Source organism: Monodelphis domestica, chromosome 1, assembly GCF_027887165.1.
Source record: "Monodelphis domestica isolate mMonDom1 chromosome 1, mMonDom1.pri, whole genome shotgun sequence".
NCBI classification, from domain to species: domain Eukaryota; kingdom Metazoa; phylum Chordata; class Mammalia; order Didelphimorphia; family Didelphidae; genus Monodelphis; species Monodelphis domestica.
Window position 1 is genome coordinate 757,269,712 of NC_077227.1, and position 68,873 is coordinate 757,338,584.

The 68,873-nt window shown below is 53.4% G+C and overlaps 2 protein-coding genes and 1 long non-coding RNA gene across 4 annotated transcripts; 2 read left to right on the forward strand and 1 right to left on the reverse strand.

Moving 5' to 3' along the window:
- Window positions 1-1,052: 1,052 nt before the first annotated feature.
- Window positions 1,053-22,149, forward strand: LOC100015002 (b(0,+)-type amino acid transporter 1-like). The gene is made up of 6 exons (XM_001369161.3): window positions 1,053-1,817; window positions 4,771-4,904; window positions 13,386-13,515; window positions 13,860-13,984; window positions 14,705-14,792; window positions 17,555-22,149. Exons 1-6 carry the CDS (start codon window positions 1,092-1,094, stop codon window positions 17,786-17,788), a joined length of 1,437 nt encoding a protein of 478 aa, XP_001369198.2. The 5' UTR covers window positions 1,053-1,091; the 3' UTR covers window positions 17,789-22,149.
- A 3,474-nt stretch (window positions 22,150-25,623) lies between these two features.
- Window positions 25,624-31,774, reverse strand: LOC130457027 (uncharacterized). Of its 2 annotated transcripts, XR_008915977.1 has the most exons (3): window positions 30,826-31,774; window positions 27,529-27,728; window positions 25,624-27,267 (listed from the first exon to the last, which is right to left on the reverse strand). It is a non-coding gene; the product is annotated as an uncharacterized LOC130457027 (long non-coding RNA). The 2 variants fall into 2 exon arrangements; XR_008915971.1 differs by having other exon boundaries at window positions 25,624-27,728.
- A 179-nt stretch (window positions 31,775-31,953) lies between these two features.
- RHOB (ras homolog family member B) lies at window positions 31,954-33,718 on the forward strand. Its single transcript, XM_056814915.1, has one exon. It carries the CDS (start codon window positions 32,350-32,352, stop codon window positions 32,938-32,940), a length of 591 nt encoding a protein of 196 aa, XP_056670893.1. The 5' UTR covers window positions 31,954-32,349; the 3' UTR covers window positions 32,941-33,718.
- The last annotated feature ends 35,155 nt before the right edge of the window (window positions 33,719-68,873 follow it).

Genomic DNA, 68,873 nt, shown 5'->3' on the forward strand with positions numbered 1-68,873 from the left:
GAGGGGCCATGGATTCCAGGAGCTCCAAGAGCTGGTGATAGGATTAACCTCAGACTGAATATGCCCTGATGCAGGGACCTTAAGTGAGACTCAGATGGAAGGATCTGGTCAGGTGGCTACAGGCTCCTCTTGTCTCTCTGTTTCCCTGCTGTCTGGGTGCCCCTGCGACTGGCTCAGGTTGTTTTCAGGGTGTGGCCTTCAGAACAGCCAGCTCCCGAGGCCCCTTTGCCTGCCCTGAGGTTCCTGCTGCTGCCTTGGATTCAGAACTCTGGGTTGGGGGAGATGGGTCCTGAGACCTTCCTTCTGTCTCTCCCTTAGATCCGAGTGATCTCAGGTTCTGACTTTTGGGGGGGGCCATACCTTTTGGTCCAGGTCCAGGAGGAGTGTTCCCGGGGTCTATTCTGTTATTTATTTTGAATTCCAATGCCCTAGGAGCATTCAGTTTGAGATCAGTAAGGAAGGGTTTCTGGAGCTCTGAACTTTAGCTTTCTTTAAGCTGCCATCTTGACCGGAAGTCTCAATGCATCCTCTTTGACAGACACAGTGGCTCTGGCCTTCTGACAGCCCCATGAACAAGACCCTCTGTCTCCCAGCTCCCAGCATCCTCTTGGGCTGTCGATCAGGTCTTGAACACTCTCCCTCCTCTGCTCCAATTAGGATCTCCCTGGCAGTTTCCTTTAAGTCCCCACTCAAAGCCCCCTTCCTCCAGGAAGCCTCTCCTTCCCTCCATCTATTCATGATTTCTTTATTCGCTTGCAGGTTGTCTCCCCTATTGGACTGGGAGCTCCTGGAGGGCAGGGGCCGTCTTCTTGCCTCCTCGTACGCCTGGGGTTTAGCATGGCGCCAGGCACAGAGGAGGTGCTTAATCAGTGATAATCTTGCTTACTAGCCAAGAGCCAGGCCAGACTTGCACTCAGTTCCCTGCCCAGAGTGCAGAGTATTCTACCTGCAGGGCCCATTCTTTCCCCTACTGGTTTGGGCCCTTTGTCCTGTTAGCCAATCTCTGGATATAATCATTAACTCGACCCAGAATCAGGCTCAGTCTCTGCCCCTCGCTGCCCACAGCACCTGTTGGCACCGGCTCTGAGACGATGAGGGAAGAGGAGAGTGCCGGGGATGCAGAGCCCACCAAGCTCCAGCTCCGGAGGGAGCTGGGGCTGGCCAGCTCTGTGTCCCTGATCGCGGGCTGCATGATCGGATCCGGGATCTTCATGAACCCTCAGCAAGTCATCTACCAGATGGGGAGCCCTGGGGGCAGCCTGCTCATCTGGGCTGCCTGCGGCCTCCTGGCCCTGCTGGGAGCCCTGAGCTACGCCGAGCTGGGCACGCTCATCCCCGAGTCGGGAGGAGACTATATCTACATCCTCAGGACCTTGGGGGCACTCCCCGGCTTCCTGGTGATTTACATGTCCACGCTGCTACTCAGGCCGGCTGGAATCGCCGCCATGTCCTTGAGCTTCGCCGAGTACATGGTGGCCCCCTTCTACCCTGGCTGCCCCGCACTGCCTGCGGTGGCCATCAAATGCGTGGCTGCCATCTGCATCCTGGTCCTTGCCTTGGTCAACTGCTGGAGTGTGAGGCTGGCTGCCGGCCTCATGAACGTGTGCACGGTAGCCAAGGTCTTGGCGCTGCTGGTCATCACCGGCGGGGGCCTCTGGGTGCTGGGACAGGGTCGGGCTGGGGATGCCCTGCAGAATGCCTTTGCCGGCACCAGCCAGCAGCTGGGGAGCATCAGCATTGCCTTCTACCAGGGCCTCTGGTCCTTCAATGGGTGGAATAATCTCAATCTGGTGACAGAGGAGCTCCAGAACTCCAGTGTGAGTGCCCTCCCTCCAACTCCTCCTCTTCCTCCTTCTCTTCCTCCTCTTCCTCCTCCTTCTCTTCCTCCTCCTCCTCCTTCACCTCCTCTTCCTCCTCCTCTTCCTCCTCCTTCTCTTCCTCTACCTCTTCCTCCTTCTCCTCTTCTTCCTTTCCTTCCTCCTCCTCCTCCTCTTCTCCCTTCTCCTCTTCCTCCTTCTCTTCCTCCTCCTCCTCTTCTTCCTTCTCTTCCTCCTCCTTCTCTTCCTCCTCCTTCTCCTCCTCTTCCTCCTCCTCCTCCACCTTCTCCTGTTCCTCCTCCTCCTCTTCCTTCTCTTCCTCCTCCTCCTCCTCCTCCTCCCTTCAGGCCCTGGTCCAAGGCCAGCAGCTCCCAGGGGCAGGTGACCTCTCCTACCTCACATTCCCAGGCCCATGGAGGGGCTGCAGGAAAGTGCTTCACTTCCTCCCCCAGCCCCACGGGAGCTTTGGGGGAGAGAGGGTTCGAGAGCCTTGTACTGGATGCCTGGCACAGACCTTGGCACAGAGGGCCCAGGCACAAAAAAGAAGATGCCCAGGAAGTGAAGCATTCTGGGTCACCTTATTTCATCCTCGCTACCCCCTGAGATGCCCTTTGAACCCCATTTTACAGAGGGATAAACCGAGGCTGAGAACTGCTAAATATGGCGGTGTGAGTGTTCAAGGAGGGCTTCCCAGCAGGCCTCTCTGACTTCAGGGAACCCAGCAGGAGCCCAGAGAGAGAGAGAGACTCCAGCCCAGTCCTCCAGGACCATTGGAGAAGCTGCAGGGGGGCTCCCCAGGCAAGCTCCCCCCAGAGATCAGACAGCCAACAGGCACATCCCAAGGGCTGGGAGGCTGCCCCAAGAAGAGCTCGGTGGGCGTACCCTTTAGGCGCTGGCCCAGAGATGATGGGGCGTCTGGGGCATTCTGGGCGCAAGAGGAGTGGGCTCAGGCCAGGCTGAATGCTGTCCCTCCCAGCTAAAAGGCTCCCTCGGGATGGGAGGTCCTGGGTTCAAATTTGGCCTCAGGCATGCCCTAGCTGGGGGACCTCGTGCCAGTCCCTTGGTCCTCACTGCCCAGCCTCTGCGCTTCTGCCTCAGAGTTGTCACCAAGACCGAATGGGAGGGTTAAAGCCAAGGGGCCGGGGGAGGCGGAGAGGGCAGGAAGGGAAGGGGAGGGAGAGGCCTGGGGAGGTTCCTCTTCCCGAGCTCAAATCTGGCCTCACACTTCCCAGCGGGGTGGCCCCTCTTTGCCTCAGTTTCCACCTCCGTAAAGGCAAAGCCCTCCAGCAGCACACCAGTCACCAAGCGGGAGGGGGGGGGGGGGGGGCTGCGCAACCCCCGCTGCGCCGTCGTGGGGGAAAGGAGGGGGGAGACAGTCCTTGGAGGTGGCCGCTCCAGGACGCCCGGGGCCGCCCCTCAATTCCCCCCGGGTGGAGAAAGTGGGTGACCATTAACGGAGAGCGCGCCAGCCCCTCCTCCCTCGGGTGCGGGGCGTCGGGGCGATGGCCGAAGCCGAGCAGCGGCAGCCCGGGCCCAGCCCTCCTCCCTATCTATGGAGCGGCTTCAGCTTCCGGCTGAGTCTAGCCACGCCTTTTCTCCCTGCCCGTGAAGGGGGGCCAAAGGCCCCGCCCCGCGCTCCACCTCCCTCCCGGCCAAGGGTGGACCCAAGCGGGAGCTGGGCGGCGCCTTGGACCCCTTCCCGGTGAAAGCCTGACTGGGCCGGACCGGGGACCCGGGACGCGGCTGGCCCTCCCCCTCCGTGGTCTGCCCCGCGCGGCGTCCCTTTACTTCTCCTCTTCTTCCTCCCCTTCCGCGGCCTGGCGCGAACCTAAAGGGCTCCTTCCACACTCCTCTCCCTGAGCAGCTCCTTAGGAGGCACCGAAGCTGCGAAGTGGAGGGACCCCCGCCCCGCCCCCATCTCATCCTACCTGGAGGGGAGGGAGAAGGAGGGAGGGAGGGAGGGGGGGGGGGGAAGGGAGGGGAGGAGGGGAGGGAGGGAGGGAGAGGAGGAGGGGAAGAGGGAGGGAAGGGGGAGGAGGAGGGAGGGAGGGAGAGGAGGAGGGGAAGAGGGAGGGAGAGGGGAGGAGGAGGGAGGGGGGAAGGGAGGGGGGAGATGGAGGGAGGAAGGGGGGAAGGGAGGGAGAGGAGGAGGGAGGGAGGGAGAGGAGGAGGGGAGGGAGGGGGGAAGGGAGAGAGGAAGGGGGGAGGGATGGAGGGAGGAAGAAGGCGAGAGGGGAGGAGGAAGGGGGAGGGAGGGAAAGATGCTTCAGCATGCTCTGGCAGCCCATCTCCTAGTCAGGGATCCTATTCTGACCCGTAGACTCGATGGGCCTCTTTGCATCCCTCCCGTCCCTGCCAGGCTCCTGCCCCCCCCCCCCCAGCAGAGAGGGCCTCCTCCCCTCTGTAGGAGAGCCTTCAGGGCCTTGCCAATGGCCTCTTGGTCTACGTTTCCCCACACATCCCCTCCCCAGACTCCCCACCTTCCCTTTGTCCTGTCTGGCCTCCATAGCCGGGATTCTAGGTCCTTTCCCTGCCTGGCCACCCTCCTCTGCACAGTTTCCAGCTTCTCCAGGGCCTCCCTAAACGATAGGTAGGACCCCGAAATGGTGGGGGCTCCCAGGAGATGTGCGAAGGGCCCAAGCCAGTGGAAGCTGCCCCTCTCTCCTACTGTGGCTTCCCTGGCAGAGAAGAGGTGGGGGAGGGGGCTGCAGGCCTCAAGGTGTTAAGTTCTCTTCCTCCTCCCCCTCCTCTTCCTCCCTCCTTCTTCCTCCCCTTCCCCCAAGGCCTCAAGCTCACAGGCAAGCAGCAGCTTTCCCACCATGCTTTGCTGCAGTCCTCTGGTCCACGCTGTCGCCCTCCCTCCTCCCAGGGTGCCAAGCAGTCTGCTCTGGGCTCTCCCCTCTGCCCCATCCTGGGCAAACCCTGTTTGAGTCCTTTGGCTTTCCTTCCGCAGAAGAACCTGGTCCGGGCTGTGGTCGTCTCCATCCCCCTGGTCACGGGCCTCTACATCCTCGTGAACCTGAGCTACATGGTGGTCATGAGTCCCAGCGACATCCGGGATTCCGGCGCTCTGGCCATCAGCTGGGGGTGAGCTGCGGACTTGGGGTTTCCTCCTCAGGACACCTCCCTGGTAGGCAGAGAGAATGCCCGAACCCCTGAGGGGTTTGAGCACTGACAAAGTCCAAGGACCATTGCTCCCATTTTGTAGAGAGGTAAACTGAGGCCTAGAGAAGGAGCCCTCCCTCTTAAAGAGGACCGGCGAATGCCTTCACTGTCTCCACAGGGTCCCCAGCTCTCTCGGGACCTTGTCCTTGTACAAGCCCAGAGTGGGAAAGTATCTTCTTCAGCCACCCTAGAGGAGGAAAGTGACTGACCCCAGGGAAGCAAGTAGCCAGGGTAGGACTGGAATCCAGGTCCTCTGATACTTTAACCTCCATTTAGAGCCCAGCTACTTTCCATTCCCTCCCAGGTCACTTGCTCTCCTGGGGCTCCCACACACCAGCCCATTGGGGAAGGGGAGGGCAGATTCCAGCTAGGAATGTGCATGGCAGCCTGCTCTGGCTTTGGACACTGTAGGAAGAAAAAAGGGGTTTATTTAAAAAGGTTGGACTGGATTATTTAAGATAGGGTCACCAGGAATTTAATTAATTCCAAAGAGAATTATTTATAATTTATTTGTAAAATATAGAGTGAACGTTAGAAAATCAGAGAGAGGTTAGGGCTAGATATCTAGCCTAAGCACTAAGTATTTTGCTCCTTAACTGGAGAGGCCTCGGCCCTTGTAGCCTGGACCTGGGAATGCGGGGAGCCTCTCTCAAGAGGTGGGTCTCTCCTGAGGCTGGTCTCTTCAGAAAATCCAGGAAGGAGCCAGCCTTTCACTCACCACATGTCAGTCCAAAGGGAGAGATTGAAGAATAGCCTCACCAGGAAAAGGTCTCAGGTCTAGTCAGCAGGTTCTTCATGAACCTCCAACTCGAACTCAGAATTCCAGAAGAATTGAAGTTCCTCCCACAGGAAGTTGTTGCTCCCTTTTAAAGACACTTTTTTGCATCACTTCCTGAGCCTTCCTCCACTTTTTGCATAGACAAATCACAGTCTAAAGCCTTGCTTAGGACTGCCCAGGAGTCAGTCAGTCGATTCTGATGCATCACCACTATCGCATAGGTGGGCCACAAACCTCCCCCACTCAAGTGTGAATGGGGTGTTTATGCCTTTGGTGATTCAATCTGAAAAATGGGCAGGGGAGTTAACTTAATCTTCCCAATCAGGGGAGAGTTCAATTTAATCTTTACAGCACCCCTTAGCCTCCGCGTCCTCCTCAAGTGGAGACGGCAGCCCTGGCATTCCCTCCTGCAGACTTAGAGGGAAAGTCTTTAGGAAAACAACCTCACCTTGGGAAGGTGAGGGGTTCCTACCCCCCCCCCCTGCTCCCTGGCCCCCGGCACACATTGCCTACAGAGAGCCCAAACCTGCCCGGCTGCTGCCTCCAGGTGGCCAGAGGGGTTCCTGGGTGCTTGGGTGGAGATCCAACCAAGGGGAACATAGCAATAATGGTCATCCTTATTGAAAGCCAGAGAACTCAGGGACGGGGGGGGGGGGGGGGGGGGAGGCTAGCTGGGAAGGGGCAGGGTTTGGAACATAGAATGCTGGAACCAAAAGGAGATTTAGAACTGAGAACAGATAATGTCAGAGCTGGGAGGGACCTGCAAATATAGCCCAGAGGATGTAGGGAAGGAAAGGGATGGAAGACCTCAGAATGGAGAATGTGGAGTGTCGCGCCTAAAGGACCTGGGAAATCTGTTCAACCAAAGGTGGGGCCAAGATGGTGGAATAGAGGCAGGCAAAGCTGGAACTTTTCTCAGAATCCTCTCCAACCAACCTTAAAATAACACTTCAAAAGAAATCTGGAGGGGCAGAACCAACAAGTGGACAGAAGACGACTTGGAAGGGAGACAGAGAGGGTCTGTTTCACTGAGGGGAGAAGGAAGGACAGCCTATAGCAAGGCTGCAGCAAGGAGCACCAGGCACAAACCAACAGCAAGCCTCCTCACCCTACAACTGCTCAAGATTCTGAACCTGGGCCAAGAGCAGAGTACCCCAACACCCAAGGGAATCCTCAGTGAGTCTGGCTAGTGCCAACCCAGGGCAAGACCTAGATGCCCTGCCCAAGCCAGGGGTGAGGCCCAAAACTCTAGCAAAAGGCTCTTCACAGTGCCCTGGACCCTGCAAGTCATCAGTAAGTAAGTCCTGCGGGAGACTGAATTAATAGTGGGAGGCAGCTTCCAGAACTCCCGGCCCACAAGCCATGGAAGAACTGAAACTTACCGAAACCCAAAACTGGATCTGAGGGTAGCGGCAAGGAAAAGCTGAAGTTTGAGAAAATGCCCCTCTATCCTAAGAACAGAACCACTTTTTAAGATAAAGAAAAAAAGTCAAGAAAATGAGTAAACATCCAAAAAACAAAGATCACCTAACCATAAAGAATTACTATGTAGATAAGGAAGAGCAAGGCACAAACTCAGGAGACAATGAAATCAAATCAGCTACATCTAAAACTTCAAAGACAAATGGGAATTGGTCTCAGACTCTAGAAGAGCTCAAAAAGGATTTCAAAATTCAAATAAGAGAGGAATAGGAAAAATGGGGGAAATAAATGAAAACAATGAAAGAAAGAATCAATAGTTTGGATAAAGAGGCAAAAAAATATTAAAGAAAATAATATCTTAAAAAACAGAATTGGCCAAATGGAAAAAGGGGGAGGGGGAATCCAAAGAAGAAAAGGGTTTTTTTTAGAATATTTTTCCAAGAAGACATGATTCATGATCCACACACACACTTTCTCCTCCCCCTCCGAAAGCCAACAAGCAGTTCCACTGGGTTATACATGTACCATTCTTTAACATCAAAACCCTAATCACAATCTATCACACTATGTGGTCGATCATATATTTTTCTAATGCATTTCTGGTTCCACGGTTCTTTCTCTGGATGTGGAGAGCGTTCTTTCTCATAAATCCATCTGGATTGCCCTGAGTCATTGCATTGCTACTGGTAGAAAAGTCCATTACATAATGTATCAGTCTCTGTGTACATTGTTCTCCTGGTTCTGCTCCTTTTTGCTCTGCATCAATTCCTGGAGGTTGTTCCAGTTCACATGGAATTCCTCCATTTCTTTATTCCTTTCAGCTCAATAATATTCCATCACCAAACTATGCCACAATTTATCCAGCCATTCCCCAAACAAAGGGCATCCCCTCAGTTTCCAATTTTTTGCCACCACAAAGAGCATGGCTATGAATAGTTTATAAAAGTGTTTTTCCTTATTATCTCTTTGGGGTACAAACCCAGCAGTGCTATGGCTGGATCAAAGGGCAGGGATTTGTTTAAAGCCCCTTGTGCATAGTTTCAAATTGCTTTCCAGAATGGTTGGACCAATTCACAACTCTACCAGCAGTGTATTAGTGTCCCAATTTTGCCACATCCACTCCAACATTTATTACTTTCTTAAGAAGTAGAATTGGTCAAATTAAAAAGGAGGCTTAAAAGCTTACTGAAGAAAATAATTTCTTAAAAATTACAATTGGGCAAGTAGACGCTAATGATTTTGTGAAATACAAGGAAACAATAAAACAAAATCAAAAGACTGAAAAAGTAGAAGAAAATACTAAATATCTCATCAAAGGAACAACTTACATGGAAAATAGATCCTAGAGACAATTTAAGAATTACTTCACTGCTTGAAAGGCATGATAAAAAAAGTAGATATTATATTACAGGAAATTATCAAGGAAAATTGCCCTGATATTCTTGAATAAGGGAATCAAATAGAAATTGAAAGAACCCACCAGTTACTTCCTGAAATAAATCCCTGAATGACAATTCCCAGGAATATTATAGCCAAATTACAGAGCTCCCAAGCCAAGGAGAAAACCCTCCAAGCAACTAGAAAGAAATAATTCAAATATTATGGAGCCATAGTCAGAATTACACATGACTTATCAGCTTCTATATTTAAGAACCATAGGACTTGTAATATGATATTCCAGAAGGCAAAGAAAATAGGTTTATTACCAAGAATCACCTCCCCAGTAACATACAGTATATTCTTATCAGGAGAAAAAAAAATGTCATTTAGTAAAGTAGAAGACTTCCAAGCATTCCTGATGAAAAGACTAGACCTGAACAAGAAATCTGATGTTCCAAAACAAGACTCAAGAGAAGCATAAAAAGGTAAATAAGAAAGAGAATATACATACAGAGTAAATAAAGTAAGGGGCTGCAGCAGAATTAATTATACTTCAATTAAAGTAAAAAAAGGTAAGAGCAACAATAACAATTTTGGACAAAATTAAAACAAAAATAGATCTAATTAAAAGATATAAGGAAGGCAATTACAACTTGATAAAATGTACTATATATATTGAAATAATATCAATACTAGACATATATGCACCAAATTGGTATAGCTTCCAATTTTTTAAAGAAGCAATTAAGTGAACTATAGGGGGAAATAGTAAAACTATATTTGTGGGGGACCTCCACCTTCCCCTCTCAAAGCTAGATAAATCTAGCCAAAAAATAAACAAGGAATTTAAAGAGGTGAATGGAATTTTAGAAAAGTTAGATTTAATAGATCTCTGGAGAAAATTGAAAGGAAATAGAAAGATATATACCTTCTTGAAAGTATATGCCATCTACACAAAAGCTGATTATGTTTTAGGGCATAAAAATTCACAGCCAAATGCAGAAAGGTACAAATAATAACCCTTTTTTGGGTCATAACACAATAAAAATTATAATCAATAAGGGCCCTTGGAAAGACAATTTTAAAGTTAATTGGAAACTAAATAATCTAATTCTAAAAAAGGAGAGAAATAACAAATTGTAGAAACAATAAATTAATTAAAGGAGAATGACAATGGGGAAACAACATACCAAAATTTCTAGGATGCAGCCAAAACATCTTATAACTTAAATATCTAAACAATTTCACTAATAAAATAGAGGAAAAGCAGAATAATGAATTGAGCATGCAACTAAAAAAAAGTTGAAGAACAAATTTTAAATCTCTAATTTAAGACCCATTGGAAATTCTGAAAAGCAAAGGATAAATAAATAAAAATTTTAAGGTAAGAGAATCATTGAACACTAGTTCAATAAGACTAGGAGTTGTTTTATTTAAAAAGAAAAGGAAATAGAACTTTAGTTAATTTGACTTAAAAAATGTTCATGGCAAGATGGATTCACAAGTGAATTCTATCAAATATTTAAAAAACAATTTAATCCCAATACTATATAAACTATTTGGAAATAAAGGCAAAGGAGTCCTACCAAATTCCTTTTATGACCCAATTATGGTGCTGATACCCAAACTAAGAAGACCAAAAATAGAGAAAGAAAATTATTGACCAATTTGCTGAATGAATATAGATGCAAAATTTTTAAGTAAAATTCTAGCAAGCAGACTAATAGTAATATATCACAAGGATCATTCACTATGACTAGATGGGTTTTAGACCAGGAATACAAGGCTAGTTTAATATTAGAAAAACTATCAGCATAATTGAACATATTAATAACAAAACTGACAGAAATTACATGATTATCTCAATAGCAGAAAAAGCCTTCAACAAAATATGAGACTCATTCCTATTTAAAACACTAGAAAACATAGGAATAAATGGACCTTTCCTTAAAATTATAAGCAATATCTATCTAAAACCATCAGCAAGTGTTTTATGTAATGAAGATAAGTTAGGAACCTTCTCAATAATATTAGGGGTGAAGCAAAGATGCCCATTATTATCACTATTATTTCATATCATACTGGAAATAGTACATTTAGCAATATAAGCAGAAAAAGAAATTGAAGGAGTTAAAGTAGGCAACGAAGAAACTAAACTATCACTCTTTACAAATGATAGGATGTTTTACTTAGAGAATCCTAGAGAATCAACTAGAAAACTAGCTGAAATAATTAATAACTTTAGTAAAGTTGCAGGATTCAAAATAAACCCACATAAATCATCAGTATTTCTATATATTTCTAACAAAGTCCAGCAGCAAGAGGTAGAAATAGAAATTCCATTTAAAATAATTCTAGACAATACAAAATATCTGGGTGTCCACTTGTGAGGATAAACACAGAAATTCTATTAACACAATTAAGAAACATTTTTTTTCGCCCAAATTAAGTCAGATCTAAACAATTGGAAAAATATTAATTACTCATGGATAGGTAGAGCCAACATAATAAAAATGACAATTCTACCAAAATTAATTTACTTATTCCATGTCATACCAATCAAATGACCAAAAATGTGTTTTATAAAATTAGAAAAATAATAAAATTATCAGGAAGAGCAAAATGGCAAGAAAATTGAGAGCATGAATGAAAAAAATGGAAGGAATGTGACCTAGAGGTACAAGATCTCAAACTATCCTATAAAGTAGTAATCATCAGAATAATCTAGTCCTGGCTAAGAAATAGAATGGTGGAGCATGGAATAAATTTGGGGTAAGTAGCCTTAGCAATGTAGTGTTTGATAAACCCAAAGATTTCAGGTCTTAGGATGAGAATTCACTATTTTGACAAAAATTGCTGAGAAAACTAGAAAACAGCATGGCAGAAATTAGATATAGACCAATATCTCACATCCTATACTAAGATAAGGTCAAAGTGGAGCTATGATTTAGACATGAAGGGTAATACCATAAGCAAATTAGGAGAGTATGGAATAGTTTACCTGTCCTATCTATGGAAAAAGGAAGATTTTATGAAATGTAAAATGAATAATTTTGCTTATAGTAAATTTAAAAGGTTTTGTACAAATAATACCAGTGTAACCAAGACTAGAAGGGGAACAACAAATGGGGAAATTTTTAGTTTAAATTTTTTCCCCAGGGTTACATGATTCTTGTTGTCTCCCTCCTTTCTTCTCTCCCCTCTCCCAGAATTGACAAGCAATTTCACTGGGTCCTACATATATTATCACTCAAAACCTGTTTCTGGGAGACATTTTTAGAGCAGATTTCTCTGATAAAGCCTTCATTTCTCAAATCTATAGAGAACTGAGTCAAAAAAAATTTTTTTTATTAAAACCCTTACCTTCCGTCTTGGAGTCAATACCATGTATTGGCTCCAAAGCAGAAGAGTGGTAAGGGTAGGCAATGGGGGTCAAGTGACTTGCCCAGGGTCACACAGCTGGGAAGTGTCTGAGGCCAGATTTGAACCTAGAACCTCCCATCTCTAGGACTGACTCTCAATCCACTGAGCTACCCAGCTGCCCCCTCTGAGTCAAATTTATAAAAAATACAAGTCACTACCCAATGGATAAATGGTCAAAGGAGATGAACAAGTAGTTTTCAGATGAAGAAATCAAAGCTATCAATAATTATATGAAAAAAATGTTGAGTCACGATGGATTAGAGAAATGCAAATTAAAACAACTCTGAGATACAACCTCATACCTATCAGATTGGCCAATATGACTGTAAAGGCAAGTAATAAATGTTGGAGGGGATGGGACAAAATTGGGACACTAATGCATTGTTGGGGGAGTTGTAAATGGATCCAACTATTCTCCAGAGCGATTTAGAACTATGCCCAAAGGGCTATACAATTGTGCATACCCTTTGATCCAGTGAAACTGCTACTGGGTCTGTATCCCAAAGAGATTTTGAAAAGAAGAAGAAAGCACCTAATTGTAAAAAATATATATATATTTCTGACAGCTTGTGTGTGTGTGTGTGTGTGTGTGTGTGTGGTGGTAAAGAATAATGTCCATTGATTGAGGAATGGCTGAACAAATGATCATTTCTAATTGTGACAGAACACTATTTCACTATAAGAAATTGGGAGCAAGGGGAAGCTAGGAGAGCCAGGCCTAGAGATGGGGGGGGGCGGTTCTGGGTCAAGTCTGGCCTCAGACATTTCCCAGCGGTGTGACCCTGGCCAAGTCACTTCACCGCCATTGCCTAGCCCTGACCACTCTTCCATCTTGGAACCAGTACTTAAAGACAGAAGGTGAGGGTTTAAAAAGAAGAAATGGTGGGCAGGAGGATTTCAGAAAAGGCTGGACACTGATGCACTGGATGAACTGATGCAGAGTGAAATCAGCAGAACCGGAGAACACTGGACTGAGCAACAGCGATACTGAGGAAGGATCAGCTGTAATGGACTTCGTTCCTTTCAGCACTACAGTGACTGGGGATAGCTCTGAGGGTCTGAGGACAAAGACTGCTCTCTATCGGCCCCCAGAGGAAGCAGGGCTGGATGCCATCAGAGCGGACTCTTACTGCTTTTGTTTGGGCATTTTGTTTCCCAAGAGGGTGCTCTCAGTTGTGTGTGACCAGGCGTGTAGAGCCCTGGTCAACTCGCTTACCATCTCCAGGAAAGGGAGGGAAGGGATGGAGGGAGGCAATTTGGATCCTAAATTTTGGGAAACGTCTGTTGAAGATTGTTATTGCACGTCACGGGGAAAATAAGATATTTTTAAAATAGACCCCCAAGAGGGAGAAGTGAAGGCGCTCTCCCTCTTCCTTTTCTCACCCTTTGTTTTCTTCTAGGAACCAAGTCTTAGGAGCTTGGGCCTGGCTGGTGCCTGTGTCAGTGGCTCTCTCAACATTTGGCTCCGTAAACGGGGCCTTTTTCGGTGGGAGTCGAGTGTGCTACGTGGCTGCCAGGGAGGGGCACATGGTAAGGAATGCCTCGGGGGCTCCAGCTGGCCCCCCCTCCCCTCTCCTGGACCCCAACCCTCCCACTGGGCCCCCCCTGCTCCCCTCTCCTGGACCCCAACCCTCCCACTGGGCCCCCCCCTGCTCCCCTCTCCTGGACCCCAACCCTCCCACTGGGCCCCCCCCTGCTCCCCTCTCCTGGATCCTGACCCTCTGGCTGGGCCCCCCCTGCTCCCCTCTCCCGGACCCCAACCCTCCGTCTGGGTTTCCAGCGGCTCCTTCCATCCCTCGGTGCCGTCCCTGGAGAAGGGCTGGCCTCTTCTGGCCAGTGGCTCACCGCCCTCTTCCCTGGGCCGTGTCTTGCAGCCAGCCATCCTCTCCATGGCCCACATCCAGCGTCTCACCCCTTCTCCAGCGCTGACGTTCACGGCTGTCGTAGCTCTGATCATGGTCGTTCCAGGAAACTTCAGCAGCATCGTCAACTTCTGCAGGCAAGGAGGAAGGTCCTTCTGCTCCTGGGAGCAGAGGGGGGAGGCGGGCGAAGCAGGAAGTGGGGAGGGTCTCGAGCCGCTCCTTTACTCCTTGACTGAGGGGGAAGCTGGAGAGGATGGACTCCAGCCACAGGATGCCGGAAATTCAGCCCCAGGTCTTGTGGCCCCCTCAGTGCCCCCCCCCCCCGCCCTCCGAAGAGCCTGCTGCCTCCGGGAGGGTCAAAGAGAAGACAGAGCCAGGCATTAGCTTCTCGTGGCAGGAGGACCACCACCTCTTTGGCCAAGCCAAGGGTGCACCTACCAGGCGGCACAAGTGCCAGATGGCAGCCAGCCTGGTGGATGGCAGTTTATTGGAGAAGGATCTGAGCAACGTCCAGGCCCGAAATGCTTGACCAGAGGCAGGAAGGTTGGAGTCGGGGCCTCCACTTCTGCCTCTGCTGTTCCAACCGCGGCTACTCTGGGGGAGGCCCTGTAGCATTTGGCGCTGTGACCCTGGACGAGTCCCTCCGTCGGTGGCCGGGAGATGGGGGCTGGGGAGGGCAGAGGCTTGCTGGGGGGGAGCCCAGAGCTGCTGCTTTGTAGCCCCTCCTCCTTCCCCTTCTCTGCCTGGATCTCTGGGGGGTGGACGGCAGGCAGAAGGGCCTGGAGCCTGCCCGGCTCTCCCTGCCTGCCTGCAGCCTTGGTTCAAGGCGGAGAGTTAAGCGACGTGTCCTCCCCTAGCTTCGTCTTGTGGATGATCCATGGAGCCACCATGGGCTGCCTCCTCTATCTGAGAGTGTGGAAGAAGGACCAGCCCAGATCCTACAAGGTAAGCTGAGGCAGCAGGCCCGGTGAGTGCCTCCTCGCAGGGAGGGGAAGGCCAGCAAGGCCCATCCTAGCGGGGAGGGACCTGGGCAGGCCTGAGGGAGGCCAGAGAGACAGGACTACGAGCTAGAGAAACTCACCCACAGGAGAAGGGTTTGGGGGGCCCTCCGGCGTCCAGCAGCCTCTCCTCCAGCCATCTTGCCAACAGCGGACCCTCGCTGGGGTCTCCCCCACCCCCCCCCCTGCTGGTGTCCCGTCCTAGAGCTCTCCAGGAATGCTGGCTGGGGCCCAGGGAAGCTTCTCAGGCAGAGGGGGAGGCTTAGGCTGGGCCCGGCCCATTCCCAGGCCTGCCCCTGGAAGCCCGTGAGTCCAGTGCTTGGCCTGAGCCCTCACAGTGGTTCTTAGACCTGAGAGCCTCTGGTCAGCCTGGCCTGAGGGAAGCAGCGAGAGAGGCCGGAGCAGGTGTTGGGAGGAAACTCCGGAAACCCCAAACGTCCAAAGCAAACCAAGAGCCCATGGGCAGCGGTGAAGAAACCCAAAGACCCAAGGGAGCCCCGAGGGGAGGGGAAGAACTCCCCAAAACCTGAGCGAGCCCCGAGGGGAGGGGAAGAACTCCCCGACAAACGGGAGCCCCGAGGGGAGGGGAAGAACTTCCCAACAAACCTGAGTGAGCCCCGAGGGGAGGGGAAGAACTCCCCCGACAAACGGGAGCCCCGAGGGGAGGGGAAGAACTTCCCAACAAACCTGAGTGAGCCCCGAGGGGAGGGGAAGAACTCCCCCGACAAACGGGAGCCCCGAGGGGAGGGGAAGAACTCCCCCGACAAACCTGAGCGAGCCCCGAGGGGAGGGGAAGAACTCCCCAAAAACCTGAGCGAGCCCCGAGGGGAGGGGAAGAACTCCCCGACAAACCAGAGGGGAAGCTGGAACACAGGGCGGTGGGCACCTGGCCCAGGCAGCCTCTCCCACCACCCAGGAGGCAAGAGAGAAACCCTGCAGCCGAGATATAAAGGGACAAAACACCAGCCAGTTAGAGGAAAAGCCAACAAGGAACAGTGAAATGGCTGGCTTGATGGCATCCCACTTTCTGCACAAACAAAGCCAATGCAGCCACCAGGAGGCCGGAAACAGCAGATGGGGGGGGAGGGGGGGAGGTGTACAGCGAGCGCCTCTACCTAATCCCTCACATTTATGAAGAAATGAGTCCCGTGTGTGCGAGTGCGAAGCTTTCCTGGCCGGGCTGATGTGAAAGGCTGGCAGCAGGCAGAGCTCGGCGGAGTGATCCAGTCTGTGGAAGAAGCCTCCAGACTAAGAGCCGAGACACGCTGGGTCGGGGGCCATGTCGACACCTAGCAGAGGGCTCAGAGACCCTTGTGACCGAGGTGACCGACGCCAGAGACTCTTCGGAATCGCTGTGGGAGCTGTGAACGGCACCACCATGCTGGGGAGCTCCCGGAGCTCTGCCCCAAGAGCCGGGACTGCGACTGGGTCTGTATCCCAAAGATCAAAGATAGGGTGAAAGACGGGGGCAGCTGGGCGGCTCAGTGGAGGGAGAGTCAGGCCTAGAGCCGGGAGGTCCTGGCTTGCATCCCAGCTGGGGGACCCTGGGCAAGTCCCTTGACCCCCATGGCCCAGCCCTTACTGCTCTTCTGCCTCGGACTCCAGGACGCAGGGGGAGGGTTAACAAATGTTTTTTAAGCAAAAAACCAAACAGACACGTATGAGGCCTCTGCTATGGGCCAGGAGCCGAGCTTTACCTGAACCTGTGAACCAGCACCAAAGTAGTCATCAGACCAAATGAGGAAAAGGCAGATCCGTAATGATCGGCCCATCACACACGCCAGCCAGAGTCAAGACTCCGGGGCTCTGGGGCAGCGTCTCTGGGGGAATCACTGCTGGATGATTCTCCAAAGAACAGCAGAACGCAGGGATCTTCCCATTGGGGGAACCAAAGATGGGGAAGGATGATTGATCGGCTTTAAGATGGCTGCAAGGAAATGAGGATTATCAGGGAGAGGCTGATGCTTTACAAGGGATACTAAGGAAAGAGGCCAGCCCAGGGCTGGGCTGCCTGGGAGAGGACTGATAGATGGGGGAAGCTTCTAAGACAAAAAGGCTACCTGACATTTGATTCTATCTACTAGTCCCTCCTAGCCTGGGCTCTTTAAGCTCCTTAAGGTCTATTGTTCAGTCTGAAAGTCTGAAAGGTCAGTCTGGGGCTCCCCTTGAGAAAAGTTCCCAACAGATAGGGGCAAACCTGGGCTTCCCCAAAACTCAGTGGACCTGCGACGACCAAAGCTGGTTCATTCTCCTCCCAAGCCTGTATCATCAGTCTGGGTCAGCTCAGGACAAGGCTTTCTTCTCTGGTCTCCTTCCCTCTTCTTTCTGAGTCTGGAGGGAGAGACAGTGCCTAGCCTGCAGCACCCACCACTAGAGATTCCAATCCGGCCTTCATAGGTGAAGAGAAGGGGGTTCCAGACTCCGTTTTAGATCCTTTATCTCTTAAGGTCCTTAGAAAAAGGAAAATACAAACAATGGAAGTTCCTTGAAGCAGGCTTAGAAGTCCTGGAAAGCCATCGGACAAACCAAACCAAAATGGCGTCAGGCAGGAACTGCCAGCTCCAGACCTGGATCCCCGATCCTCCCTGTGTCCACCTCCAGATCTCGGTTTCCCCATCTCTGCAGTGGGGGCTGGGCTGGGCTGATGCTGGCTAGAGCCCCTCCTTCTGTTCTTGAATGACCAGTGATGGGTGTCCTCTTACATTCAAGGTTCCTATCCTCATCCCAATCATTGTTCTGCTGGCCTCCATCTACCTGATCCTGGCGCCCATCATCGACCAGCCGCAGATGGAATTCCTGTACGTCTTCCTGTTCGTGCTCAGTGGCTTCCTGGTGTATTTCCCCATGGTTTACTGCCGGTACCAGCCCCCACTCTTGAAGGTGGTCACAGCACAGCTTCAGCTCCTTCTAGAAGTGGCTCCCACCAGGAAGAACGTGGACTGATGGCTGCCAGCCATCTTCAAGGCTTGCCGTGGGCCTTGGCTTCCTCCTGTTGTTTTCTACTGCGACCTTAGTGCCTGTGCACAGTTACATGCAGAGCGTAAGAAAGAAGTCTGTGTCCGAAGTTGGAAACTTTGGTTATCTAGAGTTTAGTTGTCCTTGTTTCGTGTCTATTAAATCTCGTCTACACTTCCCTGCTCGTCCGTGTCCCCCTTCTGACCCTCCTCAGGAGACTTTCAAAAGTTTCCTGGATGGTTTTTCTGTATTTTCTTCTTTGGCTGCATCACCTCTTTACTCCCCTACCCGCTCTGGGTTGGCTCTCCTAACCGATCTTGGTCAGGGACTTAGAGCAAAGCTAGTTCAACCCCCCTCAGGAGAGAGAGGGGCTGAGGAGCTCTGGAGCCCCCCAGGACACATGAGCTGCAGTCCCCGTTTTCAGTTGACGTCTGTCCTTGCTCTATCCTTGTTATTAGCCACTTAACCTGAATTAGCTTTCTTGGAGACACTATCTGAGAAAGTATAGCAAGAAACAGAAGAAATCTTCCCAGGAACTTGTCGTTTCACTCATCTATGACTCTTTGTGGCCCCATTTGGGGTTTTCTTGGCAGAGATGCTGGAGTGCTTGGCCATTTCCTTCTCCAGCTCATTTTACAGATGAGGAAACTGAGGCCGACAGGGTAAAGTGACTTGTCCAGGGTCACACAGCCAGTAAATGTCTGAAGCCAGATTTGAACTCAGTAAGAGGAGTCTTCCTGACTCCAGGCCCAGCAGCAAGTTAGCATATTTAAAAAAGAAGATACAATTTTCAAACAAGGTGAATATGTCCATTTGTTTTGCTGGACTAAACATGTTTGTAATGCAAAATGTTCTTGCTTTCTCAATGGGAGAGCAGAGGGAGGGAGGGAGGAGAGAAGGTGGACCTTTATTGAAATAAATCAATCCACTAAAAAAGAGAGAAGATATGACAGAACAAGAATCCCCCTCCCCCTCCCCCTCCCCGAGAGAAACAGTGCACAGCCACTTCCCAAACTGGGAGCCGCTTCTTGGGCTCTAGGAAGAGTGAATTCCCACTCAGTGTGGGGACCCCTAGTCATCCTTTCTAGGGGGGCATCCTTGGGATAAATTACTCCCTGCCCAGAAGTAGGGCATTGGGTACAGGTTCAATTCACTGCTAGGTAAGGTGAGGCAAAACCCTCCTCAGAACTCCTTTCTGGACTCTGCTGCTGGGGCTCCCAGAAGATTCTGCAACTGACCCTAGTTGGACCTAGCGGGACCTCTGCTGACTTTTCAAAGGTAACTAGGTCACAACATGCTCTCTTCTATCTATTATTGACCTAATACCAGGAAAGAGTACCCCCAACAGAGGCAGAAACAAGGGTAGCCCTTCGGGCTTAGATACATATTGACAGAGCTAGGAAGATAAGGCAGTTGCATCAGCATGTGCTGCTGACACTGCTACCACTTCTCCACCTTCTGGAAGACTCCCAGCCCTTCTCCTCTCAAAAACCCTCTAGTCAAGCCTTTTGTGTGCACTCTGGTTCCTGCTTAGCATTTCAAAGAGCCTTCACAGACTTGTTCTGGTTATCATTAATGCTGGAAGTTCCTCTACTATATTAAAAATCCATTTCTTCTAGAGAATTAGGCTAGATTTTGCAAGATTCACTTTTTTCTTTCATCATGGACATATTCCTGTGTGACTCTATCTGGCTGCTTAGCACTTAAGCTCTTTCTTTTTGGTTCTTCATAGTATTGAATTGTTTAAGCTGGGATTTCTGGATATTGGCCATAACATTTCTGAATGTTTTCCATTTGAGGTTCCTTCCAGGAGAAGTCCAAAGGATTCTTTCTACTTTCACTTTGTCTTCTGGCTACATTGTGGGGAGTTTTTAATAAATAATTAAAAAATAAGTTATACAGGTTTTTTCTTTGGACATGTGTTTGAGAGAGTTTGATGATTCTGAAATTATCTCTCCTCATCCTGTTTTCCAGGTCAGTTTTTTAAAATATTAATTTGAAAAAGTTTAGGGTTCCATATTTTCTCCTTCCCTTTCACCCTCCCTTCCCCCATTCTTAAGTAGGTCAGTTGCTTTTTATACTGGATAATATTTGAGGCAACATTTATTTATTTATCAATACAATTCAGCACAATGTCTGGCACATAGTAAGCCAGTGCTTAATAAATACTCATTTCCTCCTGTCTTATCATACTTACCTTCTTCCTCACACATTCTTAGCATTTTCAGTCTTTGACTTACTGTGGCAAAAAAAGAAAAAGAAAAAAAACACTTAGTTCCAACTTAGGATACAAATTAGTAAAAGAGTTTCTTTCACATCTTGTTGCAATTCTGGTCAGCATTAGTTGCTCTATAGAAAAGGATTGCTATGAGACAAGTAGATTTATGAAGATGAGCCATTTCAAACCAGAGATCTTTACAGATTATAGAAAACACATCATCTTGCTGGTTCACAACTGTCTAGTCATTGGATTTGGGGGCATTTTGTGGGGTTCCAAGGGAGGGGAAACCAAGGCTTCTGCCTTAGAATTAATAGTATCAGTTCCAAGGCAGAAGAACAAGTGATAAAACTAGAAAATTAGGGTTAAGTCACTTGCCTAGGGTCATAGACCTCAGAAGTATCTGAGGCATGATTTGAACCCAGGACCTCCTATCTCCAGTTTAGGAATTAAATTTTAAATTTTTGACTAAAATATATGAACATTATAAAGAATATGGCAATTGCTGATTTAAAGTATTATTGCTCAATGTCAAAATGATTTGAATAGCTTTTATTTACAAAAGAGGTGTAAAGAGTGAAAGTAGAGAAATACAGAAAGGTAGAGAAGACATTTAGCCTCTCTATCTAAATATTTCTCTGGTGCTCCACTCAGCCAGGACTTGTTGACTTTCCACTGGAATCAAACTTTCTCCAGAAGACAGGAAAAGAAAGTCAGCTATTCACTCAACCAAGTTCCTTCTAAGAGGCAGGTCAAGATGATGACTTGAGCTGAAGGTGACTCCTGAGGCCCACTTTCTTCTTGAAGCTGCTTCTCTACTCCAGAAATTCTGGGCTCCCTTGGGGAGTGTCTGTGGGATCTACTTTTCACCTTCTGGAGTGGTAAATTCTCATCAAAAGCATTCACAGATTCCTGGCTGATTAAGTTTCTGAGGGTGTGAATTCTCTAAGTGGTTTGTGAGCTCCTCCACCTAGTTCAAGTTTTTATTGATTCAATCAAAGGAGATTTAATCCTGTCTTCACAATCTAGTGGGGTACTAATTATTAATTAGTTAATTAAATTAGTAAATTAAATAAACTAATTAAATTATTATGAACCAAAGTGTTAGCTCCAACTAGGCAAAAAGAGTTTACAAGTGTAAACTCAGAATAAACAAAGAGAATCAAGAATTTCCTTTCACAATAGGCCTGGCTTTCTGTCTACTGAGCCACCTTGCTGCTCCTAAGATTTTCTAATCTATAGGTCTATAATTGGATTTAGGAGGTAGCTAGGCGCATAGTGAATTGAACAAAGGGACTGGAGTGGCAAAGGTATGAGTTCAAATATGACCAAATACTTCCCGAGTGACCCTGAACAACTCATCATTTTGGCCTCAGTTTCTTCACCTGTGAAATGAGCTAGAAAATGAAATGGCAAACAAATCTCATATCTTTGCCAAGAAAATCTCAAATGGGGTCACAAAGAGTCAGACATAACTGAAACAATTCACTAATTAGGTTTAGGATCCAAGGCAGAGTGGGCTATGTCTATATTTGTCTTTTGCTTGATCTTGCACAACAACTGAAGAAAAAAAAAGGTAAAAGAAGGGTGAAATGTACTAACCATTGAATACCAAATTAGAGCTTTATTCTAGAATGGCATTAGTAATTGCAAGAAAGGGAGAGCACAGTACTCCCCTACCTCTGCCAATATAGGCTCCAACATTTCCTGTTGTCTCCTGTTCTGTTTGTGCCATTCTATTTTTCAGAGTATCCACTATTTAGGTAAGTGCTCCATTTTGTATTTCAAGATGTTTAGTCTCCTTCTAATTTGCTTCAACATCTTAGTTTTATTATTATTATTTTTTTGTCTCTGTTTCTTTTTTCCAGTCTTAGACATGTTGTAGCCAAGCCATCTTCTTCTGAGGTTCTCTTTGTATTTACCAGGCTCTGCTTCTGGTTTCTAAACTCAGAAGATTTCTTTATTGTATTTGGATTGTCCTTTATTTTTGAATAAAATGTTAATAAATATTAAACATTAATCCTATAATACAACATTTTATTACAATGTTAAATAATAGATTTTTAATTTTAGTAAGATTTTAAAGAAAGTAAAATAGTAATAATAAAGATGATGATTTATTAATAACATATTACATAGCAATAGTTTGTTTATGTCTCTCGTCTCAGTTTCTAGGTTGAGACTTTCTGCCAGGGTGAGGCTCTGCCCCTTTCCTCACCCTCTGAAGAGGTAGATGGACCCTGGTTCTAGTCTGAATACAGTATGGATGCTCCTGCAACTGTGCTGCCATGGCCTTAGCTTCCTCCTCTGCCTCTTTCAGTAGCCCTGGGCTGGGAGCAGAGTTCATCCTCACTCTACCTAACCCCCTCAGCCTCCTGGTACCCAGGACACAAATGGACTTTGGTCCCATCTCCACCTCCTTGACTGGCTGGAAGAGCTTCCTGGGGTTTTGATTTGGCTTGATTGAATCTCTGCTTTCCTGGAGTTCTTTCTCAACTTTGCTGGTGTGTTTCTCAGGGCAATTGTGTTAGACCTGGACCTGCCTGCCCTGGTGCCATCTTTGCTAGAAACCATCCTTTGACTTCTCCAAAGGTCTCATCTCCTCTAAGCAATCAGTCACTCACCGCAGCTCATGGTCTTTTGTTTTACACCTTCTGGGAGAAGAGCAACTCATGGCTTTCTAACTTCACAGACCACAGAGTCAGAGAAACTCACTCATGTCTCTGCCCTTCTAGGGAGAACAAGGAATAATGCTTAGGGGCACAAACGACAGAAAGCTCCCTCTGGGTGTCTCTCTTTCCCCTTAGGTCACTATGTCTTAAAAACCATCTCGATGGGCAGTAACAAAGTAGAAGAGATGGTCAGATTTTTTCTTCCAGGTAGTTGTTTTTCCTTCTTTATTCTTTCAAATAAGTAAAAGCCCTTCCTTCACTGATCTCCCACAGGCTCCAAATGGAAAATCAAGCTAATTAATCTCTCTGATTGATGACAAATACAGTTTATACTTTGGGTTTCACTGTGGTATGTAGAGCTGGTCAGCATTAGAGTTGGTCGTCCTTTCTGCTCCTCACCTTAAATGCTTTCCAGGCCTTGCCCATCTCCTCAATGAAGGCTCATTTAGGATGTGACCTTTTCTTTGACCACTGACCTATATTATACTTCCTATATGCTACATAGGAAATATATATTATATGTGTGTATATATACATATGTATAGTATAACCAATACTATATATCTAATAGATATAGACATACTATATTCCTCTTATATGATATATAGGAAACAGATTAGTATATGTATATGTATGTATATGTATGTACTCTCTCTGTATCTATCTATATACATATACTAACCTATATTTCCTATATTCCTACTAAGATTGGATCAGCCATACCCTGTTACAATAACTGCCTCAGTTTGTAGTCCAGAGGCTGTATGATGATGACCTTTGAGTCTATGTGATCTCCTCTGATATTTGATGCAGTTTATATTAGATGAAAGATCAGTAAAAAATCTCTACTATTTCAGAACTTCCAGTTAGGAAATTTTCTAACATTCAGACAGGGGTTTGGCTCTCTGCCCTAATTGTGTGTGTGTGTGTGTGTGTGTGTGTGTGTGTGAGCCTTTCAATATTTGAGTCAAAATCAAGATAGAGGAAATGTTTTGCTTAAAGAAGAGATCAGAACCCACTATACTGGACAGGCACAGGTGGGGCCATTGGGGAAATGAGAAGCTCATCTTTTAGCACTTCTGTCAGTCCTTAAAGAGATGAGTACTACTGTCACTTTCAGTCTGAGCCCTCAGGAGATGGAAAGTCTTGTGCAGAGATCAGCAGTCAACTGTCCAGGATCTCACAATAGTGGGGGAGGGCTGTGAAGTGTAAGAAAGGAAAGGAGGGACCAGGTTATGAAGGGCTTTAAAAGCTGAACAAGAGATTTTAGTTGATCCTGGAGGTAATGAATCACCCATGTTTATAGAAAGAATTTAGGGGGGGGTGTTGGGGTGACCTGGTCAGATCCTACACTTCAGGAAGATCAATTCTGAAGGCTGCACTAGAAGAGGGAGACTTGAGGCAGGAAGAAGGCCACCAGCAGACTACTGCCATGATCCAAGGGTGAGAGGATGAAGGTCTGCACTAGGGTGGCAGTAGTATCAGAGAAGGGGGACTATCAGAGAGATGCTGCAGGACAGAACAATAAGAAATGCTGAAGAGGTGACACTGATGAGAGATGCTTCAGAGGTAAAATTCACTCAAAGAAATGTTGGGGGATTGAATCCACTCAGAGGCAAATTGACTCAGATGGTAAAGAGGTGAAATCCATTCATTTACAGAGGTGAAATCCACTGAGAAGTGAAATCTACTCAAAAAGCTATTGGAGAAGTAACACACACTCAGCTGATATCCACTCAAAGATATTGTTGCAGAAGTGAAATCAGAGCTGAAATCAATAAGAGATACTTCAGAGGTGAAATCTATTCAAAGAGCTAGTAGAAAGGTGAAATCCACTCAGAGGTGAAATCCATTGACAAGTGAAATCTACTCAGAGTTGTTGCAGAGATGAAATCCTTTCAAAGAGATTGTTGCAGAAGTGAAATCTACAAAAGCTACTGTAGAGGTAAAATTTACACAAAGACTGGATATGGGAAGGACAGTATGAGAGAGAGTGAGGAGTCCAGAATGACTCTTCCATGTTGCCCTTTTTGGAGCCTCAAAGATGGTGAATGGAGCCACAGGGGAGTAGATTGACCCTGTCTTTCTGGGAGTAGTGTCAGTATTGAATAGTTGCTGAACTAGAAGGGGAGTGGGGTAAAGGAAAACATGGAGGAGAAGGCAGAAGAATAAAGTGATGATGCCACTCATAAAGGGGCATAAGTGCCAGCTAACTGTGAGCCACAGCACAAGGAGATGGATGGTGGTTAGCTGATGCCACCCTCTGGTGTTGAGGGTTGAGCATGACAGGCAGGCCTGTGCTCTGGATGGATAGACAGATGGCCCACACCTTGGGTAACACTGGATGCTAGGGATCCAGTAGAGTTGCACTACTCCCTCCCAAAACAGTTGATTCCCATTTTAGTTTTCATCATTAGCAAGTCTCTCCTTATAGTCAGCCAAACTTTGCCTTTCTCCAGCTTCCCCTCCTCTAATCCTAAACATAAGATCATAGATTTTGAGCTAGAAGTCCAGGCCCATGACTTTACAGAGGAAGAAACAGGCTCAGGGTGATAAAACTAACCTGCCCAAAGTCAGATACAGTATTAGTGGTAAAATTTGAAATCAGGTCCTCTAAGTCTAGAGCTCCATGATCTTTGTACTATGCTTTCCAATCCTCTGAGGCCAGGCCTAACCTTAAGCCTTTCCCCCATACTTAAGGATGGTGATTATGTACCCCAGTCTTCTCTTCTCTGACCTGAACATTCAAATTTCAGCCTAAAAACATTTACTTGGGGGCAACTAGGAAGCACAGGAATAGAGAGCCAGGTCTGGAGTTGGGTTTAAATGTGACTTCAGACTTGGATTTAAACCTGGGTGATCCTGGGCAAGTCACCAAACCCCAATTCTGTAGCCCTTTACTGCTCTTTTGTTTTAGAATTAATACTAAGACAGAAGGTAAGGGTTGTTTTATTTTGTTTTTAAACATTAACTCAGGGCTTACTATGGCACCAGGCACTGGGCATACTGAGGCCAAAAAAATGAAGCATTTCTTGTCCTCAGAAAATTCCTCCAGCCCATCATTATTAACCCAAGGTCTCTTTGTTCCAGGCATCCTCTCCTGAGCCATCTTCCATTTAGTGGCCTCCTACCTAGACTGTGGATCCCAAACTGAACCCAATCCACAGCTCTGGCTAGGCAGAAAACCCTGGGCCTTCCACCTCCATGTCTCTCTGATCCTCCCCAAGATCCCCTGGCCTTTCTGGCCTCCTGATAGCCCTATGGATTCCTCCTGAGCCTCTAGGGTTGTCTCCCCAAACCCCAGACTGTCTAGCTAACAATCCTCCTTCGAAGCAGAGTTGACTTTGAATCTCAGATTTTAGACCTCACACTGACTGCGGTGACAGTTTCTTCCTTGTTTAATTTGGCCCATTATTCAGCTGATCAGGGCTCTCCCTCAGGAAGGGCCTCAGTTCAGTTAACATAGAATTAGCACCTGCCAGCCTTACATCTATCCAGACAAGAAGGAAAAAAGAAAAGCAATGCCCAGCCCCATGGGCCAGAGATCTAGACAAGTCAAAGGCTGGTCTCCTCCAAGAACATCCAGACAATCTGTCCATAGAGGCACAGATTCCCTACAGGCCAGGCAGCCTGGGTCCGAGGTACTACAGCTCTACACCGAGTTGGGAAGGCTTCAAGTCTTGCCTTTCCACCTGGCACTTCTTAGCCGTGGGGCCATGGGCTGGTAATTGAACCTTCCTTGGCCTCATCTTTTTTTCATGTGTAAAGTGAGAGGAGCTGGACTGAATGGCCTCCAAAGCCCCTTGCAGCTCTGAAGCTGGCTTGTGCTGCCTTTCTGATCTCCTCTCACTGCTTGGGCAGTAGGAGTCAGGGCTCCTGGCCCCCGGGCCTCAGCCCCAGATCACCCACAGCTTGAATCTACTCCACACAGGTCTCTGATGAGCCCCTGGAGTGCAGAGTTCGGAGCCCTTCCCTGGTCCACTCCAGTCCCCGAATGAGCTCCTGGCAGGGGGTCCTTAGCCTCTCTCTCCTGGGTGCTGGTTTCCTTCTGATGAAGGGCAGTGCTTGGGCAGAGATCCCCCCTCTGCCTATCCCCCCCCCCCCTCGCTCTCATTTCCTAAGGGATCCTTCATTAACTACCCTGGTCTGTCAGGTGGCCTCCCAGCTTCCCCTTCGGAGAAACTGCTGGGCCTGGAAGAGAATTTCTGAAGCGGAAAGGGGCTTGGAGAGGGAGCCAACTGCCCGAGGTTCCACACTAAGTGACTGGCCTCCGGAGGAGCGCTCAGCACGTGTCCGTGTGGAGAGGAAGTCTCAGGGGAATGGCAGGCTCGGTAGCCAGACTGAGGTGGGGGAGGGGGGGAGGCGCCATCTTCCTGACTGCATCCAAATCAAGTCCAACAGACTTCCCAGGGCAGGTGGGGTTTCCAGGTGGGATGGGATCCTCGCCTCTGAGATCCACCGAAAGGAAAGAAGAGATTCTAGCTGGACCGCGGCCTGTCCGGGGGCATCTCCGAGTATCCGGGAAGAGAACAAAGGAGATTGGCTGAGGAATGCACAGGACACACGCTGGGCTTTTCCTTTGTAAAAGAGACACACAGATTGTATGTAAATGGCGCCTACCCCAGACCCAGCCCTTCGGGTCTCCTCCAGGCATTTTAAAAGGCATTTGGCACCAGCTTCCATTTGGTTGGGTTCTCCTTCCCCCCCCCCCCCCCCCCCCCCCGCAGAAAGTCCACCGAGAGACAAGTAAAGATTGTCCAGCGGAACAACTTCCCGCTAGCTCTCTGTGTGTGTGTGTGTGGGGGGGGGGGCTCCCACGTGGGCTTCCTGCTTCGCACCGCCAGGAAGGGGCTACCGCTGAGGGCTTCCCGCTCTGCAGGCTCCTCTGGACCCAGAGTTCCCGGTTCTGCTCTGTTGTGCTGCATCAGTTCATGCAGGTCTTCTGCGGTGCCCTCTGAGTCTCTCGGCGTCATTCCTTCCCCCTGCTGGACAGCTCCTGGTCTCCGAGGCCTTGCCAGCCAGATCCATCCCCTTCATCCTAAAAACGAATCGAGTGATTGAATGACAAACCAGAGGCAGGAAGAGCAGGCCGCCAGAGAGGGGCGGAAGGGGTTGAGGGAGAGGCAAGAGGGCAAAGCTCGCTGCAAACGGCCTCCTTTTGGTCTGTAAAATGGGAGTTAGGATCTCAGCAGATCCAGGGGGAGAGGGAGCCATGGGAGATGTAAGGAGAGAGGAAGAGTTAGGAGAGCCTCAGCGAGGCGAGAGAGAGGAGAAAGGACAGGACAGGACCGCCCAGGGGAGGCGAGGGATCTTGGCTTTAGAGAGACCCACGCGTGACAGTCTCAGGATTTTCTCCACCTCTGGCCCGCAGTGCGAATAGCGGGAAGGTCGGAGGGAAGACGGGGAACGGTGCCAGTGACCCAAAGCTGAGGCTCAGCTGGGTAGAAGTGGCAGCGTGATAGAGGGGCCAGGGCTCAGAGAGGAGCAAATGCAGCAAACGCAGAGGAGGTGCCTGGGGAGAGAATCAAAGGGATCGTGGTATAGACCCTCTCTGATCCCCGCAGCTAAGTGTCCAGTACTGAGCCCGGAGAGACCCAAATTCAAATCCAGCCTCAGACACTGTGACCCTGGGCAAGTCAGCTAACTCTCGACTCAGCTTCCCTAACCGTAAAATGGGGTTAATAATAGCGTTTACCTTGCGGGTGTAGATTGTGTGGATCAAACGAGATGCTTTTTGGACAAGTGCTTCCTGCCAGACAGAGCATCTTTCCTTTGCCCAGATTTATTCCTGACACTCCTCAGCTTTAAAAGCTTCACTGGCTCCCACTTCCCTGCCTGGCTTGCCTCTCCCTCTTTTCTAGACTTTCCCTGGTGAGGATTCCCGCCCATGCACCCAGGGGTGCTGTTCTTCCTTCCTTGGAAGCGTCCTGCGTCTCCCCACCTCTGGGCATCAGTATAGGAGGCTCGGAAGGGGCCTCTTCCCCTCCCTTTGACCCCTGAAGTCAGTCTTCTTCCCCTGGAGAATGGTCTCCAGGCTCCGCTCGGGGAAGTTTCTCATGGTCCCCCCCCCCCCCCCCAATCTCCCTCCCTTTGGTTTTCTCCAGGCAGGAAGCCTCAGGTGGGCTGCGAAAACCGAGCCAAGGCCACCGAGAGGAGCTTTTGTAGGAGAAAGAAAGTGACCCCGACAGGGACCACTTTCTGCCTGGGCAGCTTCGATCTCAGCTGCAATCAGTTGGGTCTGCGAGCAGTACTTGGAGCATCACTCCCTCCCTCCCTCCGTCTTTGGGGGCAAAGAGCCCCGCAGCCCTCGCTCATAAAATAGCGGAGGGAGCTGAGTCAAGTCAGGAAAACCCGAGTTCAAATGCTGCCGCAGATCCTTCCTGGTGAATCCCCGACCCTCTGTCTGCCTCAGTTTCCACATCCGTAAAATGGGCATCACAGCAGCCCGCACCTCTCGGATACCTGAGATACACGCAGGCGCTTCATCCCTCCTGGAGTTGTCGCCCCCGCCACAGGCTCGAAATTCCCCACCCTGCACGCTGGCCACAAAGGGTGCCACGAGAGGGCGCACTTGTCCCAGGGAATCGGGGCCGAGCCTCCCTGGGCAGGGAATTCCGCCAGAGGTTGTGGGGCGCCCCGGGAGGGCTGAGAGACTCCGTGGTCACCACTCGCTCTCCTGTTCAAAGGACCCAAAGGCTTCTCTCTCCCCTCCCCTTCCCTCTGGGCGCCTGGGCTGTTCTGAGGTAACAGGAGCCACACCCTCTTCATCCGTGCAATGGGCGCAAGAATGTTTGGAGCTCCTGGGGGAGGGCAGGTATGGGACGCTTTGACTTGCTGGTGCCATAGGAAGCTCAGGGTGATTCAACAGAAGGGGCTGGGGTTGGGGGCCTGGAAAGGGCCTTAGAACACCTGGGCCCCTCTAAGATATACTGTCTTTATAGGGGGCAAGGGTCTCCTCTCTGTGTGCCTCAGTTTCCCCTTCCATAATGTAGGGGCAATAACTGCTCTCTTTCCCTCCCCTGCCTGGCCTGAGGCCCAGCTTGCCCTCCCATCCCCCAGTCTGTTTGCTCCCTGCCGGCTGCCCGGGGTCATCTGGGGTGTTTGTGCCAGGCCTACGGGCTCAGACTCCGTGGAATCCCCGGTATTTGTTTTGTTTCCTGGGTTTTCCACTCTCATTTATGGAGAAAAGAAATGGGGGGGGGCTCATGGGAAGGCGTCTGGAACTCAGGAAGGCCAACAGCCAGCGGCCACTTCCTGCTCATTGTCCTGGAAAGAAAAGAGCCCTCTGGAGTGTGGGGTTTGGGAAGGCTCCTTCGGAAACCAGGAAGAAAACAGTGCCCAGAGAGTGACCCGGGCCAGCCTCTCCTTGTTCCCTAGGTCCAGGCCCTTCTGACTCTCGGGGACCCCAGCTGGGGTTTTCTTGGCCAAGATCCTCCTCCAGCTCATTTCACAGATGAGGAAACTGAGGCCAGCAGGGTGAAGTGACTTGTCCAGGGCCACACAGCACACACATGGTCCTCAGCATATTGCTAGCCACTGAACCAATATTGCCATTTTTCACAGAGGAAACTGAGGCTCGCAGAGGGCGTCCCATAGCTCATGGAAGGGGGACCATGCTTGAGGTTTCCCACTGACTGGAACCCTGTTGCTCTCATGAGCCCTCCCCCCAGTAACTTGGCTGGGCTCCTTTCTCCCTGCAGAACAGAAGGGGGGGGCAGGCAGGAGCCAAGAGCCCCAGGTGAGCCCCAGGTAGTATGGCTGTGGGGAATGTGACCCTCCCCACTCTCCTGGGAGGGTCTGCTGAAGGAAATGAGAACCTTTGTCTAGAGAGAAGGTGGGGGGCAGGGACCAGCTTCCCCCATTTGAAAGTCCCAGCAGTGACCAGACCACAGGCCTGGAGTTCGAACCTGCCCTCAGATGCTAGTTGTGTGACCCTGGCTAAGTCACTTAACCTCTGTTTGCTTCAGTTCCTCATCTGTAAAGTGGGGACAGAAACGGCAGCACGGGCGGAATCCACAGGGTCAGGGAGAGCCAGCAGGTCTGAATTGCAGCAAAGCTGGGGGGAGGGATTCCATAGCTCGGAGGTAATTAAGGGTTCAGCTGCTCGCTGCCTGGCGTCCTTGGGCTAAGCTTACCCCAAACGAAAACGCAGGGGGGAGCCCCGCTTCTGAGAAGCTCTTCCAGAGGGAAACGTGCCTCGGACAGCCACGACCCCAAAGGTTTGGCTGGGGGAGGCCCCCACTGAGGGGCTCCTTTGAACCTGGGTCTCCCCGAGGCGCAGATCTGCTCGGGGGGTGCCCTAGCTGGATGCCTTCCTCGCTCTTTTTCCGGAAAAGCAAAAGCGGGAAAACAAGCGGCGCCGGGGCGGTGGAGGAGGCGGTGTCTGGGGCGGACGCAGGGGGTTCCTCCTCGCCTTCTTTCTCGGGGGTCTTGCTCAGTGGTCACGGCTCCAGCCCGGGGCCGCCACCAGGGGGAGCTCTTTCAGGTCCTCCTCGCCGCTGGCTCCGCAAACAGCCCAGAGCTGTGGTCCTCCAACCGGCCCTCTGGGTTTTCGCCCAGCGGCCGCAAATCGAGACCTTCTAGGGCTGCCCAGGTCCACATTCCCTCCCTCGTGGGCATCTCCGGCTCCTCCCACCCTGACTCCAGCACCTGTAGGCGGCCAGTTCCGTCCCCGGGCTTGCAGTCCCCGGATAGGCCATTCATCGCCCATCTCCGAGCCTTTGTACAGCCCGTCTTGCCCTGTACCTCCGTCTTAAAATTTCGGGCTTTCTTCAAGGTTCTGCCCGATCGGCTCTGCGGACCCTCTCGGCCCCCTCCCGCACAAGTTCCCGGGCTTGGTTTGCACATCTAGTTCTGGACGCCATCACCTGCGGTCAGGGCCCGGGGGTGGGCCTTTGTGTCCCCCCGGCTCCCAGTCAGGTGCTCAGCACAGTAAGGCGAGTGTTGGCTGGGCGTGGGTGGGCGCGCGTATGTGCGTGGGTCTGGGAAGCCTGGGAGCGATTTTACATCCCAGGTCTGGTCCCGCTAGGCAGGGGCTGGAGTACCAGGTCCCGGCCACCGCCTCCTCCACCTCCGCCTCCTCTCCATCGACCTCCGTCAGCCCCGGCCCCGCCCCGCCCCGCCTTCCGTCAGCCCCCGGGCCCCGCCCGCCGGCCTGCGCCGCCGCCGGCCAATCAGGGCTCGCCCGCCCAGCGATGAGCTCAGCCCTCCCGCTTGCCATTGGCCGGCTATATTAAGAAAGTGGCCGAGCCCTTTAAATAGCGGGTGCCGGGGCGCAGGCTGCAGTAGCTGAAGATCGTTCCGAGTGCTGGGCTTTGTAGGCGGGGCAGGAGGGCAGAAAAGGGAGGGACTCCCCGGAAGCGAGCCAGCTAGCCCGAGACCAGACCGGTGGCCAGAGGAAGCCCCCACAGCAGGCCAGGAGGAGGGCGGCGGCGGCAGTAGCGACAGCAGCCGATCCCGGCGGCAGCAGCGACCAGGCCAGACTAGGCCCAGCCCAGCCCCCGGCGGCCACGGTGCGCTCCCCGAAGGCCGGCCGAGCAGCGACGCCCGGCCCCTCGCAGGCCCCGGCAGCAGCAGGAGCAGCGGCGGCGGCTGCGGGGCCGTCGGGGCCCCCCGGGGGCCGCTCCCCCTCCCCCTTCCCGGGTCCTGCCGGCTTAGCCATGGCGGCTATCCGCAAAAAGCTGGTGGTGGTGGGCGACGGCGCGTGCGGCAAGACGTGCCTGCTGATCGTGTTCAGCAAAGACGAGTTCCCCGAGGTGTACGTGCCCACGGTGTTCGAGAACTACGTGGCCGACATCGAGGTGGACGGCAAGCAGGTGGAGCTGGCGCTCTGGGACACGGCCGGCCAGGAGGACTACGACCGGCTGCGGCCGCTCTCCTACCCCGACACGGACGTGATCCTCATGTGCTTCTCGGTGGACAGCCCGGACTCGCTGGAGAACATCCCCGAGAAGTGGGTGCCCGAGGTCAAGCACTTCTGCCCCAACGTGCCCATCATCCTGGTGGCCAACAAGAAGGACCTGCGCAACGACGAGCACGTGCGCAACGAGCTGGCGCGCATGAAGCAGGAGCCCGTGCGCACCGAGGACGGCCGCGCCATGGCCGTGCGCATCCAGGCCTACGACTACCTCGAGTGCTCGGCCAAGACCAAGGAGGGCGTGCGCGAGGTCTTCGAGACGGCCACCCGCGCCGCGCTCCAGAAGCGCTACGGCTCCCAGACGGGCTGCGCCAACTGCTGCAAGGTGCTCTGAGCCCCCTCCCCGCCCCTGCCCCCGTCCGCCCTGGACCTTCGGACTCACGGACCGCCCTGCGGGCACGGAGGGGGGGAGGGGTGCTCCCGCGGGGCCCGGGCCGGCCACTCTCCCGCAGAGCGCGCCCCGCCCCCGGCCCTGCTGCCGAGCTCGGCTCCTTCCCCCCAACCTCCTTTCTTTCCTGCTCCCCGGGGGCGGGGGCGGGCGGCGGTGCTCCGCGGGGAGAAAGAGGCTGCTTCTTGGCAGCCGGGGCTGTGAAAGGCCTGCCTGCCTGCCTGCCTGCCTTGGGAGGGGGCGGCGACACTGACTACGGCCTGGCTTAGCCCGCCGAGCCAAAGGCTTGGGGGGGGCGTCTGACCCAAGTGGACTCGGTGCCTGACCGGACACCCGCCCCGTTGGCTTCCTGGATGGAGAAGGGGGGCTTCTTCCCGAGAGACAGCTGCCGAGCCGCCCCTTCACAAAGGCCTCCTTTCTCTCCTCCCGCCCCGGGTGCCGGCACCTCCTCCCGAAGACGCCGCACCGCGCACTGATTTCTGGGGGGAGCGGGGGAGGGGGCACGCGGCCAGGCGGGGTCTCTGCTATTTAAACCTTTTCGCCCGGCTCTCGCCCGGGAGACTGGACCGGGGCCTGGCGCCGCCCCTCCCCCGCGGTACTGACGGGGTTTCTAGTTCCTTTTTTAAATAAACTGACCGTCCGTCGCCAGCGATGACCACTTCCCTCAGTCAAGTTTACATGCCGTGCACAAAGGGGTTTGTCCGACATTAAACCATTTCTGCCATTTCGCGAGCCCTGTCTGTGTGCTGTCTGCGCCTTCGCCGGGCCCTGGGGCGGGGGAGGCGGCGGCCTAGAGCTGCTCGCTCGGCCTTTGGCCCCGATTGGGGAATACAAAGGAAAGGAAAGGCCGGCCTTTCCGGCTCTGGCCCGCGGCTCCGGGGGACAAAAAAGGCTTCTGGGAGGTCAGGCTTTATCGAGCCAGGCCGGGGGAGGGGGAGCTCGAGGCGTGGGGCGGGGTTGGTCTGGGCCGGCCCGGCCCGGGGCTTCTCACTTCCCCAGCCCTCCCCTTGGGGCTTTCCTGCTAGGAACGGTCCGATGCTGGTGTGGGGAGGGGAGAAAACAAAGGAGTTGTTGGGAGGCCCTGGGGGGGTGCGTCTGCCCTGGGCAGCCCCGCTGGGGGGGGGGGGGTCACCCACTGACAGGCCGCCATGGAGACTTAGCAAGTAGGCTCCAAAGACCAAAGCAGCCAGGCCTGGGGGCTCACCACGGACCAGGAGGCGGGGCTAGAGCCTGTGCCGGGACTCCCCGGGATGGCTCCCGAAGCTTTGGCCCATTCTGTGACCGAGAAACTGTTCGGGAAACCTGCACCCCCCCCCCCAGGCCCCCCAACTTAACCCTAAAGGGCTAGGAAGGGAGACCAGAGCTCCGGCCACGTTCAGCTTCCCGGGGAAGGCAGGGCAGGGCTCCGATCGCAAGCTGCCCACCAGCCTGGCCCAAGCTCAGGGGGTGCCGCTAGAGCAAAGCTTTGGTCCTGCCTGCCACAGCTCCGGTGGCCGCTGGGACTAGACCCATCTTGGGCCCTCCTTGGGTGGCTTCTTACCAGGAAGCTCACTGGCTGCTGGCTTCGAGGCAGGGACCCAATCCGGGCAGGAGGTGCTGCTGGGAGCTGAGGGTGGGGGCATAAGAAGACCCTGGCTTAGGGGGCCTCCCCTGGAGGCTGGGGGGGGCAGCCTTTAGAAAGGGACGTTTGGAGAGGGGGAGGGGAAGAGGACAAGGCCAGGGGGCTGAGGTGGACAAGAGATGAGGGCTGTCTGGAGACCCCCAGGTGGGCTGGTAGGGAGAAGAGAAGGCCGAGTATGGGCGCCCACCCCCACCTGACTAGAGCTTTAGGCAGCAAAGGAGCCTGGGAAGGAAGGACCCCCGAGGTACAGACCAGTGGGCTGGAGGGAGGAGCCCCCGGAGGGGGATGCTGGGCACATTTCTCAGCCTCCAGGGGCCAGAGGGAGAAGGGTGAGGACTGGGACCGCCAGCTGGGGAGAGACTCACCCCCAAGGCGAAGGCCAGTCAGGTTCAGGAGGGAAGGAAGGAGGGGACAGCCCACAAGGACCTTTAGCCACCGAAGGGAACCCAGGACGGAGATGAGAGCCACAGTCAGGGCTCTTGGCCTCAGGGGAGCTGACAGGAGACATGGCAGTCTGGGAGAGCTGCTGGAGGAGACGGGTAGGGAGGGGCAGGCCCTTGGAGTCAGCCTCCTGGGCCAAGAGAACCAAGTCTGGCTTTGGTGGGAGGGTGCCTGGGGAAGGGCTTCCTCTGTCTTGGGCAAGCCCTGACCAGGGAGCCTCAGAGGAGCTAATTGTTGAAATTGAGACCCTGGCGGTGACTTCCCCTATATCCCCCCACCTGTGGGTGTCTGTCTTGTCTTGGGTGTTGGTGGGGGGCTCTTGGAGAGGACTTCTGGGTTCGTGCCTCTCCAGCTGTCTCTCCCTATCTCCCTCTCTCAGCTGCTGCTTTCTGACAGGGGAGGGTGGGCCTGGCTCGGCCTCCCCACTCAGCTCCTCCACTTTTCTCTCTTCAGCTTTAAACATTTGGACCAGAGACGAGCTTGGGGGGTGGGGCACAGAGATCCACCAAAGGGAGACCCTGTACCTGGGCCCCCCTCCTTCCCTCTGGTCTATGGGCCTGAGTTTCTGGGCACACTCCACCCCCAGCTGCTGGGCCCCCAGAGGGACAGCCTGGACCCACTGGAGCCTTGGTTTGGGGGAGGGTCAGGCTTCTGAGAGAGAGCCCTTTCCTGTTGGTGAGGAAGCCCCAACCAAGTTCTTCCCATTCCAGATGGCAAGACAGCCTGGAGACCCCCAAGCCTGTGCCAGCCCAGAGACAAAAGACCTTTCTCCATAGGGGAAGGAGAGACAGGCAGACAGAGAGGGAGAGACACTCTATCTTGGGCCATTTTGAGCTCTGGAGGTTCCCTCTTGCAGAGCCCAGGAAGCCCTCTGTGCTAACTGAGGCCAGAGCATATTGTCCATACTCCTCTGATCAGCTGTGCCAGGGCTCAGACCCTCTCCTGAGGCACCTAGAGTGGGGAGGGAGTCATCTCTGTACTCCAGGCCTCCAGTAGCCACCCTTGTGCACAGTGACTGCTCAGGACATGCCAGGCCCCCACCCAGACCTCCACCAGATCTAGAAGATTGAGAAAGGGCTGGGGCTCCTAGTAATCAAGCTGGGATTCAATCAATTCTTAAGCACTGGATTAAAGGGCAGACAGTCTTTTAAAGCTCTTTGGCCATAGTTCCATATTGCCTTCCGGAATGGTTGGATCAATTTACAACTCCACCAGCAAAGCATTAGTGTCCCCACTTTGCCACATCCCCTCCAGCATTCATTACTTTCCTTTGCTGTCAAATTAGCTAATCTGCTAGGTGTGAGGTGATACCTCAAGAGTTGTTTTGATTTACATCTCTTTGATTATCAGAGATTTAGAACACTTTTTCATGTGCTTATTGATAGTTTTGATTTCTTTATCTGAAAATTGCCTATTTATGTCCCTTGCCCGTTTATCAATTGGAGAATGGCTTGATTTTTTGTAGAATTTACTTAGCTCCTTATATATTTGAGTAATTAGACCTTTGTCAGAGCTTTTTGTTATAAAGATTTTTTTCCCAATTTGTTGCTTCCCTTCTAATTTTGTTTGCATTGCTTTTGTTTGTATAAAACCATTTTAATTTAATGTAATCAAAATTATTTATTTTACGTTTTGTAATTTTTTCTAATTCTTGCTTGGTCACAAAATCTTTCCCAAAGATCTGACAAGTGTACTATTTTGTGTTCACCTAATTTACTTAAAGTTGCCTTCTTTATATTCAAGTATTCACCCACTCTGAATTTATCTTGGTGTAGGGTGTGAGATGTTAATCTAAACCTAATCTCTCCCATACTGTTTTCCAATTTTCCCAGCAGTTTTTGTCAAATAGTGGAGTTTTGTCCCAAAAGTTGGGATCCCAAAAGATTGTCTGCCCTATGATCCAGCCATAGCACTGCTGAGTTTGTACACCAAAGAGATCATAAGGAAAAAGACTTGTACAAAACTACTTATAACCATGCTCTTTGTGGTGGCAAAAATTTAGAAAATGAGGGGGATGGTCCCCAATTGGGGAATGGCTGAACAAATTGTAGTATATGTTGGTGATGGAATACTATTGTTCTCAAAGGAATAATGAACTGGAGGGATTCCATGTGAACTGGGATGACCTCCAGGAATTGATGCAGAGAGGAGCAGAACCAGGAGAACATTGTACACAGAGACTGATACATTGTGGCACAATCAGATGTAACTGACTTCGAAACTAGCAGCAATGCAATTACCCAAGACAATCCCCAGGGACTTATGAGAAAGAACACTATCCACATCCAGAGAAAGAACTGTGGGAGCAGAAACACAGAAAAAAAACAACTGCTTGGTCACATGGGTTGATGGGAACATGATTGGGGATGTAGACCCTAGAGCAGTGGTTCTCGACCTTTCTAATGCCTGATCCCGCACTACAGTTCCTCACTACAGTTCCTTGTGTTGCAGTGGCCCCAGACCAAAAAATGATTTTGGTGGCTACTTCCAAACTGTAATTTTGCTACAGTTGTGATTTGGAATGTAAATATCTGATATGCATTATGTATTCTCGTTGCTACAAACCCACAGGTTGAGAACTGCTGCTCTAAAAGATCACTCTAGTGCAAATATCATTAATATGGAAACAGGTCTTGATCAAGGACACATGTAAAACCCAGTGGAATTGGGCATTGGTTATGGGGGTGGGAGGAGGGGAGGGAAAGAACAGGAATCATGGTTAGGACTGTTGTGATAGGATTTTGGATAAAGGAAACACAAGAGGGAAAAACATGTAAAAATCTACTTTATTGTTTTGGAAGGAAAGGAATAAGGGCTGAGGGATTGGCTTACTTAAAACCTAACTAGCTGTGCTAACTAGGTTCCTAACTAAAAGAACTCAAGATACCCAAATATCACAGGAGGGGTCCAAAGCCAGTTAGAGCCAGGATCTGTTGTTCGATGTCCAAGCAAGTCCTGAAGTCCACGTGAGACTGAATGCTGCCAGCAGCTCCATACAGGAACCTTCCTCAGCTCAACACAGGGAAATTCTCTTCAGACCCTCCTCTTGACTTCCTCAGGAGACCAGAACAAAAGTCCATTGGGGCAAGATGGAGTCTTCCCAGATCCTCCCCTCAGGTTCCCATGGGACCCTTGGTCACATGCCACTGTCAATCAGAACTAAGTTTGCACTTTTCAGGTTTTGCACAGTTTTGCAAATTGCAAAGCTTTCCATTCTTTATCACAGGACCCAAGCATCAGTGCTAGCCCCATTTCACAGGGGGAGACACTGAGGCTGGGAAAAGCAGAAGGGAAGGAGCTGGAGACGGTCTGGGCCAGGGCAGTCAGGGTGGTTGAGGGCCTGCAGGTTGGAAGAGGCCAGCAGACTTCAGGGGGCCATGAGAGAATGCCCCCAGAGGGCAGCCTCAGGATAGGGGTTGGGCAGGGAGCCCAAAGAGACCAGCAGCAAGAGCTGCCCAGTATCCCGTGAGAGGAATGTGTTTCTGGGGAGATGCTGGGCTTCCCCTCCTTGAAGATCTCCAGGTGCATGCTCCATGACTATTTCTGGGCAGTGGGGAAGGACTTGCACACGTGACTCCCCCTTCTCTCATCCTTGGGCCAGTGTTGTGTTGGCCAGGAGCTGTGAGGCAGCAGCCATTGGAGGCTCCATCTCTCCCAGGAGCCCCAAGGCCTCCAGCTGACCCCTCCATTGTTCATGGGGAGAGGAAGATGCCTTAGCTCCATGTGTGTTAGGTAATGGATCTGTGTGCCAAGAAAATGGGTATAAAAATAAACACCAAGCCTGGAGATGGCAGAGCATCTATCAGATGCAAAGCATTCCCATGGCCATAAAGATACAGCTGTCTTCCATGTTTTTTTGACTAATCATTCAGCACCTGTTGGGAACCCCTGGAGTCACAAGTGAGGCTAGACCTTGCGCGTGACAGCCCCAGGATAAGGGCTGGATTCTGAGAGCAGAAGAGGGGAAGCCTCTCTTCTGCCCCCATAGCATCAGCTCTCTGAATGCTAACTGCCAGGCACCCACTCGAGGGAAGGCAGGAGGCTTGGGGCACCCAAACACAGGGAGGGTTCTTGGAGCTGGAAGTCCCCCAGACCAACCCCTTCACCTTATAGAAGGGAAAACTGACAGAAAGGAGAAAGGAGGGGACTTGCTCAAGGTCACACAGGTAGGAAATGGCAGAGATGAGATTTGAAGCCAGGTCCTCTTGTTCTAAGTCCAGCCTACCCCAGTTCAGAAGAAGTCTGGGCTTGGGGCCTGAATCAAAGCTTTGGTTGCCACAAGTTCAGAGCTGGATGGGAGGCTGGTGAGTCCGTACACCCAGAAGCTGCTATCTACCCCCTCCAGAGCATCCCCAAGGAGGGGTGGCCCAATGTTGGCTGGGACATCGCCAGGGCCAGGGAACTCACTCACTAGCTCTCTCTGGCAGCAGCCCCTTCCCAGGAGGCCAGCTCAGGTGGTCAGGGCACTTTCCCAGCAGCAGAGTTAGATTGGCCTCTCCCCCTGGGCTGAGCCTCCTTCCTCAGGATGGCCTCCACAGTCTCATTCTGTGAGTGTCCTCCTCCCCTTGCTAAATGGGAAAGTGCCCTGACCATCCCAGTCAAGAGAGGGCTGGAGAGGAAGATCTGGGGGCCAGAGCAGGCATTCTCCAAACCAGGGGAATGAGGGATTCCTGCCTGGGGGCACCCGGCCACCATGGGGGAAATGAGTTTTCACTGGGCAGGAGCCAGCTTTCTGCTGCTTGGTTTGTTCTAAGCTCCTAGGCAGTGCCTGGCAGGGAAGAGGGCCCTGGATTAGAGTCCCTGACCTTTGCCAGCCCCTGTGCCTCAGTTTCCCTGAACAACATAGGCTTTAGAACTTTTGGGTCCAACCACTCTGGGCTGGGTTTTTCTAGGCTGTCTGCCCATCTTCCACTCTGAGTTAGCCTGGTCTGCCTGAGGGCCACAGGACAAAGGGGCAGCTGTGGTGGGAGGCTGGGCTGTAAGGTGAGGCTGGGGCCTGAAGATCTGGGCAGATGGAATGTGGGCTGGGGGCCAGGAGGGAGGAGGCACAGCCAGGCTGCTTTCCTCAGGGCTGATGGAAGGAGAGAGGAAGGAAGGAAGGGAGAGGGAGGGAGGGAGAGAGGGAGAGAGGGAGAGGGAGGGAGGGAGAGAGGGAGGGAGGGAGGGAGAGAGGGAGGAAGGGGGGGAGAGGAAGGGAGGCAGAGAGGGAGGGAGAGGGAGGAAGGGAGGGAGGAAGAGAGGGAGAGGGACAGTCCCTGGACATGCAGAATGCTCTGGGAATATCCAGGACTCCAAAGAGAAGGCCCGAGAGCTCAGAGAGAGCACCAAGAGAAGCAGAGGGAAGTGAGGCCAGAGCCAGGTGAAAGAGGACTTTCGGTGGGTGCCCATTGGAGGGGTTGTTTTCTACCCCAAAGGCAATGGGGAGCCATGGAAGCTTGTGGAGCACAGGAGTGATGCCAACTCCTCAAACTCCTCAGCTTCTTTCAGATCAGCTGCAGTCTGGTCTGGCTGTACTTCCCCCACCTTGTACTTGGGAAGTGTTTGGGTTTCTGTTGTTTGGATTCCGGGACAAGACTACATTCTTCCTTATTCAGTTTCATTTTTGAAGGTCTGATTTAGAGCTGGAAGGGATCTGTGAGGTCATTTAGTCTCATTTTCCTTGCTTAACCCTTGCCTTCCATCTTGGGATCAATACTGTGGATTAGTTCTAAGGCAGAAGAGTGTAAGGGCTAGGCAATGGGGGTCAAGGGACTTGCCCAGGGTCACACAGCTGGGAAATGTCTGAGGTCAGATTTGAACACAGAACCTCCCATTTCTACTTCTGAGTCTCTATCCATTGAGTCACCCAGCTGCCTCTCCAACCCTCTCACGTTACACATCAGAAACCTGAGACATAAAGCCTAAGGTCAGCCAGGCAATATCAGGGTGGGATTTGAACCCAGGTCCTCTGCCAGTCCTGCCAGACTTGGCAATCTCTCCTGTCCTACTCTGTCAACTCCTGGCATCTCCTGGGGCCAGCTAACCTCTGTTCATTCAGATCCTTAACATTTAATTCAAGCTGTGTACTTGGGGCAGCTTCCTGGATTTTTGGGCACAGGTCTGGGGGCTTCACCCTGTGAGGCTGGGCTAGTGGGTCCTTTGGGGGGGCGAGGAGGCCTCCAGGAAGACCCCTTTAGCCCTGACCCCCTGGAGAGCCCCCTCCTCAGGATGCTCCCCTGAACTATCTTCTGTAAATCAGATCCCACATCTCCAGTGTGGAGAGAAACCTGGGAGACATCTGAGCTCATTCTCTCCCTTTACAGATGGGAAACTGAGGCCCAGGCAGGGAAGGGACTTGCCCAGAGCCCCAGCTTCAGAGCCAGGGAGTCATCCAAAGCCCCCTGACTCCAGCTATGGGGGTGAGTGGAAGTCAGGTCAGGCTTGGGGTCAGGAGACGCCTCATTGACACCCCATTCACCTCCCTAGGCCTCAGTTTCCTTATCTGCAAAATGGGGATAGTAAAACCTATAGCACCTACCTTGAAGAATTGTTGAGGGGCTTGAATGAAGGGGAAGCACGGCATGGCCTGCCCAGAGCTTGGCTACAAAGGCCAAAAGGAGACAAGGAGGCCGCCGGGAAGGCCACCCTAGCAGGCCTATCCCAGGGTCCTCTCCAAGCCTCCTCATTCATGCATGACAAGTCCAAGTGAGGAGACAGACTAGAGGGCAGGGCAGGAGGCAGTGGGGGCTCCCTCGGGGACCACAGCCTCCTTTCCCAAGCCTCCCTCTGCCCCTGCTCTGGCCTCTCCCCTGGGGTCCTGGGTCCTCTCCGTCTCTCCCGCTGCCCTGATGGCATCCCCCCCACCCCCCAGGCCCTATCCTGTCTCTCCTTTTTGCTGGGGGCAGCTGGATGGCCACCCTGCCACATGAATGCAAGAGAGGCAGAGGAGGCTCTAGGAAGGCGGGGGGGGGGGGGGGGGGGGGGGGGGGCTCATAGAGGTTCAAGTCTGGCTGGTCCAGGCAGTCCTCCAGGATTGGTTCCTCTGCTGTAAATGGGGGAAGGTGGGCTCCATGGCATCTAAGGGCCCTCCAGATCCCCCCAAAACATCTGCTGTCCCTTTTCCTCTGGCCAATCCCCCTCCATCAGGAGGGTGCCGATCCCCTCCGGGCCCAGGTTTAAGGGGGGCCTCAATAAGCTGCAGAGTCCAGAGGAGGATGACCAAGAAGTGGAAGGGCCTGGAGGTCAGCCCAGAGGATGGAGGGTGACAAGGTGGGAGTGGGGTGCAGGGGGCATAGTCAGGCATTCCATGGCCTGGAATGAGGAAGGAGAAGGAAGAAACCAGAGCAGAACTAGCACTCCCTCCTGCCCTCAGGCTCTGCTGGACAATAGCTAGCATTCCCAGAGCTCTCCTCCACCAGTGGGGAAGTGACTTGCCCAAGGTCACACAGCTAGTAGGTGGTGAAAATCAGCTTTTGAATTCAGGTCCTCCAGTTTCCAGGCCCTGCATTCCAGTCTCCACACCCTCTTGTGGCCTCCATAGTCTCCTGGGAGCCAACCCTGCCCTGGAGCCCAGAGAAACTCTGGACAGCCCTGCAGTTCTCCTCTGGGCTCTGGCTTCACCTCTCTGCCCAGTCAGTGGAAATGAATTTAGTCCCGCCTCTCTCACTTCCTAGCTGGGTGCCTCAGTCTCCTCAATGGGAATAACATGGGGCCAGGTGGGCTGAGCATCCATGGAGGCTGCCCCCCTGCCCCCCTGCCTCCCTGCTCCCCTGCCTCTCTGCCCCCTGTCTCCTGCCCCCTGCCCCCTGCTTCCCTGCCTCTCTGCCCCCCTGCCCCCTGCCTCTCTGCCCCCTGCTTCCCTGCCTCTCTGCCCCCTGCCTCTCTGCCTCCCTGCCTCCTGCCCCCCTGCCCCCTGCTTCCCTGCCTCTCTGCCCCCCTGCCCCCTGCCTCTCTGCCCCCTGCTTCCCTGCCTCTCTGCCCCCTGCCTCCTGCCTCTCTGCCCCCTGCCTCCTGCCCCCCTGCCCCCTGCTTCCCTGCCTCTCTGCCCCCCTGCCCCCTGCCTCTCTGCCCCCTGCCTCCTGCCCCCCTGCCCCCTGCTTCCCTGCCTCTCTGCCCCTCTGCCCCCTGCCCCCCTGTCCCCCTGCCCCCTGCCTCCTGCCCCCCTGCCTCTCTGCCCCCCTGCTTCCCTGACTCCCTGCCCCCTGCCCCCTGCCCCCTGCTTCCCTGCCCCCTGCCCCCTGCCTCTCTGCCCCTCTGCCCCCTGCCTCCTGCCCCCCTGCCCCCTGCTTCCCTGCCTCTCTGCCCCCCTGCCCCCTGCCTCTCTGCCCCCTGCCTCCCTGCCCCCTGCCCCCTGCTTCCCTGCCTCTCTGCCCCTCTGCCCCCTGCCTCCCTGCCCCCCTGTCCCCCTGTCCCCCTGCCTCCTGCCCCCCTGCCTCCCTGCCCCCCTGCTTCCCTGACTCCCTGCCCCCTGCCCCCTGCTTCCCTGCCCCCTGCTTCCCTGCCTCTCTGCCCCCTGCCCCCTGCCCCCTGCCTCTCTGCCTCCCTGCCTCCCTGCCCCCTGCCTCCCTGCCCCCCTGTCCCCCTGCCTCCCTGCCCTCCCCCCCCCCCCCCCCCCCCCCCGCCTGTGCTGAGGTCCCCTAGACGAGCTGGGTGAGGGCTTGGCCAGGCTGCTGTTCCTCTCCCAGCAGCCCCTGCCTGCCCGGGAGATGATCTGGGGGATCTGAGGACCTCGGTGCCGCCCTGTGCTGAACACCGGCTCACTGTCCTCTGTAGCAGCTGGTATGGGGGGTGGCACGGGCCCAGATGCCAGGCTATTCATCACCACCAGCCTCCCTTGGCCAAGCTCCCTCCTGCCCTTGGGCATCGCTCCCCAGGGGAGACAGCCGTGGCTGGGGGAGGCAGAAAGGTGGCTCCCTGAGGGCACAGGTGGCAGACAAACATTTATGAGTGCCTTGGGGTGCCAGGCCCCAGCTAAGCCTGGCACCCGGGCTCAGAGGGCACTCAGTGACACTGAATTTCTCAGCTGCTCCTTCCTTCTCTCCTCTGGACTGTGGCCAAGGCCAAACCCCAGTTCTAGGAGCCCTTGGGGGAGGCCGGAGACCTCCAGGCCTAGAGAAGGGGCCTCCACACTGAGCCTCCAGCCAGCCCCTCTGCCGGGCAGTAGAATGGGGGGGCAGATTTCACCAGAGACCCGGCCTTCCCCTCTCCCTTCTGGGGCCAAGCAGCAGGCGGGGGTCCCTGGCCACGGCCAGCCCCATCGAGTCCTTTGGCCGGAGGCAGAGTGGCTGCTGAGGCCCAGAGCAGAGTCCTGGCGCTGCGGAGGAAGCAGGGCCAGAGAAGAAGGCCGGCCCAGGGCTCGGCCCCGGGACCCTGTGGCTCTCTCGGCTTCTGCGCCTGCAGGCACTCGGGGTTAGAAACGCTGGACGCTGGGGAGCGGCCGGCATTCTGGTCTACTCCAGAGCTGAGGGGCTGCTGCCTCGGGCAGCCCTTTGGCATCCCCCTTGTTTACTGGCTGGCCCTCCGGTATCCCGGTGGACACTTATTCACCGTCCCTCAGGCCGCTGGACGGCCGGACTATAAAGAAACTGAACCAAGCTGTATATGCTGTGTGGGAGAGCAGAGGCTGGAATGGGGCTGCCACACCTTGCACAGACCCATCACTGCCACCACTGCACCGGGCAGCAGTACACAGTGCGGAATCCCCTCCCCCAGATCCTGCTCACCAGGATCCTCTGTGAGGCGCCTCGTACTCCTTCAGTGACTCTCAGAGCAAGGCTCGCTGCCTGCCTTTTCATTCTGCCTCTGCAGGCAGGAGGAAACCTGAAGGGGCCTCAGGAGTCTGCTGTGAATGGATCCTTGGTAGCAGCTCAGACGGGAAGCCCCCAGGGCAGGAACTCACTTTGGCTTTTCCTCCTTCTCGCTGGCGCTTCCCCAGGCCCTGGGCCCTGCCACGGCACCCCTGGGGCCTCCATGAGTGGCCTGGCCAAGTCACTGGCTCCCTGGGAACCTGCAAAGTGAAGGCCATTGCCTGGAGGACGGGACACAGCACAACAAATAGTCATTAAGCGCCTGCTGTATACAGAGCCCCAGGCTTGATTCTGCTGGAACAGCAGGGGCTTCCAAGCCAAAGGAGCAGCACATCAGGGAGGAAGGAGGCCCAGGAGGTGGATGGAGGAGGAAGAGGACGCCTGGCGGGCCCCACAATGCCAAGTTTCCGGTTTCAGCTTAGCCAGGGAAGTCACGGGGCAGAACTCCTTTCACACAGGGAAGCGAGCCTGTTCCAAGTCTCCCAGTGGAAACCTGAGAACCAGGGCAGAGCTGGACTGAAACCCCAGACAGCAACATCTGCAAACCAAGGGCAGCCAGTGAAGGATGGACTGCCTGATGTGGGGGACAGCCCAGGAGGAGGACCCAAGGGGGCTCCTGCCCCACTGGGTGCATGCCCTGGGCAAGCCACTCACTGCCTCAGCCTCAGCCCCCTCATCTGTGAGGTGGGGGCTCTGGCCGCCTCAGGCCCGTCCCAGGAGGATCAGCTGAGACAAGACGCTTGTCCTTGTTGGATGGCTGAACAGCCTCACGATTCCTCTGAGTGGTGGCCAGCGGCCCCTCTGCCTGAGGTCTGGCTCCTGGGGAAGGCATAGCCTGGCCAAGGCCACCAATAGGGCCTTAGAGTGGAGTGATCGGCTCCTTCTCCATCCCCTGGAGCCAAAGCAGATGGACCATTTCCCCTCCTCGAGGGCTTTGTGCTCAGTGGTTAGAGCCCGGCCGTCACACTGGGCTGCCAGAGAGGCCAGCCTGGCCGTCCCAGGGGCCCCTGGAGCTGGTCCAGCCCTCCCCTCCCTGGGTCCTGGGCTGCAGGATGCAGACCTGTGGGACAGGCACTGTCAGGACTCCCAGAGCCCTGGGGGAGACAGCAAATGAGCCCCGCTGTGCAATGAAGGCCTGTGGGTGGGAGTCAGGCTAGGGCGAGGCTCAGGGCAGGTGAGGGGCCTCCCTGGGAGGCTGAGGCTCCGCTCCCAGAATTCAGGACAAGCCCCACCCCAGTCTGCAGACTCTTGGGGGGCTCCTCTTGGCCTTGAGGGGCTTGGAAAGAGAGAAGGGCCTCGGCTAGGCTGGGGATGAAGGAAGGAAGGAGCCCCCAGGAGGCAAGAGGGGGTGTCCCTCCCTGCAGGGCTTCAGCTTGGAGCCCTTCATGGCCGCCCTTGGGCCATCCATGGAGCGCTTGTTAAAGGACTCGAGCCAGGCTATAAAGAAAAGTCAGAGCCAGCCCCAGCCCTCAGGAGCTCAGTCTAGGGAGAGAAGGGGCCGGGCTGGGGCAGGCAGGGGGGCAGCGGGTTGAGAGGGATGGAGAAAGCCCTGGAGGAGGCTGGCTTTTAGCTGAGCCTCGAAGGCAGCCAGAAGAGCCAAGAGACAGGAGGGAGAGCCCTCCCGGCACGGGAGAACGCAGAGAAAACGCCCGGACCAGAGACTCGGAGTATTTACTTCCCAGGAACTTCCAGAGGCTCGTCACAGACCTGAAGGGCATATATGGCAAGGCGCAACGGGCTAAGAGGCTGGAAGGGGGGAAGGGGGGGGGAGTTAGGGAGGGCTCTGAACTCCTACCATTTGACCCCAGAAGGGACCATAGGGAGCCATAGCAGTTTATTAAGGAAGGGGGCAATTTGATCAAATCCATGCTTTAGGGAAGGAAAGAGGAAGAAAGAAGAGAGGGAGGGAGGGAGGGAGGGAGGGAGGGAATGAGTAGGGAGGGGTAGAGGGTGGAAGGAAGGAAGGAAGGAGGAGGAGGGTGGGGAGAAGGAGGAAGGGGAGGAAAGGCTGGGCAAAGAATAAACATTTATCTGCTCGCCACACTGAAAAGCCTACTGTGTGCAGGCCCACAGCATTTGCAGACCTCTGAATCGCTTTAAACCCTCTTTTGATGGCCAGAGTGGGGAGAGCCAGTGAGAGGTCCAGGCGAGCCGCCGTCCCCGTGGAATCCAGAAGCCTAGAAAGATTTGGTGACCCCGTTTACTTAGCTTAAAGGGGAAGCCCCAGGTTTGACCTTGTCCCCAGGGGGAAAGTCCTACTTCACCAGCCTCAGACTCACCCCAGACTTTAAGGGAGTTTGAGTGCCAATAGCTAATCCCATCAGATGTTAAGCATGCTTTTGTCCAGCGCTTTCTCCCCTTGGGCCAAAGTCCTTTACCAAGATGGCCCTGCCCTGGGCTGGGTCTTTCCCTTTTGTGTCCATTGCCAAGCCTCTGCCCCTCAGTCATTCCTGTCCCCCTTTTCCTTTGTTACCATTGTAAAGCCAATCAACTGCCCCCTCATCCTCAGCCCCAGGCTCCTCCAGCTCCCAGGCTCTCTGCTCCTTAGCCTCAGCTTTATTATGTGACCTCAGGCTGGCTATATCATCTCTTTGAGGTTCAGTTTTCTGATCTGAAAAATGGGGCTAACAATTCTTGGGCAGGAAGTGGGTGGGGGTGGGGGTGGGGCCAGGGCTGGCCTGGCCTGGGGATGGTCACCAGAAGGACTTCTCTGGCCCCCAAGGCAAAGGATTCATGGATCAGACTAGGGATGCCTCCAGGATCCCGAGGATGCAGGAAGCCATGGTCCAGTGGCCTGGGCTACTGGGGACCCAACAGGTGGAGGTGCCCGAGGGGCGTGGTCTTCTCCCCTCTTCCCAGGGGCAGTTTCTTCTTCCATAGAATGGGTGAGTTTGGCCAGAGATGCCAGGATCTGAGTCCCCTCCGGAGGAAGGAGCATCCCGCGCTTTCATTCATTCACGATCATTCAGTGTGATCTAGAGGATCCTCAGGGACTCCTTACGCCACCCACAGCCGTTCCTCCACACCTAACGGGGACCCCAGCCGGCCCCTGGGGGTTACACGGGCCACACAGATCCACGCAGACCTGCTAGCGGATGGACTCTTGTTCGGCTGTTTCAGTTCCGTCCTGCCCTCGTGACCCCATTTGGACTTTCCTGGCCAAGGTGTACTGGAGTAGTGGGCTGTTTGCCAGCTGATTTCCAGATGAGGAAACTGAGGCCACATTTGAACTCAGGTCTTCCCGATTCCAAGGCAGGCACTCACTCTATGGGCTTCTGAGTGGAGGGAACAGGAGAGTCTCGCAGCAAGCTGGGGAGCCTCTGCTGCCGTGTAGATGTGGCCCAGATCGGTCCAGGGTCCGAGTGCAGAGCCACCAGGGCTGCAGCTACCCCAGCTGGGTTCCTTAGGCTCGGCCTGGAGCTCCCGGTGAGATGGAGGAAGAGTCTGGCAGGAAGCAGAAGGGGGAGTCGGTCGGGACTTTCCCCTCCCAAAGGGTAAGCCGGGCTGTGGCTGATGCCTCAGTAAGTGGCGGGTATCCAGGTGAGCTGCCCAGATAAGAGAGGCCGGGTGGGTGGGAGGCTCCGCCGCCCTGCCAGTGCCACTGACATGGAGGGGGTCATTCGAGCCCTGCCTGGGGAGACTTTGGCTTTGCCCCTGGAGGCGATGGGGGGGCGGCTTGGAGCAGCACAGATTCTTATCTGAGAATCCCATTAGAGGTGCCAAAGCTGGCTGGAACATGGTGGCGGCGCCTGGCAGCACACTCTGCCAGCCTTAAATGGCAGCAGACACAAAGAGCTCTGATGATCTTCTACTTTGGGCTGTTGGGGGGGGGGGCATCCCGCCTCCTCAGGGGCACGGGGCAGCCCTTCAGAGATCTGGTGGCCACGCCCTGGGCAGGCTGTGCCAGCCAGAGCACCCTGCCCCCAGTGCTGAGCTTCCTTCCAAGCTGTCTCTGGCTCTGCCCCTCTGCCCTGTCCCTCTCGAGCGGCCCCGAGGACACAGAACGGCGCCCAGTGGGCCCCCTCCGAGTGGTGGGCTCCTTGCCCACGTCTGTGCCGGGACTGGGGGGCTAAAGGCATCCACGAACAGCATTGACGGTTCTCTAGGCGCTGAGCTCTTTGGTCCTGGGGGTGCCTCAGGCAGTGGGGCAGGGCTGCTGACGAGGACAGGGGGCGCCTGGGAGCTCCCTGGGGGGAGGGAGGGTCTGGACCCCCGAAGGAGCAGCTCCAAAGGCTCCAGCACACTTCTGGCCCTTCTCTTACCAAATGCCGATTGGCACGACTTCACCCCAAAAGAACAAGCTGAAAAAGGCATCTGGGCACCTAGAACCTCCCCGGATCCCACCTAGGAACTCATACGGAGCCAGGACAGCCGACAGAAAGCCACTCCTCCCTCGGGGGCTTGGGAACCCCAGGATTCCTTTGGATTTTGTCCTCTGAGCCCCCATCCCTCACCTTGGCCTGGCCCACCAGTCATCCAAAGGGGGGGCTTGGGCCTCCCCTGGGCCCCGTAGTGCGGGGGGCTCAGCAGATGCCGTCCCTTCCTCCCCTCCTCCCCCACTGCGAGCCAAGACAGAGCAGGAAGAGGCCCAGCCACCAGACGTCCTGTCCAGTTTGAGCCCTTTCAGGAAGCAGAGCTCCACGGGCCGGGGGGGGGGGGCATGGAAAGATAGAGGGGTCCCCTGGGGCCCACGTGGGCCTGCCTTTTGGGGAGCTGATGAATGAGCATCTGCTTCCTCTCCAAAGCTGGCCTTGGCCTGTGGCAAGCGGGCAGTGGCAGCTCCCTGCCAGGAGCCACTCTGAATCCAGTGGAAAAACTCTGAGCTTGAGACGCCAGAGGCCTGCTCAGTGCCTTGGGGTGCTGCTGGAGGAGGTGCCCACAAATCCCAGAGGCTGCGTGATACAGGGAGCCCCCAAAGGGTGCCGTGCCACCTGGGTTTGAAGAAAAATCCATGAGAAGTGGGCATCTGGCTTTAGCCTCCCCTCTGCTCTGGGCCCCCGGCCTCCCCTCTGCCCCCAGCCTCCCCTCTGCCCCTGGCCCCTGGCCTCCCCTCTGCCCCTGGTCCCCAGCCTCCCCTCTGCTCTGGGCCCCCAGCCTCCCCTCTGCCCCTGGCCCCCAGCCTTCCCCTCTGCTCTGGGCCCCCAGCCTCCCCTCTGCCCCTGGCCCCCAGCCTCCCCTCTGCCCCTGGCCCCTGGCCTCCCCTCTGCTCTGGGCCCCCGGCCTCCCCTCTGCCCCCAGCCTCCCCTCTGCCCCTGGCCCCTGGCCTCCCCTCTGCCCCTGGTCCCCAGCCTCCCCTCTGCTCTGGGCCCCCAGCCTCCCCTCTGCCCCTGGTCCCCAGCCTCCCCTCTGCTCTGGGCCCCCAGCCTCCCCTCTGCTCTGGGCCCCCGGCCTCCCCTCTGCTCTGGGGCGGAGGGGGATGAGTCGTCTCCCATGACAAGAGTGAGCCAGGCCAGGCCTGCTGTGTGTCAGCGCCCAAGGGCAGCCCCAGTAGCTGGACGGCCTGGTGGTCCGGGCCTGGTCACTCCTCTCTAGCCCAGGCCGGCCCCAGCTTCGGCCCTTTGACAGGGAGCCCCGCTCGGCTTTGGCCTGGCTCCGGGGCCTCTCCTGGGATGCTGGTTGTCCGGCGCTGCCTGCTGGGAGCAGACCCTTGGGAGGCCCCGAGGCCCCTGCTTTGATGTCAGGCAGACAAGAGAGCCTCCAGGGGCACGGCCTGCTCTGGCGTTGGAAGACATGCTTGAGCTTGTGTGCGCGAAGGTGAGACAGACATAGGCAGAGCCAGAGGGAGGATGAGGGAGCCCAGCTGGAGCCTGAGCTGAGGGGGCAGGGACAGGGCCGGGAGGGCCCGAGGCCGCCCCTTGGGCCCCTGCTAGCAGGCACGTGGAGCCTGGGCGCTGCTGACACCCCTCAGAGAGGGGGAGGAGCAGGAGGGGCCCTCCCCATGTCCCTGGTCTTTCGCTCAGGCCACCCATTGGCCAGAGGAGCGAGTGGAGCTTCAGGGGTGAGAAGGGCCCGGCTTCTGGGGCTTCCCACTACCCTGCCCTGCCAGGAGCCCCAAGGAGGATGGCTCTGAGGCCCTTTGGCGCTGCTGCAGGGGGTCAGATGGACGTGGCTGAGAGCCCCACGGGCAGCAGCAGGAGCCTCTTCCCTTCCCTTCCCTTCCCTTCCCTTCCCTCTTACCGTCGGTCCTGTGTGTTGGCACCAAGGTAGGAGGGGTGAGGGCTGAGCAGCAGGGCTTCAGCGACTTGTCCAGGGTCATAGAGCCGGGAAGTGTCTGTGGCCAGATTGGAACCCAGGACCTGGCCATCACTCACCTGAGCCGCCCAGCTGCTCCATGCCCAGCCCTAGCCACGAACCAAGGGGATGATGCAAATGTCACCCACCTCACCCTCAGGGAGAGCCCAGGCTGCTAGTCCCCTCCCCCTCCCAGAGATGGGGGTCTGCCCCCAGGATAGGGAAGGCTCCCCGGCTCATGGCACGCATGCTCTGCCCAGGAATGGCAGTCCCAGTCTGCTGGTGGGCCCAGACCCAGTGTCCAAGGTGGGTGGGGGTAGGAGATAGGCCTGGAGCCAGGGAGGGACAATGCTGGGAGACTGCACAGTTCTGAAGCCCTTTTGTGGCCGTAGTCCCGGGAGGGGAGCAGGGGGCCGTTCTTGTTCCCGTGTTCAGATGGGGAAGTTGAGGCTCAGAGAGGGAAAGGCAGAAATGCAGTATCTGTGCATGTATCAACCAGTTAGATGTGAACAGCTCCTCGAGGTCTTTCCTTGTAAAGCCACCAGCAGCCCAGAGCCTGGCACCCAGGAGGTGCTTAATCAGCGCTCCCAGAGGAAGCAGCGGCACCTGAACCCATGTCCTGGCAGGTCGGAGTCATTAGATTCTGGGTTCTAAGGTCCCTTCCTGCTCTGACCTTCTGGATTCTAGATTCTAAGGATCCCCAGCGTGGACATTCTCCATTCTAGGATTTAAGTTTCCTCCTGGTTCCAGCACTGTAGAAGACCAAGATCTTTCCCATCTCAGAGTTCTTGGCTCTAGGTTGAAAATTATGATGAAATGATCTCACAGAACCTTAATTGTCCCTCCCTTTGGTCTTCATCCTGAAAAGAAAATAATAAACCCTTGTGGCAAATAGGCACAGTCAAGCCAAACAAGCCCCTACGTTAGTCGGTCCTCAGTTCTAGGACACCCCCCTATGAACATTATATGTTGTAGATTCTAAGGTTCTCTTCTTGCTCTGACATTCCAAGTTCTGGGGTCCCTCCCCACTGAATGTTCTAGGTCCCAAATTCTAAGGATCCATTCTTGTCCTGCCATTATAGGTTCTAGAACCCCCACAAATGTTCTAGGTCCTAAATGCTAAGGGTCCCTCCTTGCTCTGACATTCTAGGTTCTAGAGTTCCTCCCAGCTGTGAACATTGTGTGTTCTGGGGTTCTCTCCTCATTCTTACATCGTAGAGCTAGGACCCTCTTTAACTGAGAACGTTCCATGTTTTTGGATTCTCAGATCTCTCCTTGTCCTGTCATTGTAGGTTCTAGATCCCCTCCCCACCATGAATGTTCTGTGTTCTTAAATTCCACAGGCACTCCTGTTCTGACATGCTGGGTTCTAGATCCCTGCCAGTGATGACAGTCCAGGTTCTAGCTAGAGATCTGAGGAGAGAAGGGGCAGGGAAGTCATTTATTTTGGGGAGTGCCTTTTCCGTGGGGTCTGGTCCCCAGAAGCACCCTGATGTCCACCCTCTCCCCTTTAGCCAGGGCCTCCCTGCCCCCCAGCTCAGCTGCCTGGTGCTGCCCTGCCTTGTAAAGGAAGCCAAAGAAAGGCCTACACGGTTGCTCTGTGGTGCCCGGGGAACAGTGAGCTAATTGTTCGGGGAGCTTTTCATGCCCATGCTTTTGGCTGGAGGCCCTGGGGAGGGCTGGCCTCAGGACAGCCTTCCCATAACACCCTGCTCCTTGGCAGTGCCCTCCCAAGTAGGGGCACCCTGTGCCAGTTTGAGGGAGGGCCACCCGTGCTGAAAAGGAGCCCCTGCCCGGGAGCCCCTGCCCCAGCTGCCCGGGCTCAGGGGCCCTGAGGGGCTGCTTGCCCGCCTGACCAGAGGCTCAAGCTTCTGTGCCTTTCAGGAGTTGTCCTGGGGGGTCCTTGAGGCCCTGGGAGACCATGGCAGTACCCCATTGGCAGAGCAGTCCCTGGGGTGCCTGCTTTTAGCACCAAGGTCGCAGCTTCTCTGGAACAAAATGTTCTGTGTTCCGTGGTGGGGGCTCTGCAGTGCGGGGCAGGGCTAGGGCTGGGCTTCGGCCCCTGTGGGGAGGGCAGTGCTGGAGTCAGTGGTCCCAGATTCGAATCTCCCCCTCCCTGGAGGCCTGGCTCTAGACGGGAGCCCCTCGGCTCCCCCTGGGTTGGGCCAGATCCTCTCTCAGCTCCTTTCCAGCTCTGGGGCTGCCGTCCTGGGGCCTCGGTCCTCGGGCTTTCCTGGCTGTACCTGCCTAATCTGGGACACGCCTCGGGCACCACCACTGAGCCTCAGACCAGAGCTCAGCCACTGTGAGGCCCAGGCAAGTCCTGGGAGGGCCCTGGGCCAACAGACTCGGGGAATGGGGTGAATAGTGGTGGGAGCTGGCTGGAGGGGAGCAGGGCCCTGGCTCCTGGGCATCGTTACTCTGCAAAGGCTCTGGCACCCTCCAAGCGAGCCCTGTCCCTCTCCCTCAAGGGGGTGGCACTGCCAAGGAAGGTTGGGGGATCCCAAGCAGAGACAGCCTGGGGCCAGACACCTGGAGCTCCAGGTGGAGCACTGGGAGGGCCCATTGGCTCCAATGCTCCCATTTTACAAAGGAGGAAACTGAGGCCCAGGCAGGTGAGCTCAAGGTCATCCAGGCAGTGTGGCAGAATTAACGTCTGAGGCAGCTTCTCCAAGGCCAAATCCACATCTCTAAGAACAGCTTTCTGGCTGCCAGACTCGCCTTCCCCTTCAGGACCTGAGTTCAAATCTTCCCCCAGAGACTTAAGAGCTGTATGTTCCCTTGTGGCGTGCTCCTCCTCTACCCGATTTCGTGGCCCCTGTGCATTCTGGGTCTCTGAGCTCAGCTGCCTCTGACAGGCACTAAGCTAACGTGTGGGGGGCACTGATGCCCCTGGGTCCACACCACCTGCTGTGGTCTTCCTATCCACGTCTCTCTCACAGTCGGGCAGGATTCCATTGAGGGCCATTGACTGATCAGCCAACCCCTAGTCACAGGCTTATGGGATCCCAGGCTTAAAGCTGGAAAGTCCCTTTGAGACCACTGAGGCCAGCCCTTCCTCCATTTGACAGATGAGGAAACTGAGGCTGAGGAGAGATCCTCACTCAACAGGTATTAAGGAGCAGAGATGGAATTCAAACCCAGGATCACGGGCTCCACGTCCAGCCCTCCTTGTCAGTTTGCGCTGCCCAGTGGGTGCCCAGCTTGTTTCTAGTAATTCACTGTCCTCCCATGACTCCTTGGGGCATATCCATGGCGGGGGGCATCTTGGCGCCATTTCAGCACAAAGCGCTTCCTATTCCAGTCAGGGAGGGCTGATTGTTACATCCTCCGACCTGTCTTTGTCCTTTCTAGTCTTGGATCCCTCATTTTACCCCCACGGGGTGTCCCCCTTGCCTTGGTGGGGCTCCCGGGCCCTGACCCTGCAGGCAGCCTTCACAAATTGTCACTAGCCCTGGCCAGCGCTTATACCGCACGACAAGGTTTGCAAAGGGCATCACCAGTATTATCTGACCCCGTCCATCAGCCCCGGGAGGGAGGCACGCTTGTCATGCACGTTTTATAGATGAGGAAACTGAGGCACACATTGAGTGACTTGCCTAGGTGTGCAGAGCTGGTAAAAATGGGAGACAGGATTTGAATTCAGGCCTTCCTGCCTCTGGGTCACCCACCAAGCTGTTGGTGGCCAAGCCTCTGCCTGTGAGTCTAAGAGGAGCCAGCCCAGACCTGGAAGGACTGACTGCACCGAGTCTGTGCTCAGGTGAGCATTGCAAGGGGGAGGGTGGGGGGCTTGGGGAAGGGTCTGTGCAATGCATTATGGGGGTCCGGCATCTTTGGTTCAAGGAGGTCTGGTTCTCCATGGCTGCTGGGACCAGGGGCTTCCCGCCCACCCTCGTGTGCCAGCTGAGAGCCAGACCCTGGCTGGGAAGTCTCTGGGAGATCTTCCTGGGTCCTTGCTTTAGCGGATTTCCCAGCAGCCTCCTGGCCTGGCTGACCACCGAATGGCCTCCCCCCACCCCTGATGTGCAGGGGGAACATTTGCTGCTGTGCCACCGGGGAGAGGCCCAGCCCAGCAGAAAGGCAGACAGGAGTAGCTTTCTGATCTGGCCTCTCGCTGCCTGTTCTTACACACAGGACCAGTGATGCTGCCGATGAAGGCTGGTCTTTGTTCCCTCTTAGCCCGTCCCCTCCCCTGCCTAGTTCTGCCCTGACCACAGGCTCAGGGCCCTTCCCCCTCCTCCATGCTCAGCCCAGCTGTGGACATGCTAGAGGAAGAGCCTGGGCTCCCAAGACCTCCCTCATTCCCTCCTAGCACTCCCCACCCCCAATATGCACTCTCCAACCTCCGCACTCGCAACTTGGTAAGTGGAATCCCTGGAGAAGGACTTGCTCAGGGTCTGAGGGCTGCGCACTCCTAGTTCTATCTCATGAGACCCCATCACTGTGTTCCCTGGGAGCAACCAGCCAGTAGACACAATCAGCTCCTAGCAAAGGCATTTTCCCACGTGGCACAGGAACAGACAAAAAAGCATTGCACCCAGCCTGCTTTGAGTGGTAGTGCGATACACATGTGGTCAAGGCAACCCACAGCTCAGGACTTACAGGGTCTCTGCGTCCTTCTCTCCTAGCTGTGTCCTGGAACTCCTCTTCGGCCATGAAGCCTCTGCTGGGCGGGTTGCTGAGCCTGGCTTTCACAGGCTCTTCCTTGAGAGCTCAGTCACCAGCTCTCTTCTGTACTGCCAAAGGTTCCTCTCCTCGAAGCTGCTTTCAGCCTCAAGTGACAGCCCCTCTGGAGCCTGGGCTTTTCCCAAAATTCTTAAACCTTCTGTCTTAGAACAATCCTAAATATGGGATCCAAGGCAGAAGAGCCGTAAAGGCTAGGCAAGTGGGGTGAAGTGACTTGCCCAGGGTCACCCAGCTAGCAAGTGTCTGAGGCCACAGTTGAGCCCAACACTTCCCATCTCCAGGCCTGCTTCTCTATCCACTGAACCACCTAGTTGCCCTTGGATCCATGCTTGTCTGGGGTGTGAGCCTCAAGTTCTCTTGGAATACTCCAGTGACGATGTAAGGTGCCTTCCTTTCAGCAAGAGGCTCCCCTACCAGAGGCTTATGGCCAGTGGAGATGGGGGAAGAGACAGACAAACTCCACTCCCAACGCCCACTGCTCTCTGGGACAGTCATTCTGTATTGCTCCAAGCCTGGGTTCTTTTGAACAGACAAATTGGAATTCTTAAACTCCTGGATGTCCTGATTGTTCTTTTCTAAAAAAAAAAACCCATTTTAACAATCGTTTTTAAAAAAATCGAGTCTCAAATTCTCTCCCTCCTGCAAACAATTTGATTTCTGCTTTACATGTGACATCATACAGAACATATGTCCACATTAGCTAGGGGGCAGAAGAAGTCACAACCAAAACAAATGAATACAAATGCAGAGTGTTTTTCCGTCTGTTTCCACCTGCACTCACAGTTCATCAGTTTTCTCTGTGGTAGAAGATGGCATTTTTCAACACGGGGCCTGTGGAGTTGTCTCGGGTCCCTGCCTCGACCCAAATAGCAAAATCTTTCACAGTGAATCATCATACATTACTGCTGTTACTGCACAATGTCCTCCCGGTCATTGTACTTTGCATCAGTTCATAGAAGTCTTCCCTGGATTTTCTGAAGCTCATCTCATCCTTTCTCACAGCACGACAGAATTCTATCATGTGCCACAATGTGCTCAGCCATTCCTCAAGTGATGGGCACCCTCTTGGCTTTTGAGTCTTTAGCACCACCTGTTTGTATGAATGGATCCCGTCTCTTTTCCTCTGGGATACAAACCTAGGGGTGGTATTGCTGAGGCAAAGGGTCTGCATGCATGGTTTTCCAGCCCTTGGGGAGTAGTTCCAAGTCGTTCTGCACAAGGGTTGGATTGGTTCCCAAGTCCACCAATAATGCACCAGTGGCTCTATTTTTTCACATCCCCTCCAGAATGTTTTCCTTTTTATTTTCTATCATGTTAGCCAATCTGACAGGTGGAGAGGGGATATTTCATAGTTGGTTTAATTAGCATTTCCCTACTCAGAGCATTTTTAATGTGACTATTGATAGCTTGGATTTCTTTTTGCAAAAATTGCCTGTTCATGTCCTCTGACCATTTATCAGCTGGGGAATGGCTCTTGTTTTTGTACAATTGCCATCTGTACATTTGAGAAATGAGGTTTGATTAGAGAAACTTGCTCTAATCGCCCCCATCCCCCATTTTTCTCTTTTCCTTCTAATCTTCGCTGCATTTGTTTCATTTGTGCAAAAGTTGTTTCTCTTTTTTCCGTTTTTCTTGATTCTATTCCAGGAACATGCATCCACAGGAGTTTTGCAAAGTTACTTGATTCATGTTGTCTCCCTCCCCTCCCAGAGTTGACAAGCCATTCCCCCGGCTTCTACATGGATATCACTCAAAACCAACTGACATATTATTCATTTTTATAAGCGAACAATCTTATAGCACCAACCCCCCCTTAAAAGTTTTTCCTTTTAGATTCCATGTGATCAGGTTACCCATTTTATATCCCATGATGCTCTTGGTCTGCTCAAGCACACTTCCCTTCTACATAGATTTGACAGATGCGCTTCCCCAGGCTCCCGACTTGCTTCCTGTATCACCCTTTAGGTAGAAGTAGTTGATCCGCTTTCACTCTGGCTTGGGGTCTGGTGCGAGATGGTGGTCTGGGCCTCGTTTCTGAAGCCCCAGGGCTTGGTTATTTGGCCCTGTCCCCTCTGCACTATTTATTGAATATCTATGGGGAGCAACAGCCTTTGGCACGCATTGCAGTGAATTTCTCCCCCAAGACTTCTCTGTGTCCCTCTGACACCCCTTGGGATCCGGGGAAGGGGACTTCTCCCAGGAGGGGGCACCTGAGCTGGGCCTTGAATGGAGCCAATTTCAGGAGGAGCCTGGCTCATCCCTCCCCCCATACCCCTCCTCCTTCCCCATCTGGCCCTTCTTTTAGTTACCCCCAGATTTATTGGATTATTCAAACCGCTATATTCCCACTGATGTATTTTTGGCTATGAGACAAGCCAGGTGATAGGTGATTTCCGAGCAAGAGTCTTTCATTAAACTAGAAGGGCCAGAGAGTAAGGAGGTGGTTCAGTGGATTGAGAGCCAGCAGGAGGTCTTGGGTTCAATTCTGACCTCCCACACTTCTTAGCTGTATGACCCTGGGCAAGTCACTTAACCCCCATTGGCTAGCTCTCAGCACTCTTTTGCCTTGGAACTGATATGTAGTAGCAATTCTACGATGAAAGGGAAGGGCTAAAAAGCCCCGAATGCCCAAGATAGCCGAAGGAATGCATGGAGCCTGGCTTCTGCTCTCACTATCCCTCATGGTCTTCGCCTCTCATGGGCTCATGTGTACCTGGGAGCATACCCACTGTCCAGAGTGGGCCTTCGGGGGACAAGTCCAGAGAGTTCCTTCCTGTGAGGGAGCCTTTCTCCTCTGGGAGTGCTCTGGGGACCCCGAGCCCCTGACCAGACTCCCAGGCTTGGGGACAGCCCTTGTGAATACCCAGAGGCCAGAGATGGGGCATCCCATGCTGGCAACAGCCAGCAGACTGGTTTGCCTGGAGCACTGAGGCAGCGAGGGCGAATGATGACAAGACCACGCAAGTGGCAGAAGGAGGTAATACTGATTGCCGTGGCTGTTATTAAGCAAAGGGAACCGGATCTCCAGGGGGAGTGGGCTCTGGCCCAGGGAGCATCGCTTTTGTCCTAGAGACAGCAGAGAGGCAGGTACCAGAGCACTGGGAGCCAGTCAGTGGCAAAGAGATCCAACATTCTTCCCCTCCCTCCCTTTGGGGGCTTGGGACCACTGGAGCAGGTGGGGGGGCCTTCACTCTTTCTTCCCTCTCTCCTGTCTTCCTGCTCCAGAGAAATCTGCTCTCTCCAGAAAAGTTTCTTCATCCACAACCATTCATTCATCTCTAGCTTCTGTGAATTAAAAAAACAAACAAACTACTCAGACTCTACTTTCGAAGATTTGATTTAGCTATTCCCCTATTGTAGCCATGGAGATACTTGGTCTAACAAGAATCAGGAATGTCTTGGGAACTTTACATTACTCCACCCATACTTAGACTTACTTTAGGGAAGATAAAGTTGTAAACTCCTGATTGACCAATGAAGGTACTTAACTCATACCTTATAGTGAAGCTAGAGCCTTAAGCTAGGTCTATTTTTAGATCTAATACAAAAGGGTACTAAGTACCTGTAAAGGTTAAATTAATGACAAAAAGGTCAAGTAACTCACAAAGGGTGAGCTTAACAAAGAAGTGTGAAGTACCTCAGAAGATATAATCTAACCAGAGAAGGTGAGAACTAAAGAGTGGTGAGAACTAAGAATGGGCAGTCCTGGAAAAAAGCGTCTACTGTGATTGGTAGGTGTGAAAATTTAGGGGAGGTGACATAAGAGAAAATTTCTTTAAAAGGAGGGGTAAAAAGTCAGTTGAAGGAATTCCGTTTGGAGTGGAATTGGGTTCGGAACCCAGTTCAGGAGATTGAGTTCAGTGGAGGACTGGAGCTTCCTTGGAGACGGTCTCATGGTAAGTGATAAGACTGACTCTTTCCCTTAGGCTCAGGGAGGCCACTTTGGCCAAAGCCTTTAACTACTGCCTAGCTCAGCCTGAGCCAGAGCAGTTTAAATTTATTCTCTCTCTCTCTCTCTCTCTCTCTCTCTCTCTCTCTCTCTCTCTCTCTCTCTCTCTCTCTCTCTCTCTCTCTCTCTCTCTCTCTCTCTCTCTCTTTCTCTCTCTCCCCTTTCCTTAATTCCTTCTCTCTATATCAATTAAAATCTCCTTAATTCCCAACTGACTTGGGTATTTTATTATTTGGCAATCATCCCTGGTGACCAATTATTTAGATTTAAGTCAAAACACTAAAATTATCCTTACACTTCCAAGTCTTTGCCTAGCTATTTCTGTGGTCTGGAATGTTCTCTTTCCTAATTCTGGGTCCCTTCAAGGTTCAGCTCAGGTGCCACCTTCCCCAGGGCATGGTCCAAAGGAGGCTCAGCTGCCAGAAGCTTCCTCCCAAGAGGAGCACCAGAGGGCCCCCTGCAGGCTTTCAGAGAGGGTCACCCTTGAGAGGGGCCAAGAGGCTGTCTTCAGGAACACTCAGTTAGGTCTTGAGTGGCGAGAAAGACAGCCTAGACCTGGCCCATGAAGAGGGCTGTGCCCTGTGGCCTCCTTCAAGGCCATCACAATGTGGCAAGCAAAGGACATTGGCCCTGCTAGCGTTGGCAGGAGCAGAGCCAGGGCTGGAGAGTGGCTAGAAGTAGTCACCAGGCTGACTTACAATTGATGCGTTACAGGACTTCCTGACCTTGAGGGCTGGGCCAAGACACACCTGCATGCCACAGGAGGCGGGGCTCCTCCTCTTTGGATGGACTTGCCAGTGGAGATGCCTGTTGAAGACTGGGCAAGATGGCCTCTGGGGTGTCTGGAAACTCAAATTCTGTGGACTCTGGGAGTTTGACTTTTCTTCTTAAGACCAGCAGGGCTAATAATGGAGGGCTCCGATGCAGGGGACTAACACAGGGAGAGCTGCACTTGAGGAAAATACTTTGGCCATCCATGTGGAGGATGACATGGGAAAAGGCAAAGACTGGAAACTGAGTTAGCCCAATGGTGCAATAAGCCCAGACAAGAAAGGAAAAAGACCTGAACTGGGGCCGTGACCTTGGGAGTGGCCTGAAGATACCCCAACAAGAGACACTTGACAATTGTTGGAATATGGGAAGTACATGAAAGAAAAGAATGGAAGAGATTAGAATTTAGGGGCCTGGGGCAGAAACAGGCCTTACTGACTAGACAGCCAGGCCTGGATATGGGAGGTCCTGGGTTCCAATTTGACCTCAGACTCTTCTTAGCTGTATGACCCTGGCCAAGTCACTTAACCCCATTGCCTTATCCTTAGTGCTCTTCTGCCTCGGAAGGATGTGTTACAGTCCTCCACAGAAGCAGGAAACTGACCAAAGAGAAGGGTTTGGGAGGAAGTGACATGCTCTATGTGGAACACATTCAATTTGGGGTGGCTATAGGACCCTGGGAAGAAATGTCCAATCCACCCAGAACTCAGTGGGTAGCCTGGGCCAGGGAGAGGAATCTGGATTGGAGGACCCCAGATTTAGAGCAAGGAAGAAGCTCAGACATTGTTTAGATCATTTTACAGAGGAGAAAATGGAGGTCCAGAAAGGTAATGTGACTCATCCAAGGTCACAGAGACAGTCAATGGCAGAGCCATGATCAGGCATCTCCAGAGAGCTGCCAACTGGCCTCAGAGAAGATGGGATCCTCCAATGAATGAGTGCAGACAGAAGAGGGAAAAGGAGGACCAGGACAAAGTCTTGGGGACACACACACACACACACACACACACACACACACACACACACACACAGAGGGATGGAACAGCTGGTGACAATTCAGCAGAAGAGACTGAGAAGTCAGATAGGCTGGCCCTGGGTCTCTGGCCTGTGATTCTGAATAGTAGGGCAATGGGTGCCTGGTCAGGGACGGAGTGTCCCCAATAAGGGATGATAACAAGGAGTGTTTCTGCAGCCTTGAACATCTAATCTAAAGGGCTCTGACTGCACAGGATGGGGGAGGAAGCAAAGTGCTTGGGCATACCCGTTGGAGGGAGATGCAGCTTTGATGAAGGAAAGAAAAAGGGCATCAGAGAAGCTCAGAAGGAGCCAATAATGGCCTCAGGGCTTCAGAGGTCTATCAGTGTCTAGAGATCTTGGGAGCCGAGTGTGCCCTGCTGGCTAGCCCTGAGGCTGGGCAGGATGGGTGCCAGGGCTGAAGCAAAGTTGCCCAGAGGTTCTGGGCCAAGCCCAGGATACGGCCTAGGAAGATGGCAGGCAGAGGGACCCACCTCTGAGAGAGATTGTTGGTGTTCTGCTCAGTCCTGGCAGTCAAAGAAGGGGCCACTGGGTCCCAGGGTGGAGCAGGCTGCCTCTGGAGCTGGGGACCCCTCCCACGAGGTCTTTAGGCTGGGCCTGTAACCTCCGTTGGGCAATTTGTCAGGACAATTCTTTCTCAGCCGGGCTGCTGCTGTCGGCTCCTGTTCAGAGATTCTGGGCATTTGAGGGAGGGTCTAGAGAGAGAGGCAGCTGGGAGCTGGTGGTTATGGGAGAAGCAGCCTTGCTGACACCTTTTTCCTGGGGGGCAGGGGGCGTAGTACCAGAACTTCTAGAGGGGCAGATGACTAGCCCTTTGACTTGGGGCACCTGCTCATGGACGTGGGACCCACCCCAAGGAGTTATGCTTAGAGTTGGGGCTCTGGGCTCCAGGCTGCCTTTCAGGACCATCTGCCCCGTGAAAGCGTTTGGCGCCACATAAATCCTGGGCCCAGAATCCACAGCTGCAGGGCCTTTTCTGCCTTGTCCCTGGAATGATTCAGAGGCTCAGTGGGCACTCGACTGTCCAGGCAGGGCCAAGTGCTTTTCTGGGTAAAGCCTGTGCTTGGCACAGAACTGTCCTAGCTCCGCCCCCCTCCCCTCCCCCCCAGCCCCAGCCTAGGAAAGCCCAGAGATTCTGGGAAATGAGAAAAGGCGCTTTGGGGGAAATGGACCCTTTTCAGCTTCTTCTCCCATCCTCAGTAACTCCTGAGAACACACCCAGACCAGACCCGGGTCTGGCCCTTTGTGCTTGCTTCTAAGCCTTTCCCAGGAAGGATGACAGCTGAGCCCTGTTTCCTGAGCTCTTAAAACACTAGAGGGCCTGGCCTCTGGCCAGGAGGTGATGTCAACAGCCAGTGGGCACTGGAGATACCAGTTTAGGATGAGAGAAACAGAGAGCCATCCTGAGGAGAGAATAATCTGAGCTCTCCCCCACTTTCCAGAGGAGGAGACCGAGGCCCCCAGATTTGTCCAAGAGAGCAGCTACTGAGCTGGTGTTCAAACAGGGGCCCTCCTCCTTTAGACCCACACTTTCCACTCTCCCAGGCATGGGGACAGTTGACCCGGGTTTCCTTTCCCAGTCTCTGGGTGTGGGCTGATTGTGTGGGAGGGGCAGGAGAGTGAGAACTATCTAGGTGGCCTCTTCTCTCTGTTCCCCCTTTTTCTATTGAGGCTCCCCTGGTCAGTCTGGCCCTCTGGATAGTGCTGGCTGAAGCCAGGGAGTACCTGGGCCTGGCCTTGACTTCCTCTCTCTGCCTTTATCCATAGCTACTCACCTTCTGGGGCTTGGGGCTCACCCTCTGCCATTAGGGATGGGAAGAAGAATTCTTCCTCACTCAGCAGAGGGGAGTCCTTTAAGGGGGCTACAGAGGAGGCTGAGCATGGAGGGAAGGGAGAGAATGGCTACAGGAGCAGGGTAGGGTGGGACAACCTGCCAGCTACAAGACCCGACTTCCTGTCCAACCTCCACCTCTCCCTGGCAGTCTGGCCTCCGGGAAGCATCTCCCTCTTTCTGTGCCTCAGCTTTGCCCTTCATAGAATGAGGGAAGGCTGTGAATACCCAGGATCCTTTTCAGCTCTAACAATTCTATGAGTCCAGGCATTGGTCAGAGACGATGGAGAAGTGAGGAGAGAGATGTCTCTGAATCCTCCCCAGTGCTGAGAGTCTGGGATTCTGTTCCTGGACTGGAGTTGGCTCTGCCCCTGCCCCCTTTTGGCCAGAGATTAGGGCAACTTGCCTTGGGACATAGAGCAAGGCACAGATGAAGGTTTAACCACTGGCTCTCAGAGGAGAGTATGCACATACTATACTTTTAGGTTGAATCTGCCTGATCGACATTTCCCCATCTCAATCTTAAGTCTAGACAATGAACAAAACAAGAAATTCAGCTCTGCTTTGTAGTATTTGCTGATTTCTGAGCTGTACTTGCTCGCACCGAAAATTTAACAATCAGCTCTCATTAGCTGGTATGGAGTCATTCTCTGGAAATATTTCCATAGATTTAAAAAACATCATCTCAATGACTCAATTTTCCCATCTGCTCAGTGGGGGCATGTCAGTGACCTGTCTTCTGTGTTTGCTGTGAAAAATGACTCACAGGCATCATGGAAAGGTTCCAGATCAGAGATAATAGTCAGGGAGGCTGGAGGGCTCTGGCCTAGGATTTGCACCAGGCCTGGGGCAGCAGAGGCTCCCTTGCTACAATTTACTCGCTGCTGTCTCCCTTAGAATGGGTAGGGAGGTTCTCCCTGGATGGACATTTATGTGCTGTCCTGTCACTCCCTCCCCAAAAGAACCCCACCCCCACATTTCTCCATTCCTCCTTTCTTTCTGGCTAGTCTGCTTGAGGGTAGGCACTGGAGGATACTGGCAGGCTTAGACAGGAATCTGTCAGTGACAGGGCTCTGGGCAGGAAGAAGTCAGAATAAAGACCCTTTGCCCCTTGTTAAGTGAGAGAGGAATCTTTTGTTGTTCTTCATCTTCCTTTCCTTTTCTCTACCATTTCTTCCTTCCTTCCTTCCTTCCTTCCTCCCTCCCTCCCTCCCTCCCTCCCTCCCTTCCTCCCTCCCTCCCTCCCTCCCTTCCTTCCTTCCTTCCTTCCTTCCTTCCTTCCTTCCTTCCTTCCTTCCTTCCTTCCTTCCTTCCTTCCTTCCTTCCTCCCTCCCTCCCTCCCTCCCTCCCTCCCTTCCTTCCTTCCTTCCTTCCTTCCTTCCTTCCTTCCTTCCTTCCTTCCTTCCTTCCTTCCTTCCTTCCTTCCTTCCTTCCTCCCTCCCTCCCTCCCTCCCTTCCTTCCTTCTTTCCTTCCTTCCTTCCTTCCTTCCTTCCTTCCTTCCTTCCTTCCTTCCTTCCTTCCTTCCTTCCTTCCTTCCTTCCTTCCTTCCTTCCTTCCTTCCTTCCTTCCTTCCTTCTTTCCTTCATCTTTCCCTCTCTTCTTTTCCCCACTCCTCTCTCTCCTTTTCCTTTCTTTCTCTCTTTTTTCTTTCTTTCTTGATTTCACTCTTTCTTTTTTCCTTCTTTTTTTCTCTTTCTCTTTCACTTTCTTTCTCTCCTCTTAAAAGGAGTTTCATTGTTTTCACTTGTTTGTGCAATGCAATAATTTGGGGATCTACTTCCCAAACTCTGCTCCTACTTCATTCTCATAACAAAGAAAAAACTAAACAAAACCAACTGATCTAGCAACTGCATTTGCAACTGTGAAGGCAACTTTCTAACCTTGGAGCCTCCCACTCAGGGAACAGGACATTATGTTTCCTTCTTTGTTCCCTGTGGCCAAGATTGCTACAGTTGCTCAGAGCTGAGCTTCCTTTTAGGCTGCTCTGTCGGTGCTCCCGTGATCTTTGGGTCTATTATCTTGATGCTCCCTCGGGGAGGCTGAACTACTAGCCTCTTGCTGCCTCTTGGAGTCCCCTAACACCCATTGCTAATGGTTTCTGCTCTAGAGCCAGAAGCAGCCTTCTAGCTCCCCAGGAGTGCTGGGAGGTAGCCTGGCAATGGGAGAGGGGCAGGGGAAAAGGGCTTTTCCTAGGCTGTCCCCAAAGGAGAGGCCTGGTCCTGAGCTCAGAAGGCAGGTCCTCTGAGCTGCCACTGGCTGCCCCCAGCAGAGGCTTTCCCTCCTGCCCTCTGGCAGACCCACCAAGGCTCTGGGGAGGTCTTGAGGGCAGAGTCCAAGGCTCCCTCAGCTCTAGGGCAGTCTGACCACAATGGGACTTCAGGGTCCTTCACCCAGAAGGAGGAGCTCAGGTGGGCCTGTTGCCCAATGCTTCCTGGTTTTCCAAAGACATCTCAGGGCCTTGGGCGTAGTAGGAACTGAATTAGGGACTCAAATGTCAGAGCTGGGAGAGGGCTTAAAGACAAATTAGTCGATCCTCCCCTTAGTCTCTAAAAGAGGAAACTGAGACCCAGGGAGAAGAGGAACCTTGCCTGCCCTGGTCCATCCTACACACAGTTGCCAAAATCATCTGCTGAGGCACTGGCCTACTTGTCCAACAGCCTGGGGCAGTCTGGCCTTCAGCTCAGTGGGCAGCCATCTCCACTCCTTTCTGCCTCATTTCCCAGGACCCTCCTTCACTCCCCCTATGGTCCAGCCAAATCAGCCTAGCTTGTCAGCTGTTTCCCCAACCTGTCAAGCTCCCTGCCTGGGATCCCCTCCCCCCTCCCTTTACTTCTTGGAATTCCCAGCATCCCCCAAGGTTCAGCTCAGGGACCTGCTCCCTCCTTCTTGGATGATCTGTCTTCATTTCTCTGTGGCTCCATCACTTCCCTAGCAGGATAGAGGCACATGCTCTGAGGGCAGGGGCCGCTTCTTTTCTGTCTTGGGGTCCCCAGTGCTTAGCGGTGCCTGATGATTGGAGGGCCGTAACTGCTAGTTTGGGGGGCTCATTGGATGTCCTTGGAACAGAGCCTCGGGGAGCAGGGGGGCCACTTGGCTTGCCTTGGATGCCCGGGTCAGCAGACTTGCTTGGGAGCTAAGAATAGCCTTCACAGAAGAATTCAGAACTTTCCATCAAATGGGCCAGAAATAGCCCCAGGACTCCTGGGGTCCTTCCAAGGCCCAGCCTTTGGCACTTCTTGAACATTTGAGCCCCATAATTCCAGGGCAGTCAGTGATGAATTGTCTCTGAAATGCGCAGGCCCAGGCCAGGAGCAAAATGGCTCCCAGCCTTCTGGGCCAATTGGATGCTATTGTTCTCTCTCCTCTGTCAGGGCCAGAACAGAACAGAACAGCACTGCACTTCCAGGCTCCAGGCAGCCTCTGGGGCCAGGGTCTCTGGGCTTCAGGGAGTTCGGGCCACCTCTTTTCCTGGGGCTTTGTTTGGCAGAGAAGGGCCTGGAATTCTGGGCAAAGACTACAAAGACCTCCCACTTGCAGGCAGGCTCTGTGGCCACCCCCATGCTGTGACCTGAGAAACCCCCAGCATCCTCCCCTGCCTCCCTACCCTAGGGCTAATTACCCTGCCTAGAAGGTAAACCCTTGAGTGATTTTCTTGTCTTAGAGCCCGCCCCCCTCTGTGATGGTGAACTTGGCTCCAGAAGGGTGATGCTTTCAGTCCTTCTCAGAGGGCAGCGCAGATCCTTGCTGGAACCCAGGGGTTCTAGGAGGCGAAGGTGAAGAGAAAGTTCATTCCAGGCTGCCGGGACTAGTAGGTGAGAGGCTGAGCTCCAGGACCATAAGGAGGCCATTTGGACTGGAGGCAGAAGGCACATAGGGGACAGATGTGGAAGCAGACTGGAAATGAGGCTGCAAATAGAGAAATCTGAATTTGATACCAGTCAAGAGGGACGGAATGAGGATTCTCCAGAAGGGGAGGGACCTGGTCAGACCTTAGATCCCAGAACATCAAGGCTGGAAGGGACGTCCAAATCCAATCACTCTCATTCCTCACTTGGAGAAACAGAAAAGCAGAAACCAAGCATCTCTCTGGCCAAGGTCCCATAGCAAGCGAATGGGAGAGAGTCCCTTCCATCCCCTCAGCCTCTGCTGGGCCCTGGACTCCTCATTACTCTTGGCCCAGGGTCAGGCAGTACACACAGAAGTGGCCCTTCCTTCCACAGAGAGCACATGCCAGGAAGGGGCTGAGACCCAAGATATCACCATGTTCTGGGAGTTTTTCTGCCTTCCTTCCCACCCTGACCCCCATCTCTGGCCCAGGCCAGTAGAAAGAGCTGGACAGGAAAAGAGTGGCCTTGGTTTTTCCTGCCTGTGTCTTGGGATTGTACTTGCCCTGTGCAGTAGCTGGGTGTTCAGGCCCCCAGGGTCAGTCTCTCCTCATACTTAACCCACCACCCAGTCACCCACAGGTCCAACCCCTATGCATCCAGTGAGCCCAACTGTGGCTAATTTTTTTTCTCCCAATTCTCCAGAGCAGCACAGGTAGGAAGGAGAGATCTGGGCCTTGATGTCTCCCCTAAAGGCATTTATGATCCATGGGAGACCAGCCAGACCTAGGGGACAGTTAAAGAGCCAAGGAATTGGTGTAGTCACCAGCCAAGGACTTGCAGACAAGAGATGCTCAATTGTTACCTATGGAATGAACAGGAGAGCCAGGAGTCCTCTCCAAGGTTCTTTAGAGAAGAAGGGAGTATGGCCAGGGGAGATTATGAAGAAATCTGGTGTGACATTAGGCTTGGGCAGAGGAGAAGGAAGAGGCTATGGTAAGGGGAAATGCTGGCCAGGAGGACCCAGGGCCGGTAGCACTTTGGACAAATTCCTCAATGAGAAGTAGAAGACAATGGTGACAGGAGTGACACCCAGGTCTTGACCAGGTTCCTTTTGGACAGCCTGAAGTGTTGGTAGTGAAGGGCAGGAATTGGTTTCTGAGGCCAAGAAGCCAGGGGGTTGGCGTGGGGCAGGGGAGAAGGGCCAAACTTCCTTTAAAAAGGACAATCATCAAAATTGAGACTCTCATGCATTGCTGGTGGAGTTGTGAATAGATACAACCATTGTGGAGGCAATTTGGAATTCTGCCTGAAGGTCTTTTAAAGAATGCATGCCCCCTAATCTAGCAATGCCACTACTAGGTCTGCATCCCAAAGATATTAAAAAAAAAATATGACAAAACAGGAAAGGATCTGCTGGTACAAACATATTCATAGCCACACTCTGTGGTGGGAAAAAATTGGAAAATGAGGGGCTGCCTTTCAATTAGGGAATGGTTGAACACATTGTGGTATCTGTTGGTGATGGAATACTATTGTGCTCAAAGGAATTTTGAACTGGAGGGATTCCATGTGAATTGGAACGACATCCAGGAAGTGATGCAGAGTGAAAGGAGCAGAACCAGGAAAACATTGTTTACAATGAGAGACTGATAAATTGTAGCACCATTGAATGTAACTGACTTTGCTACTAGCAGCAATGCA

What these genes read in the sequence shown, in the direction of transcription:
- LOC100015002 (XM_001369161.3), top strand. Translation starts at nt 1,092, where the DNA reads ATGAGGGAAGAGGAGAGTGCCGGGGATGCAGAGCCCACCAAGCTCCAG. An exon ending in GCTCTGGCCATCAGCTGGGG is followed by an intron (nt 4,905 to 13,385) that starts GTGAGCTGCGGA and finishes GTTTTCTTCTAG; the next exon opens with GAACCAAGTCTTAGGAGCTT. An exon ending in CTGCCAGGGAGGGGCACATG is followed by an intron (nt 13,516 to 13,859) that starts GTAAGGAATGCC and finishes CGTGTCTTGCAG; the next exon opens with CCAGCCATCCTCTCCATGGC.
- RHOB (XM_056814915.1), top strand. Translation starts at nt 32,350, where the DNA reads ATGGCGGCTATCCGCAAAAAGCTGGTGGTGGTGGGCGACGGCGCGTGC.